The 70,973-nt window shown below is 50.4% G+C and overlaps 1 protein-coding gene across 2 annotated transcripts; it reads left to right on the forward strand.

Moving 5' to 3' along the window:
- The first annotated feature begins 2,348 nt into the window (after window positions 1-2,348).
- Window positions 2,349-60,147, forward strand: SLC28A1 (solute carrier family 28 member 1). 2 transcript variants are annotated; one of them, XM_075558037.1, is made up of 17 exons: window positions 2,349-2,444; window positions 3,396-3,484; window positions 4,744-4,835; window positions 5,346-5,529; window positions 18,499-18,640; window positions 19,990-20,103; window positions 21,175-21,252; window positions 41,403-41,483; window positions 43,345-43,425; window positions 44,023-44,148; window positions 47,872-48,002; window positions 50,500-50,668; window positions 50,823-51,020; window positions 54,565-54,646; window positions 56,175-56,273; window positions 56,395-56,506; window positions 56,737-60,147. In XM_075558037.1, the coding sequence occupies exons 1-17, from the start codon at window positions 2,349-2,351 to the stop codon at window positions 56,807-56,809; spliced, it is 1,947 nt and encodes a 648-aa protein (XP_075414152.1). In that variant the 3' UTR covers window positions 56,810-60,147. The 2 variants fall into 2 exon arrangements, with proteins under 2 accessions (XP_075414152.1, XP_075414153.1); XM_075558038.1 differs by lacking the exons at window positions 47,872-48,002; window positions 50,500-50,668; window positions 50,823-51,020.
- The last annotated feature ends 10,826 nt before the right edge of the window (window positions 60,148-70,973 follow it).

The following is a 70,973-nucleotide window of genomic DNA, read 5'->3' on the forward strand; positions in this document are numbered from 1 at the left end:
GAGGAGGGGAGCGGGAGCGGAGGAGAGAGGCGTTCAGAATTGAGCAGAGGTGGGGAAAGGCTGGTAGCAGGTACGCCCTGCCTTTGGGAGTCCTGATAGAATCCAGTTACCCTCCACTGGAGCCTGGGAAGGCCCCCACGTCAAGTGCAGCTCTGCACCAGCTCACCAGGGGTGCGGGCTGCCCACAGAGGCAGGTGCCTGCTCTGGATTAACCAGCTAATGCCATGTGGTGCTGACAACCCAAGTGGCCCAAGGGGCCCCAGTAGAGCGGATGGTTCAGGTGGTGGAGCTGTGTCCAAGAAAGACAATCATCAAACCATGGATATAGTGTGTCCCTGTTGGGAAATAGAGAACATAAATAACATGCCGAGAGACGGGAAATCTGGTGGGAAATGCCTCAACTCACCAGAGGTCACTTCTGCAGGGCTCAGGTTGTCTGTCAGTGAGCCTGCTGAGGTCTGCATGTCTACAACATTTCAATGGCTAGTGGGGCCCGTATAATGCTTTGGTAACTGGAACACCAAGAGCATTGTGTCCCTTGGAAGATGGGCGGCTTCTGAGGCATTCTGGCTGTACTCCTTCCAAGAAGCGTGTCACTCTGGCTGCCCGTGGGACTTGAGCTTCTCGGCCAACAATGTCATTCAGAGGCATCGATTCTTCAGCCTTCTTCCTTCACATGCACACGAAGTGATCAGAAATAACTCTGGCTTGGACCAGGCCTTGTGCAGCAGAATTAGCCCAGTGCGCTCGGTCCTCATCCTGCTTTCCAGCTGGAGTGCAACATGATCATCAGGGTACGCAACGGAATGAACCCGTACAGAGCCCTGCTTCAAAAACAATCAGATTTCAAAAGCAACTTCTCCCCTGGGTTACTAGGAAGTACGCACCCCTCGTAAAGGAGTTTGTCCAGTTGTGTAAGATTAGTTATTAAAGAGATGCTGTCAGTCAGATAAAATGTTGTGTCCACTTGAGGCTCGAAGATGCAAAGGGTTTGTCCCTTGGACTTTGTGCGCTGCTGCTTTGTTGTCAGCTCCAGAAGCAAAAGAACGTGGGAAAATTGAGCGATTTTTGAATCGGGTTTTTTGTGTGTGTGACTGTATCAGGGCTAAGAAGGGAAACAGTCTGACAAATTTTGATAGCCGTTCTGTCTTCCTTATCCTTCAGTTTAGGAACGCAGGCTGCTGGCACACTTCTGACGCCGTGCAAAAGGGAGTCTGGGTAAGGGGCAAAGTAAAAGAAAATGCACGAGAGGTGGAGGAGGGTGAAAATATCCCCGGGGGTCTTCCTGGAGGAGGAGAGCCGAGAACAAGCCGTGGAAGCGGTCAGTCTGGAATCAGGGGAGAGCAGGGAGGAGGACATCTGAGGTGGGCCGGAGTCCCACTGCAGGACAGACTGTCTATCGTGGGGGCCGCTCTTCCTGCCCTCTTTCCCTGAGAGAGGGGTGGGGTCTCCGCCTTCAGTTGGGGCCCCGACTCTGAAGTGCGGGACAGCTGGCTCAGCCTACTCCAACTGTGGACTCTGCCCAGGAGTTTCCTGCTGGAGAAGGAGACAGGCCAGGTGCAGTGGGCTGGACTCGACCCATTGGCAGCAGCGGGCTCCGCCGCCTCTCCCGAGAGTGACTGGTTCCCACAGACTGTGAGTAGGAATATACTCGTCCCTCTCCTTGTGGCCGGAGTGCATGCGTGTGTGTGTGCATGTGTGTGCGGGTGTGTACATGTCAGCGCACCCAGGCTGGAGTCTGCTTGGAGCAGGGCTCCTCTCAAGGGCAAAGAGGAGCTGGAGTGGGAGGTGGGAGAGATGGGATCTTAACCAGACTGCGGCTTACAAGTGAAAGGGCATTCTGCCTTAGAGGGAATGTACTGGCTTTTGCCATTTGAAAGGCCAGGGGTAGGGCCGGTTTCAGGTATAGCTAGATCCAGGGACTTGAATGTCATCCTCAGGATAGCGTCTCTTCTTCCTTCGGTGGTAGAGAGAGTCACGCAATGAAGCTAATCACCAGCTGGGAGTTTTAGAAACCTTTTTGTCAGGAGTCATGAAAACTAGAGCTGTTTTTCAGAAAAATGCTTATCCTGGCTGGACATGATTCCTTTTTTTTGCCTTACGTTTCCATATGGGGAATTGCCCCTCCAGGCTCTGAGGTGAGGGAAGGCAGGCCACACATGGTGCCTACCTGTGTGTGCTGAGGAAAGAGAGTCTGGGGGGCTCTGAGGTGGCATAAGTGTACACCAGGCAGGGCCCCGGTGCCCCCACCCAGCCTTCTCTCCCAAGATCCCCTGCCTGGGTCCTGTCCAGCCTCTCGCTTTTAGCTTTGGACCCCCAACCTGTCTTTCAGCTGGAAGTTCTGGCAGATGGAGGAAGACACTTCCCGACCAGGAGAGTCTGTCTCTCTCTCGGCCATAGCCAACGGTCTGGAGAACATGGGAGCGGAGTTCCTGGAAAACCTGGTCTGTCCCCGTCCCCACCCACTGTCTTTCTTCACGCTCCCCCTGCGTGCCTTCTCCTCGCCAAGTTTGCTCCAACACGTGGGGCGCCCCTCCGTGTTGGCCTTCTCAGGACGCACGAATCGTTTACTGAGCACCTACTATGCGCCAGTCTAGTTTGTCCCAGTCTGGAAGGTCAGGGCTGTTCTCCATGAGGCAGTGACATCTGAGCTGTGATTTACAGGATGCTGAAGAATGGTCAGATGCCTGAGAACTGGCCCCGTGGGAAGTCTCAGCCTCCTAGGCCGTCCCCACCCGGGCCTCACTCGGGAATGCCAGCCCAAGGCCCCCTCCGAGGCCGCTCTTCCCGCCCCTGGCGTGGACCCCTAGGGTACTCCTTCCACACCGTCCTCTGTGCAGATGGCCCTGTAAGGAGGCCGGTTCCGAGCCCAGGGCCCGGCGGGTGGGCATGGCTGCAGGAGTGTGCTCCATGGGGTTTCTGGTGGCCGGCTTTTAGAAAGTCCATCTCCAGGTCTCTCTGCTGTGGCGCCTCTGGGCGGCGGACTTGAACCTCCGACCTTTTGGTCAGCAGCCAAGGGTGATAGCCACTGGTGCCAAAGAAACACACCCTGGGAAAGCTGCATGGACAGGGGGCTCAGTGCTGCCCGGGCTGTGTGACACCGCAGCCCTGCCTGGAGTCTTCCATCGAGGTTTCCTCTCAGGCCCCCAACTCATTCAGACCCGGAGCTCCCTGAGGATGGGAATGGCAGCTGGCACACAGTAGGCATTCAGGAAAGCTCTGCTGAATTCCATGACACTGTCCTTCATTTATGTCCCGTGGGCACATCTGGCCCTCTCAGGACACACTGTGGCTGTACTGGGGCATCAGGAACGCTCATCCCCTGCCCCCCACCCATCCCACCCCCAGCGTGTGTGGCTGAGTGGCCCACCCTGACCTTCCTCTGTTGACCGTAGGAGGAAAGTCGGGGTCCTGGCCTTGATCAGAGCACTGCAGAGGGTGTAGGCAGTTGGAGCGAGGCAGGGCCCAAGCCCTTCTCCAGGTGGTAAGTGATCAAGTGATCGGCAGGGGTGGAGAGAGGCCTGGTGGTGGGGTGGTGGGGTGGTGGGCGGGGGGTACTATGTGTGCCTGGCCTCCTGACAGATGGGGCTGGCCTTAAACCCGCTGAAGGACAACCCAAACTTTCTGACAAACGAGCTCTGGGCTCAGGCCCTCAGACAAGCCAGGCTAGAGGCTGCCAATCTGCTTGTAAGCGGCCGGACTGGAACCCCACTGGGAACACTCTCATACAGTGGGGGGACATGGACACTTCTCTAGTCAAAGTGAGGTGGACGGCCTCTAAACCAGGCTAGCCTCCTTCTCAGCCTCCCCCATCTGCCTTCTCCCCTTCTTCGTCTCTGGGGAACCTAGGGGAACCCCAAGGCTTAGTTTGGAACCCCTTGGATTGGACCAGGCCCTTCACTGAAGCCCAGAGATGGAAGGGCCTGGCCCAAGGAGTGCAGGTGGGGCGTGTCTACAGCCAAGAGTGCTGCCTCCCGGCCCCCAGGCCTTGGGGTGCCCCCTAAGAGAAGGGGAGTATGTTCAGTGGGGAGGTTCTGTGTCTGCCTCAGCAGGGAGGGGCTGGAGGGCTGCCCACTCCTGCTCAGGGGCTCACCCTCTTGGGGGGAAGCACAGAGAGAAAAGGCAAAAGGCGCCTCAGGACAGCAGCTTCAGGTGAGTCTCAGACACCCAGGGAGCACCTGCAGGCCCTCCAGGCCAGCTGAGAGGCTCCGTGAGGAGGCAGGAGTTGGCATCTGAAATGGGCCCGGGGCAGGGGATTGACAGCTGCTGGGCCTGGGCCAGGCCGTTTCCCGTACCCTCTTGCTGAGACCCCAGGACAGAGAGGAGCAATGCCGGTTCAGATGATGTGTGTCCCCTCCGCCATGGGAGCCTCTCCCCCTGGCTCCCCACACAGGTGTCTGGAGGCTGGGGAGGAGAGGCGGCACATTCCCCCTGGACTGGCTCCCTCCCAAGCCCCTGAGGCCCGAAGCTGACTCCCCGGAGATGGTGCTCCATGTAGGAGGCACAACTGGGGCACACACAGAGGTGGGGAGGCTGGGCGGCAGGGCCACTCTTGGCCACTGCTAGTTTGCTCTGGGCTAATGCTCAGCCTTCCCATCTGAGGGAGGTCACGGCCAGTTCCCAGCTCACCTCGTGTGGCCCTTTTACTGGGGACATGCCAGAGTGGCTCCCCCAAGGGACTGGGTGGCCACTTGGCAGGTGCTTGGGAGGGACCCGCTTGAACCCTTCTGTGCATCTCCTCAGGAGGAGCCCGCCGCCGGCCATGAGGGCGGGACGCCTTTACAGGGAGCATGCACAGCTGTTCCGGTGGCTCTTCACAGGTCTGCTCTGCACCGGTGAGTCTGGCCCCTGCTGGCCCAGGTCGCAGCCCCCAGCCATCTGTCTCTCAGGGCAGAGCTGCTCACGCACCCACCCACTCAAGAAGAGCCGAGCACCCATTAAGGGCCAGCGCACGAACCGAGGCCGGGGCACCAGCGTTTAAGCCCCCCAGTTCTCCAGGGGACCCCTGACTAGTAATACAGAGAACACCATGGTGATTTCCACATAATCTAGGAGGGTTGGGGAATGGTCTAGGAGGAGGGAGCATTGCAGCCTCCCACGCTGAGCAGGAGTCAGGTGAAGGTGAAGGACAATGAGTGCCGAGGGAACGCCAGGGCAAAGGTGAAGACGGGCAGGGTGTGGGCAGGGCGCTGATCCGATAGGGAGTGCTGGAGGATGAGGTCCAGATGAGGAAACCGAGGTTTAGAAATGTTTCATGGCCTGCCTGATTCCCTGCTGTGGGCTGCAGGGGCCTGGAGAGGCTAGTCCCATTGCTGACCCCAATCTCTGCCTCCCCACCCCCACAGCATTCTTTGGCTTTCTGCTGGTTGCCTGCCTCCTGGATTTCCAAAGGGCCCTGGCACTGTTTGTCCTCACCTGTGTGGTCCTCACCTTCCTGGCCTATGACCTGCTGAAGAGGCTGCTGGGGCCAAAGGTGATGCGCTGGGTCAAGCCCCTGGGGAATTCTCGCCTGAACCTTTGGTTTAAGAGGTGAGTTGAGCTCCGAGCCCCAAGGCTTGACAGGAGGAGCCTGTTCAGGGTCACAGTCAGGGAGCTGCCATCCTCAGCCCTTGTCCCATCAGGGGTTCCTGGCCTTGGAAGACATAGCCCGTCTAGCTGGCCCTCTGGGGGCCCAGAGGAGTACTTGCTGGGTGGCTTCCAAGCTAGCAACCATCTTTGTGGCATTGGGCCAGTTCCCCGTCTGGTTTTCTGCTCCCATGACAAGAGGTGACAACAGCAGCTCTGAGCAGGACTTCCTGAGTTCAGAGATCCCAACAGGGTGGGCCCCTCTCATTGTCTCCCATCACAACACCTGGGGCACTTGTGGGACAAACAGCTGCTGGGGGACCACCCCTGCAGTGTGATTCAGCCTGCTGGAGTCCAGTCCAGGTGTTAATAATTTAAATTAGTCCCCAGGGGTTTCTGATGTAGGTACTTATGTTACTGGGTCACAGTTGGAAACCCTTGACTTTCAAATTGAGTTCCTAGAGCTCTAGAATCCTGGAGGAGCAGGAATAGGAAGTCTGGGGAGGAGGAACAGCAGCCCCCCACCCCCAACCCCAACCCCACTCTGACAGAGCCTGACAGCTCTGATGTTAAGTTTTCCCATGATATTTTAGCTCAGGAGAAAATGGTTTATAAGGCTTAAAAAAAAAAGTCTGAAGACCACAAATCCGTTTAAATATTTCTATTTTGTGGTAACCAAAGCAATGGCTCTGCCAGAGCCGTCATACAGGAGTGATTCTCAAACTGAGACGCCCAGGCCTGGCAGGATGGCGTGAGCTGGCCTATGGACAGATCACATGCTCCCTGATCTCCCTGTTCTTTTTATTTCCCCTCAAATTTGGTATGTTCTGTTGTTGTTGTGGAACATCTCACCAGCAACACAGATGCCATGTCAACAGTTTCTACAGGTGCATTGAGTGACACTGGGCACCCCTGCCCACCCTCCACCGACTCATCCCTCCACCCCCGACTCATCCCTCCACCCCACATACACTCACTGCCCTGAGGTGAGTTGTCCATCTGACCCGGGAGTTGGAAGCCGCTTGATGGCGTGGAGGAGCAGAGACCATTCTTAAAGGGGCACAGTGCTCACTGCAGACCTTGTTTGACAAGTTACACTAAACTACGAGTGGCCTGTAAGAAGTCTTCAGAGGTATTTTCAGTTTGCGGGTTAAAGACTGTCTCAGGGCAGTCGTGTCAGGGGCTCATCCACCCTCCGTGACTACAGAAAGTCTAGACCAGTACTTCTCAACCTTGCTGATGCCGCGACCCTTTCATACAGTTTCTCGTGTTGTCGTGACTCCCCCCCAACCATAACATTATTTTTGTTGCTACTTCATAACTGTAATTTTGCTACTGTTATGAATCGGGCGACCCTTGTGAAAAGGTTGTTTGACCCTCCAAAGGGGTCGCGACCCACAGGTTGAGAACCGCTTGTCTAGACTCGCTGCCATCAAGTCAATGCTGACTCATAGCAACCCTGTGGGACAGGGCAGAGCCGCCCCCAGGCTTCCGAGACTGTAACTCCTTAAGGGAATAGAAAGCCTCATCTTTCTCCTGAGGTGCAGGTTTTGAACTGCTGAACTTGCAGTTAATAGCCACGATGCTACCGACTCCAGAAAGTCTAGAGTCCAGAGAATTTAAACTCTGTGGCTGAATAAATGCATGTATGTAAAATTTTATTTTTCAGCTTTTTATTGTGACTTAGGTGAAGGTTTAGCAAGCAAATAATCCGTTTTATATTCAATGGTTCATCCACATTTTGTTTCGATGTGGATGAATACATCTAAAATATTCATGATAAATGCACTTTTACATTTGCCTCTATTTATGAAATAGAATTATAAAATGATCTATTGTTACAAATACCTTCTATTTATGACAAGTCTGATTTTCCATTTGAGGTGCTGACGTAAAACGTCTTTAAAAAAATGCATGCATCAAGGGTGAAAAAAGCACATTTGGAAAGGATGATGGTGATGTGTGCGCAGCCTGGTCCATAGAAATATAACTAATACCGTGTAATTATATACCTTTAAAAGGATGAACATGGCAAATGTGTTTTTTTTAATCCTTTTATTAGGGGCTCATACTACTCTTATCACAATCCATACATACATCAATTGTGTAAAGCACATTTGTACATTCATTGCCTCATCATTCTTAAAACATCTGTTCTCCACCCAAGCCCCTGCATGGCAGATGTTTTAAAGACACATTTTACCTCACACGCAAGACATACCTGTTAAATCCAAACCATTAAACAAAAAACTAGCAGATAAATTAGATTTCATGACAATGCAAACCTTTTTGATCCAAAGAACACCGTGAAGAAAGAGGACAACCGATTAACCCCTCAGGGCCAACAGTGAGAATAGTGATACTGGGAGGGTGAGGGGAAAGTGGGGGAAAGGGGGAACCAATCACAAGGATCTACATATAACCCCCTCCCAGGGGGACGGACAACAGAAATATGGGTGAAGGGAGACTGAATTGTAAGACATGAAAAAATAATAATTTATAAATTATCAAGGGTTCATGAGGGTCGGGGAGGGGGAAATGAACTGATATCAAGGGCTCAAGTAGAAAGCAAATGTTTTGAGAAGGACGATGGCAACAAATGCACAAATGTGCTTGACACGATGGCTGGCTGGCTGGTGATAAGAGCTGGACGAGCCCCCAATGAAATGATTAAATGAGCAAAGAGGACCCCCGTCAGCATGAGAGGAACTTAATAGAGGCCCTGTCTGCACAGCTGTCATTGCATGTGTGAGGTCGCAGCCCCGCTGCAGGACAGCGTGAAATCGCCCCGCAAGCTTTCCCAGGCGGCAAGCTGTGTGGGAGCAGATCTTTGACATGTTATGACGACAGCCATCCTCTCACGGAGCTGCAGGTGAGACGGAAGTGTCAGCCTTCCAGGTACTAGCCGAAGCCGGATGTTAACCACCGGACCACTAGGCTCTTCTGGATAACATGATTACAACTCCCTAATTCAAATGACAGAGAATCCGAGGGAAAATTAAGCAACGGATTTGAATAGACACTCCCCAAACACATACAAATGGCTAATCAGCACGCGAAAAGATGCTCAGCATCATAAGGAATCATGGAAATCCAAATCAAAACTGCAAGAAAGATCCCAACTCACATCCGTTAAACCCAGCCAAACCCACCGTCGTTGGGTGTAAGCCATCCGACTCACAGGGGCCCTGGGAGGGTTTCCAATGCTGTAAATCCTTATGGGAACAGACAGCCTCATCGTGCTTCACACGCACCAGCGTGGCTAAAATCACGCGAGAGAGTAACAAGTGGTGGCAAGGATGTAGAGAAACAAGCCCTCATCCATCGCTGGCAGGAAGATAGAAGGGCGGTCACTTTAGAAAACAGGCTGGTTCTCTGTCAAAATAGGAAATGCGGAGTTATCATACAACTCAGCCATCCATCCTTAGGTGTATATTTCAGAGGAATGAAAACACATACAAGGGTGTACCCAAAAAAAACCAGAATTGTGCTGGGTGAAGCAGAGGCTTTGCAGGTCGCACTTTCCCACTAGGTGAGCATCGGGAGCAACTCCATCTGAGTCAGAATGCCCAGTAATGTCCTCTGGCAAGGTTCTCTCTGGTCACAGGCAATTTTTTCGTAAAAGCAGTTTCACTTAAACCTCGTTTCTTGTGATGTCCGGTTTAAGAGAACAGCATGCAGCTGTGAAATTTTGTGTCCTGCCCGGGAAAATTGCTGCAGAAGCTGTTGTGATGTTGCGCACAGCTGACAAGGACAGCGCTCTGGGAAAAACTCCAGTGTGTGAGTGGTTTTCTCTGTCAAAGAGGTGGGATGTCGATTGATACCAAGCCTCGATCTGGACATCTTCCCAAAGCGACGGAAAGGTTGACTTGTAGTGCACTTGGAGTTCTTTCCACCAGGTCAGACTGTTAGTCAAGCTTTCTATTTAGAGGTTCTGAAAAGATAGCGTAATAGTGTGTGACCAAAAAAAGGCCTGATTTGTGGCAGATAGGGGACTGGTTTTGCCACCATGACAATGCACCTGCTCATGCAGCCATCTCAGTGCGCCAGTTTTGGGTAGAAATAGCATGCCTCTCTTGCCCCATGCACCTTGCTCACCTGACCTCGCCCCATGCAATTTTGAGAATGCAGAGGGACATGAAAGGACAGCAATTTGATGACGTAGAAGAGGTGAAGAAAAAAAAAAGCGAGGGAGGTGATGTCAGCCATCTAAACGGATGAATTTGAAAAATGTTTCCAAGAATGGAATCAAAGATTTGACAAATGTATTAAGTGTAATGGAGAGTACTTCAAAAGTGATAAGGTTGTTTTGCAAAAGCATTTAAATACACAGCTGTGGGAGGGGAGAATCTGGGTGTTTTTGGAGGGGGGTTCGCCCTCATATGTCCATCCAAAAATGTGGATACAAATGTTCAGAGAAACATTATTCACAATAGCCAAATGGGCAATCAGCCCAAACGTCCACCAGCTGATGAATGGATAAATAAAACACAATTGACCCATACAATGGAATGTTGCTTATTCATAAAAAGGATGAAGTACCAGCACATGCTACAATTTGGATGTTGATGAACTTGTCACCAGACTTCACGACTGGTTACAAAGCTGTATTAATCAAGACAGCATGGTTTTGGCATCAAAACAGTAGTGGAACACAGTAGTCCATAATTAGACTCAACTGATTTTTAACGAGGAAGCTGAGGGAATGCACTGGGAAAAAAGTGAGTTTTCTCAACAGATCATGCTGAAACAATGGGTCCGCACATGGAAAACCGAAACATAGGACTTTGATCTATCATACAGAAAACTGACCCCAAATTGAGTCTAGACTCTCCCAGTGTCTAGGGTTACTTGAACAAAATATACAAAATGGGTGGGGTTTTTATTGTTCACTTTTTTTTATCATTTTATTGGGGGCTCGTACAACTCTTATCAAAATCCATACATACATCCATTGTGTGAAGCACATTTGTACATTTGTGTTATCATTCTCAAAGCATTTGCTTTCCACTTGAGCCCCTAATATCAGCTCCTCATTCCCCCCTTCTCTGCTCACTCCTCCCTCATGAACCCTCCATGATTCAGAAATTATTATTATTTTGTCATATCTTACACTGTCCGACATCTCCCTTCACCCACTTTTCTGTTGTCTCTCCCCCAGAGAGGAGGTCACATGTAGATCCTTGTAATCAGTTCCCCTTTTCTACCACACCTTCTCTCTACCCTCCAGGTATTGCCACTCTAACCACTGGTCCTGAATTTCCTGTGTTTCCAGTTTCTATCTGTACCAATGTACATCCTCTGGTCTGGCTAGATTTGTTGGGTAGAATTGAGGTCATGATGGTGGGGGTGCGGGGGAGCATTTAGGAACTAGAGGAAAGTTGCATGTTTCATTGTTGCTGTCCTGCACGCTGACTGGCTCGTCTCCCCGCAACCCTTCTGCAAGGGGGTGTCCAGTTGCCTACAGATGAGCTTTGGATCTCTGCTCTCCCCCTCATTTATAATGATATGATTTTTTTGTTCTTTGATGCCTGATACCTGATCCCTTTGATACCTCGTGGTCACACAGACTGGTGTGCTTCTTCCATGTGGCCTTTGATGCTGCTAAGCTAGATGGTTGCTTGTTTACCTGAGTGGGTGGTTTTTATGAACAGAAATTTATTGGTTTGAAGTTCTAGAGGCTAGAAGTCCAAATTGATGTAACTGCGCCGTCCTCTTTCTTAGTTTCTGGTGGCTCTTGACAATCCAGGGTGTTTCTTGACTTGTAGCTGTATCTTCACATGGTGTCTGACCCTTTAGTGTCTCTGTATTTGTTCTCCTCTTTCATATAACCAAGAGCTCCGGTGTGGCTTAGTGGTTATGAGTTGGGTTGCTAACCACAAGGTCATCAGTTTGAAACCACCAGCAGCAGAAAGACAAGGCTTTCTGTTTAAACCCTATGTTCCCTGAAACCTACAGGAGCAGTTCTACTCTACCCTCTAAGGCCAGTATGAGTTGGAATTGACTCAGTGGCAGTGAGGGTTTTGTTTGTTTGTTTGTTTTTAAATATAACCACTCAGGTGGAATTAGGACCCACCCTATTCTGGTATGACTTTATGTAACCTATAACATTGCATTGACCCTATTTCCAAACAAGGTCACAGTCTCGGATACATAGGTGCCCTGGTGGTGTGGTGCTTACGAGTTGGGCAGCAATATACATGGTTGGCAGTTTGAAACTAGCAGTAGGTGAAAAAGACGGGTCTTCTACTCCCGTAAATAGTTACAGTCTCTAGGGGCCTTGGGTTGATGTGAATGGTGATGGCATAATTTGTAAAAGGATATCAATAATGGTTGTACCACACGAAGAGTGTATAATAAGTGGCACTGGATTATACATATAGAATTTGATGAATTGGAGAATGTTGTGTATACTTTTGCCACAATTAGAAAAAAGAATTTCTTGAATAACAATGAGTATACGGAAGAAGAAAACGTTCTAGTATTGACTGTGGTGATAATTGTACAAGTCTTATTGATATGGCTGAATTATTGAGTTGTATGACATGTGGTAGAAGTGCTAATAAAACTGTTTTTTAAAAAGTTACAGTCTGGGAACCCACAGGGGGTGGCTGCGGAGCAGCACTGGTTCAATGGCAGTGAGAAATACACCTACCAAAAGCTATGAACCTTCTAGAAGAAAAAGTGGTTGTTCGTTGACTTGGAGTCAATTTCAACGCATGGTGATTCCATGTTTCCGAGGAGAATTTCTCCAGAAGGTTTTCTTGGCTGTAATCTTAAGATTGGGTTATGGACTGGGTTTCAATCCACATGGTCGGCAGTTCAAAACCACCCGCAGCTCCAAGGGAGAAAGACTGGACTTTCTACTCACAGAAACAGTTAACAGTCTGGGAAACCCACTGAAGATGAATCAGCTTTGACTTGATGGCAGTGAGTTTGATTCTTGGGGGATCTTTATGGAAGCAAATTGTCAGGCCTTTTCTTTTGAGGTGTGGCTGGGGTGCGTCAAACGGACAACTTTTAGGCTAACAGTTGAGCACAGACAGTTGGTGCTACCTTGGGGCTTTAGGAGAAAGCACAGGAAAAAGTTCTTGTACCTTTGACTTAAGTAAAGATTTCTGAGCTACAAACCACAAAGTCACAATCCACAAACATTTTTTAACAAATGGGACTTCAGAATTGAGAAATTCCGAAGAGGGGAAAAATGAATTGAAAAATTCTGTTCTTCATAAGGGAGCCTTGGTGGTACTGTGGGTTGTGTTGGTTGCTAACTGCAAGGTCACTAGTTCAAACCCACCAACCACTCCTTGGAAGAAAGATGAAGTTATCTGCTCCTATAAAAATGTAGTTTTTGAAACCTTGGATCGGGCCGCCTGGGCTGGAACCAACGCTGGCAGTGAGATTGGGTTTGGGTTTGGTGTTAGCTCTTCAAAAAACCGTTACCAGAATCAAACTCCATGCCATGCAGTCATTTCTGACTCCTGGAAAACCTGTGGCACAGAGGGGAAGTTCCCTGGTGGGTTTCTGTAGCTCTTTTTTTATTTTATGTTTTATTACATTTTATTTTATTTATTTATTTTAAACATTTTATTAGGGGCTCATACAACTCTTATCATAATCCGTACATACACATACATCAATTGTATAAAGCACATCTGTGCATTCTTTGCCCTAATCACTCTCAAAGCATTTGCTCTCCACTTAAGCCCTCCGCATCAGGTCCTCTTTTTTTTTCCCCTCCCTCCCCGCTCCCCCCTCCCTCATGAGCCCTTGATAATCCACAGATTGTTATTTTGTCATATCTTGCCCTATCCGGAGTCTCCCTTACCCCCCTTCTCTGCCGTCCATCTCCCAGGGAGGAGGTCACATGTGGATCCTTGTAATCAGTTCCCCCTTTCCAACCCACTCACCCTCCACTCTCCCAGCCTCGCCCTTCACACCCCTGGTCCTGAAGGTATCATCCACCCTGGGTTCCCTGTGCCTCCAGCCCCCATATGCACCAGTGTACAACCTCTGCCCTCTCCAATCCTGCAAGGTAGAATTCGGATCATGCTAGTTGAGGGGAGGAAGCATCCAGGATCTGGGGGAAAGATGTGTTCTTCATCAGTACTACATTGCACCCTGACTGACCCATCTCCTCTCCTAAACCCCTCTATGAGGGGATCTCCAGTGGTCGACACTTGGGCCTTGGGTCTCCACTCTGCACTTCCCCCTTCATTCACTATGGTATACACACACACACACACATACACACACACACACACATATATATATACACATACACACATATATATATACACATACACATATATATATATATATATATTCTTTTTTTTGCATGATGCCTTATACCTGGTCCCTTTGGCACCTTGTGATTGCACCGGCTGGTGTGCTTCTTCCATGTAGGCTTTATTGCTTCTGAGCTAGATGGTCGCTTGTTCACCTTCAAGTCTTTAAGACCCCAGACACTATCTCTTTCGATAGCCGGGCACCATCATCTTTCTTCGCCACATTTGCTTATGCACCCGTTTGTCTTCGGTGATCGTATCATGGAGGTGTGCAGCCAATGATATGATTTTTTGTTCTTTGATGCCTGATAACTGATCCCTTCGGGACCACGCAATCACACAGGCTGGTGTGTTCTTCCATGTGGGCTTTGTTGCTTCTGAGCTAGATGGCCACTTGTTTATCTTCAAGCCTTTAAGACCCCAGTCACTATCTCTTTTGATAGCCAGGCACCATCAGCTTTCTTCACCACATTTACTTGTTCACCCACTTTGGCTTCTGCAGTTGTGTCAGGTGAGTGAGCATCGTAGAGTGCCAATTTAATAAAAGAAGGTATTCATGCATTGAGGGAGTGTTTGAGTAGAGGCCCAAGGTCCTTCCGCCACCTTAATATTACACCTATAAATATAGACATATAGATCTATTTCCCCATCCTCATATATATATTTGCATGTACATGCCTTTGTCTAGACCTCCATAAATGCCCCTTGACTCCCAGCTCCTTCCTCCATCACCCTTGACTTTCCTCCTGCCCCACTACCATGCTTCATCGCCACCTGGGCTAGAGTATACCTCTTCTCTACGCAACCTTACCCTTGATCATTCCCCACCAGGCCTGCCACTCCCCCCTTCACTACCATTTTGGGTTCCATGTTGTTCCCTTGTCCCTGTGTTTGTTAACACCACTTCTTTACCCCCCTACCCCCCCCCACAAGTTCCCCCCGGAACTGTCGGTCCCATTGTTTTTCCTCCAGATAGTTCATCCAGCCTGTCCTATTCAGACAGACCTGTGGAGACACTAACATGCACGAAAACAAGACAGAGGAAAACAAAGCAACAGTATGCAACCAGATAACAAAACAACAAAAACAAACCACTGACAAAGAACAAAACACTTCACAAAAGAAAAGCTTGTAGTTAGTTCAAGGACCATTTGCTGGCCCTTAGGAGTGTTTTCCAGTCCAGTCTGTTGGGGCACCACGCCCTGGCCCCAAAGTCCACTTTCAGCATTCCCTGGGGACCTTGCCACTCCATTCCCTTGCTGTTCTGCTGCACTCCCCCAGTGCTTTGCCTCGGTGTGGTGGGATCAGGTCAGGTGCAATTCCCACACTGTGTCTCCGGTGCTGTCCCCTGTATCACCCTTAGTCATTGATTGGCATCATTTCTCATAGTGGGGCCAGCCGTGTTGTTCTCTCTGTGGACTGGCTGCTCTACTCAGGAACATCATCTTCACGGCCTGGTGGGCCAGGCTGTGTTCCACTCTCTCCTCCTGCCCCTTCATCTGCTCCCGTGTGCTCTGATCAGATATGTCCTCTCCCGGAGCTGCAGAATCAATGCCGTCCTTTGAAACAAATTCTTCTCGGGGGAGGGGCAGGAATCCACTTAATTTTTGGTGCTGGGGCCAGTCTCCCAGACCTCTCCACTGGTTCCCTACTCCACGCCGGGATATTGCATTCACACCTTGCGACACTGGGTTGAAGTCTGGTCCCACTTTCCCTGTGGAGATATAAACAATACCCTCCCCTTGGGTGGATTAGTGCCCCATGTCCCACTTCCCTTTTCTTCCTTATATTCATCCTTTTATTTTCCTTTCCCTACCACCTCCACCATTCACTGTAGCTCTTTATGGGACCCAGGTGGATTCAAACTGCTGACCTGTGGTTAGCAGCCCAACGTGCACTCCACCATGCCACCAGGGCCCCTTGAAAGACAGAGTTGAGAGACTGAAATGACAAGCCATGACTAGCAGACAAGCTCTGCAGACCTCATCCCTGACAAGTAATTTGTGTCTAAAACATACAACAGTCTCTCAAAGCTCAGTAATAAGAAAAAAGAAAAGAATGAGGTAAAAACTGGACAATTTGTCCAAGAAGATTATGAATGGCAAATAAGGCCCTGGAGAGATGCTGGGCATACTCAACCGTTAGGAAAATGCACATTAAGAGCATAAATGGGTATATAATGTACCTACTAAGCCAATAACCGGACCCGCTCCCACGGAGTACGTTCCAATCCCTAATGCCCCGCTGTAGGCTTTCCGGACTGTGCATTTTCACTGGAGGAGCTGGCCTCTGCATTCTCCTGAGGAGCAGCTGGTGGGTTTGAACTGCTAGCCTTGCAGTGAGCACCTCCGTGTGTGCAGAAAGGGGGAACTGATCACAATGATCAATGTATAACCACCATCGCCCCACCCAAGGGAGATGAACAACAGACACATGGGTGTTGAAGGGAGGCAGTGGATGGTTAAGATATGAAAATAACAATTATTTATAATGTATCCACGGCTCACGAGGATGGGAGGATGGTGAGGGTAGGGAAAAAAGAACTGGTACTGGAAAGAAAATGCTTTGAAAATGATGATGGCAACATATGTGCAAATGTGCTTAGTACAATTGATGCATAGATTGGTATAAGAGCTTCAAGAATGCCAATAAAATTATTTATTAAAAACAAACAAACAAACAAACAAGGCAGTCACTTTGAAAAAGTTTGTTTCTTACAAAGAGTTAGACCCACTCTAGGATTCAGTCATTTCCCTCGGTCTTTACCTCCGAGAAATGAAACGTTTGAATTGTAATGGCAAGCAAGTCTCGATATATCCACACGATGAAATCCCACTCAGCTAGTGGTTCTCAACCTTCCTGATGCTGCAACCCTTTCATACGGTTCCTCCTGTTGCGGTGACCCCAACCATAAAATCATTTTCATTGCTACTTCATATCTGTCATTTTGCTACTCTTATGAATTGGGCGACTCCTATGAAAGGGTCGGTCAACCCGCAAAGGGTTCGCGGCCCACAGGTTGAGAACCGCCATACTCAGCAATAAATAGGAATGTGCCCTATTTGTAAAGCCGCCTCGTGGCACAGCAGTTACGCATTGGTCTGCCATCTGAAAGGTCGGCAGTTGAAAATCACTGGCTGCTCTGAGGGAGGAAGATGGGGCTCTCTCCTCCTGGAAGCAGAAACTCCCCGGGCAGTGCCACCTGTCCTACAAGGGCACTACGAGTCGGCAGAGACACACAGACGGCGAGTTTGGGCACTCCTGCGCTCAGCAATGTGGCCAAATCGCAACATAATTAAGTGTAAGAAGTCAGATTAAAACAAGAGTGGGCAATGTTTGGTTCCATTTATATACAATTCTAGAAAATGCAAAGTAGTCCAATGGCCAAACTGCCGCCCACCCCACCCTCCATCAAAACCCTGCCTATCTGTTCTTGCCTAGGAGGAGCTGGAGCAAGGGAGGAAGCGAGGAGAGGTTCAAGGGCATGGTCACTGCCTCCATTGTGTTGACAGTTGCTAGTCAGACCCAGTTGTCAAAACATCTCACACTTGAAACCCAGAGTTGCTCAGAGCAAACAAACGAAACCCCAAACTGTGTTTACATTTTTCAAAAGTGAGTCAACTTCAAGAAAAATAAGGGAATCCACAGATGTCCAGGTTGGAGGTCACAAAACCAAGACAAACATCGTGTCCAGGGAACCAGGGTGACAGAAGCCTGGGGCTTGGGGAGCCCACAAAGAGAGAATGCTGGACCGCGCCTTTCCTGATTCTGTACGGGGCCACGTGGGGCCACCGCTCCTGGCCTGGGTGGCTGGGGCCTGGGGAGGGCTGGAGTTAACAGACAGACTTCGCAGCCAGTGTCTGGGATAAAAATCTGCCCTCCCCACTGTCTCAGTGGGTGGCCTTGGGCAAGTCCTGTCACCTCTGTGCCTCATTTCTGAGATGAGGACAGTAGCAGGGTGTAGCTCAGGGAGCTCTGTGGACTCCACAGGAGAATGCATGTCAAGAACCCGACCTTGTACAGAGCGCACCCGGAGCGCTCGGTGAGCCTTCGCCGTCACGACTGCTACCCAGTAGCCATATCCACCGGATGCCCCTGCCAGTGCCCGCACGCTTCAGACTGCCCCCCGGGGAAGGGAACGAGCAAATGAAATCCCCATTATCTGAGTGAATGTCCATTTTAGTTCAGAGCCACACAGGGCGTGCGGGCCACAGCTAGTCTGCTGTGCCTGGTCTAGACCACGGCCATGGCCTCTGGCCGGCGGGGCAGCAGAGCCTGGGCTCAGAGTGCTGCGCCCCTCACCCCACAGTCTGCCTCAGCCTGGCAGCTCAGAGCGCCATTGCTACTTGCTGGACCCTTCCCCTGTGCTTGGCACCAGGCTGAGCTCATGCACACATCCTTGGTTTGCGCCCTGTCAGTGACCTTGAGGAAACGGGCTCCCTGGCCCCTTTTAACTCAAGGGGAGACTGACTCAGGGACACCCAGGACCATGCAGCTCGATAGACCCTCTAGCTGCTGCTCTCTCTACTGTGCGGGTCTCTCTCCCTCCCTGCCAGCCCGGAGCACCTGTCCCCAGGGCTTTGGGTGCTGGTGTGTATGGGTGTGTATATGCTCAGGGTGACAGCTCCCTGTCTCTCCTCTGCAGGCTTCTAGCCCTCCTTGCTTTGCTGGGCCTGATCCTGTGGCTGATTCTGGACACCGCCCGGCGGCCTGAGCAGCTGGTGTCCTTTGCCGGGGTCTGCGTGTTCCTGCTCCTCCTCTTTGCCTGCTCCAAGCATCACCGTGCAGTGAGTGTTGGCTTGAGAGACCCAGACTGGAAGACAGTGCAGGGCCTTCCTGCTGGGGAGGGGGGGCCCTCTGGGCTCGGGTTGGGGCAGGTGCTTCTTTGGGATGGGGAGAGCCTGTGGGTATTGGGACAGGCCTCTGCTGAGAGCACCAAGGGCTCAGCTAGGTCCAGCTCCACGTAGGCGACTGTAGCCCAAGGCAGGCCCCAGAAGCCCTTAAACTCCCAGCCTGCGGCTTGGCTGGCTGCCACCCTCAGGGTTCCACACTTGTTGCCTCGGAAATGTGTCCTCAGGCTGGAGGGCTCAGGAGCCCCTCCTTCGACTAGAAGTCAAGGCTTTCCTAATGGTGGCTCCTGTGCCGGATGCCCTGGAGTTGAGGCTGACATCTGTCAACCTTACAGCGCACAGCAGAACTGACAAACACCCCCCCTGCCCCCGGGGGGTTTCTAGGCTGCAGACTGCCCAGTCTTTTCGCCCGTGGAGGGGCTGGGGGCTTCAAGCCACGCTCTTGTTCCTTAGTGACCGAGCGCTTCACCACTGCCCGCGCTGTCAGCAGTCGCAAGGGGTTCTCAGAATCAGCCCCAGACCAGCAGATGCAGAATCTCCGCTGTTCCCACACGCCCTCCAGGGCGTTTGGATGTGGTCAACATCTCCACCCCTCTTTAGAGAGGGCTTCAGACCTTCTCTCCTCCCTCCTCCCTGCTGTGTCCTCCTCTCCCTCCTTCCCTCTCCCTCCCCTCCTCAGACTCTCTCCTCTGCTTGAGATCATTGGCATTTGACCCCCAAGCAAATACCTTCCCTCAGGCCAAGCCTTCTAGTTAGTTCCCTGCACACCTCTGCTGGCTGGCTCCGAGCCATCACTGTGAGGTGTCATTAAGTGCTGACTGGGAACAGCAGTCCTCTGTGTCCAGCCCTCTCCTGCTGGGATGGGTCCTTGAAAGGGAGGTGGGCGTGTTTGAGGGTCGGGAGGAGTGAGAGGAAGGTCTAGGCAGATGGGACCAGTGCCCCTGCTGGGCCCTGGGCAAGTTGGAGTCCCAGTCCTGAAGCAAGAGTCCCAGGCCTCCACCCAGACCTCCAGCTCCTTCCATCAAGGGTGACTAGAGGGACCAAGAGCCTTGGCATGCCAAAGCCTGGCCCAGGTTCACATCAGCCCTTGCATAGGCCTTGCCCATGGTCCAGGCCCATGACTGCTAAAATCGTGGTCTATTCTGGACCCCAAGGAGGGTCAGGCAGCAGCCCCAGAGTGCAGGCTGGGTTCAGCTCCACTCTCTATATAGATAGGGCCTGAGACCCTCACCCCACCCCGTTTCTGTGATTCCGTCCTGAGGAGCTGAGCTTTCTGTCCGCGGCAGGTGTCTTGGAGAGCAGTGTCCTGGGGCCTGGGGCTGCAGTTTGTACTTGGACTCTTTGTCATCAGAACAGAACCAGGATTTGTCGCATTCCAGTGGCTGGGTGACCAGATCCAGGTGTGTATCTGGGGCCCCTGCAGGCCAGGGAATGGAAGGGAAGCCACTCAGTGGTGGGGGAGGTCATGGAGAGGGGTGGGGACAAGGAGGAGGGGTGTACTGGGGCCCAGACTAGGCAGACAACAGGGGCCCGGGGACCAGCTCTTTCAGGTGCTGTCGTCTGTCCGAGGTGGAAGAGAATCCTAGAACAGGGAGGGCCTCAGGATTCCCGGGCACACTGCAGGATGTGGCCCTCATCGGGCCTTAGCACAGTCCCACAGGTCAAGCCTACTCTAACCTCCCTCTTGAAAAGAGAAAACATCCCTGAACCCATTGCCAGCAAGTCAGCGGACCTGTAGCCGTGCCCCACAGGACTGCCCAGGCTCCGCTATGGAAGCAGACTGTCACGTCTTTCCAGCAGGCCCTTCTAAGTGCCCACTCTTTGGTTATCCTCCGAATGGCTAACCACTGGGCCCCCAGGGCACCTTCAGCTCTCTCTTAGCATCTTGTGTTTCTATGTCTTCTCAGGGGGGTGGGGGACTGTGCGAGGGGCAACAGGAGGCGCTGCATGCCCAGGGGCTTGTCCTGCTTTATAGATGGACACCCTGAGGCTTGAGGGAACTGGCGTAGTCTCCAGTCGCAGGGGTCCTGTGGAAGCATGATTCTAGCGCCACCATGGGGACAAGGTCAGTCACTGGTGTTGAGGGGCTGAGCCGGCAATCCAGGCACCACTTTGGACGGTCTGCCTGGTCTCATAGTCTGGCCTCCTCAGCTGTCTCATCCTTGCTACCCTGACAAGGCTCCGCTCAGTGTATTTCATTAGGATTTCGGGGGAATGTCTCAGAGGGAGCAAGGACCCACAGTGGGACCTTAAGACACATTGCTAGGCCCTGGGCATCAGCCCCTGATAAAGGCCCTGGGCATCCTTGGGGCCAGGAGGGCGTGCAGCTTTGGCATCAGGAGGGTGTGCAGCTTTGGCATCAGGAGGGTGTGCAGCTTTGGCATCAGGAGGGGGGGCAGACAATTTCTTCAGCTCCTCCCTGTTCCCTTCCTCGCTGTATCCACGCGTGTTGTTTTGTTTTCTCCTTCCAGATCTTCCTGAGCTACACCGTGGCTGGCTCCAGCTTTGTGTTCGGGGAGGCCCTGGTCAAGGACGTCTTCGCCTTTCAGGTCAGTTTGACTCTTGGCCCAAGAGGCCTTTAGCAGCTGCTGCCCAGCTGCCTCCAGCAAGCGGGGAGTCTAAGCGAGCTGGGCCGGGCTAGGGCTGAGCGTGGCGTGCACAGTGCTGGACCTGGGGAGAGAGGGAGGATTCCTGGGGGAGAGGCCATTCTGGGGAAGCTGAAACAGCTTAGGCCTCAGAGCCCTGGGTGGGCCCCAGCAGTGTGTTTGCCTAGTGTTCTGGTTTTGTAAAGTGTGCCAAAGTAAGATATTTCTGTGTTCTTTCTCTTTAAAACCCATCCTCCTCCCCTGCTGCCATGATATCATTGCTAGAGGGCTGAGGACAGGAATAGGGCTGCCTAGCATGGGGCAGGGACTTGAGGCCCACAGGGATAGTTCCCAGAAACCCTTAGGTCATCTTCTTACCGGGCTCCTCCTGACAGGCCACCTCCTCCAGGAAGTCTGCCCTGGTGAGTCCAAGTAATCATACAGAGCCTCCGTTTTCCATCCAACAATTCATACACGTGGTAGCGCATGTCACTGTTGGCAATCCCCCAACTTAATGGCACTGAGCCCACTGGTTCCCTGTGTTTTCCCGTCTCTACTCCTTCCTCCTCCCTTCCTAACCCTTCTAAGACTTAGTCTTTGGACAAATGCTGGCTTTTGAATCTCAAATGGTTGGTCATTCTAAAGTGTGTGTACAGACTGCTTGGGGCTGTGAAATAGACCCATGGGGGTAAATTTCTGTTCCAGGCCAGAAGGGTGACCAAGGTCCAGCTTTGAAGGTCCCTCCAGACTCTGTTCAACCAGCCAGCCTGATCTTTTTATGATTTTTGAGCTTTGTTCCACATTTTCTCCCATCTTTTCCAGCATCTTTTCGTGTGATCCCTTTAGAGCCGTCGGTGGTGGTGGTAGTCAGGCACCATCTACTTCTTCCGGTCTCGGGTCACGGAGACTGGTGTCTGCATGGCCCATTAGTCCTTTGGCATAATTATTCCCGTGTGTCTTTGACGTTCTTCACTCAGCTTTCCTCTACATGAGCAGAGACCAAGAGTCTTGCCCGGGCTGGCATCTCAGAAGCCCTCCATATGCTACTTGTTACTCACCAAAGCAGGAGGCGACCCTTCTCCTGTGCACTACGCTATGCCCGTTGACCGTGGTCTCTCCAAACTACGGTCCCATCCTGAGCCCCCGCGGCTAGGGACGCATCCCTTACGGTCTTTGGTTATGACTAAGAAGTTCCCATAATCTTGCCCCCTGTATTCTCTGCTGTGTTCATGGATACATTGGCAGCATAGGAAAATACACAAATAGGAACATCCTTTATCAAACTGTGAAAAAATTCCATGCTCTTCCCAGTCCCTGCCCCCACCCCCATGCTCTTCTAATTCTATTTTTTCACAGACGTTGCGAAGCCCTCTCATAGGTATCTGCCCGTAGATTGCTGTTGTTGTTGCAGCTGTTACTATGTATCTCTAATAGTATTTACCTCGATGCCTTTAATTTGGGGTTCTCTCCATGTCTTCCTTTGCCTTCATTACCAACAAATAACCTTTGTGCCCAGAATATTGTAGGGCGAATGAAGGCACTCTTCTACCTCCACGTTCTTACTGTGTAATGGTGGAGACTCCCCCACCCCCGACCCTAAATCAGAGCAGATCAGCCTGGGCCTGGTGGCCCCGTGTGCCGGCAGGCTCCAGGGTTCCAGGTGGCGCTGTGGTTAGATTCCTGCTTCCTCCCGTGAAACTGCCCAAGCACGTATGTGCTGGTCTAGTCAGAGCTAGAGCGCGCGTGTCCTCTGCGCACCCCATGGCTCACGCCCGGCCGAAGCCCCAGTTCCACAGGCTGGCTGAGGGCCCGTTCCCTGGTTCGCTGGCCCAGTTCTGCCAGTGTCGGTGTGCTACAAGCCCTGCACGTTCTAGACTCCAGCCCCAGGGAGCAGCTGGGCAGGAGCCCCATGTGCAGACTCCTGGGTTTCTGCTTTTTCTCATTCCCAGAACAGCTGGGGTGTTTGGTCTCAGCCTGAGCCCTAGGCCTGGTCTTGCACTTGGTGTGGAGGTAGGCCAGGACTCCTGACCCGTGTGCCCCCTCCTAACTCGTGTCCCCAGACACTCTGGGGGACGTGCCTCCTTGCACGAGATGCTAACCGTGACATCCCGCCAAGGACCAGGCTAGGAACCTACCCGCTCAGGAATCTTCCTGTCCCTGAACAGATTTGCCCACCATGTTTCTCGAAGGCCAGTCTGTGTCAAAAGAGCAGCCTCTGTCCATCCCTCAGAGGCCCCTGACACCATGTCCTTGGGGGCAGTCAGGGGCTGCTCCTTTCACAGTTGTTCATAAGCAAGCAGGGCGGCTTCAAGGGGACAGCATTGAGGATCTGGCCCAGGGTGACGTCTTGTGTCCACTCAGCGTCGTGGGCAGCAGCGTCTTACTAGTTCATCAGTCGCCACAGGCTCAATTCTTACTCATGGTGACCCCATGTGTGTCTGAGTTGGCTTCAACGGTGGGTTTCCTTTGGAAACAGATCACCAGGCCTTTCTTCTGAGGCACCTCTGAGTCCACTCAGACGTCCCACCTTTCAGTTAGCAGACAGGCGTGTTATCCATCGTGCCACCCAGAGATTGCCCCTCCGTGCCCAGCCAAGCCCCTGAGAGAAGCAGTGACCAGACCACCATCACAGTCACGTAGTGAGTCGAAGCAGAGCTAGAGCTGAGCCTGCTGCTCAGGCCCGCAGCCTTGTGCTTATCCATAGAGACCAGTCACCTCCCTCAGGACAACAGTATGTTAAACACGTCATGGTCCCGGCAGAGCACTGTGAGAATCAAGAGCCGTGAGGAGAGACATAATAAGCAGCGTGATGTATTATTAACCAGCCTTTCCCTGTCACATTCCTGGCCTCTGGGAGGCCCTGTCCTCTGGAGAAATTCCCGGTCAGTGTACCTGCCAATGGCGGCCTTGTAGAATGTCAGGCCCATGAGGGAGGCGCCAGCCAAATACTCCAAGGCTGTGAACGTCCTTTCTCATGGACTCACAATCACAGAACTTCCTGCACATCCCTCCTGTCCCCTCTCTCTTGCACAAATGCACGTATCATACACTCACACACACGCATACAGATATACATACCACACACATACAGACACACCACACACACTCTCACACATGCACAGACCCTGGGTACACACAGAGACACATAACTCACACCCACTCCGACTCATGCACAGACCCACGTACTGCACACACGTGCCACACACGCTCTCCAAGCTTGGGACTTGCTGTCGAAAGCACGGGTTCCTAAACTGATGGGCCCACAGTCCCCTTTTCAGAAAAAAACAAAAGACTCAACCCTCCCTGGGAATTCAGAGCGCTTGCGCCACAACCCATAATCCAGGATAGACTGTGGGTACTGCTTTGCAATCCCCGGGATCATTCCACACCCTCTAGGGGTCGGGATGACCCACTTTGGGAAACGCTGGTCCAAACGAAGGGGCTGAGGTTTGACAGGGTGCCTCAGGGGCAGGGTTGGGGGGTCTTTCCGTTCTTTGGATGAGTGATTTTGATCCCGTCTAAAGCCTAGACTCAGGGGAGACTTCTCCAAGCTCCGCTTTTCGAATCCCCACTGCTGCCAGTCCAGCTGATCCCTTCTCTGGGATGTCCAGGCTCTGCCTGGGGCCTCTTCTGCCTCAGCAAACGCTGGGCCTAGAGTACAAGGTGACGTGCTGGCTGGCCACCTCCTGACTAGGCACATTGGTTAGTCACGTACCTTGACTCCAGTCTAGCTACTTTCCACCCCATGTGCAAGCACCCCCAAACCCCCTTTCCTGGGTCTGGTTGACCTGGGGGCATCTGCAGGCAAATCACGCTGACTGCTGAGGGACACACCCACTGACCAGCCAGCAACAGGGCTCGGACTGACCCGGCCAGGCGCCCCAGGCGGAAGGGAAAGGGCTCATCTTCCTACGATGTCCAGGTTTCTGCTCTCTGAAACCTCGGTGGTCGACAGCCTCAGATTTTGCACACGCACAAAAAAGACCAAGTCAGAGAAGAACTGAGGGCTCCATTGGGTCTGGTAATTAGGGGTCACTGGTTACCTTAATGGTTCCTGGTGGACCTGGGTGGCTTGGCTACTAGCCAGAAGGCAGACCTGGTGCCTGGAGAAGGCAGACCTGGTGGTCTGCTCCCAGGAAAGCCCTAGGGAGCGCTCTGCTCTGTGGCACGTGGAGTGGTCTCTACCCCGGGGCTTCACGTTGCTGTTCGGGGTTCCACCCCTCTACCCCCAGTCCGTCCTGGCTGTAGGGAGCCTCGGCACAGCAGGACGGATGGCACACTGCCCGCCCTGCCCATCTGCACAGTTGTGCTTACATTTGAGCCCATGCTGCAGCCGCTGTGTGAAGCCATCTGATTGTGGGCCTTCCTCTTGCTCGCGGCCCCTCCACGTGACCAAGCGTGCTGTCCTTCCCCAGGGACCGGTCTCTCCTGACAGCGTGTTCAAAGTACGGGAGGCAATGCCTTGCCACCCTTGCCTCCAAGCTCTCTGGCCGTACTTCTTCCAAGCAGGCGTGGGAACCTTTTGTCTGCCAGGGCCATTAGGGTAGCTATAAGGTCCTTCGTGGGCCACACTGGCAAGCACTTCATTCTCTCAACCCTCACGGAATCCCGGCAAGTCTCTCTCTGGTGAGGGGTGTGATGGCAGCGGATTTGGGTGAGTTCATGGGGCCGTACATGGCCCGAGGGCCGGATGTTCCCCGTCTCTGCTCCACAGCAACAGATTTTTGGTTTGTTTGTGGCGGGTTTGGGGGGTGAGGCATCCCGGAGTAACCTTAGTGAGCGTGGTTTTTAGGGGAGGGGCTGGGAAGTGAGTGGAGGCTTGGGTGGGATGGCTGAGAGGGGACAGGTGGGACAGGGGAAGCAGGAGAGAGCTGACGAGAACACGGCTCCTTCAAAGAGGTGGGGACAAGGGAGCAGAGTGCTGAGGTCTTTCTGGGTGCAGGGATGGACCGGAAGTCAGGTGGCATGTCCAGAGAACAGCAAGAGCCCCCTCCCCCCCCCACCCCCCACCCCCGGTGTGTCCCGACCTCGAGTGACAACTCTGCTTTTCGTGCCTGGGGGTGGAGTCGACGTAGCATTGCTGAGGCTTCCTCTAGTTCTCAGTGTTTGTGGCGGGGGCTGGAAGCAGGGAAGGCAGGACTTGGGCCTGGGAGAGGCGGGAATGGGAATTTTCTGGAAATCAGCCTCAAGTATAACGCCATGTCAGGCAGAGCCCTGGCTCAGCTCCCCACAAGGAGAGGGGGTGGCGTCCTGCATTCAGCGCCAGACTGAATCAGAGGCCGTGGTCGGCACTCTCAATGAGCGGTTCTTGAGTGTGGGGCTGAGATCACAGGCCACGGCGTCCAGAAAGGCCTGGTGCTCCAGCACCACCCCTGACCTGCTGACAAGGCCTCAGCCAGAGCTGCTGGCCCCCGGGGCCACGTTTTTGGGACGGCCTGGCCCAGAGGAGCGGGGCTTCCTCTTTCTTTGTGTTGTGAGTAAGGCTCAGCACCTGCAGGACCACCTGCTCTAAGTCCCTGTAACACACCAGTCAGGGCATGGGGACTGCTCTCTCCGGGGAGCCCCTAAAACTGACAAAGGAACCTCTAACGCTGGCCCTCCAGACAAAGCCGGGGCCCATGGGAGAGCCTTGGCAACCTGTCGGGACTCAGCCGTGCCTGGTTCTCGGTGCGTGACTTGGGCAGGAGTCCCTGGATAGTGTGAATGATTCGTGTGTTTGGCAGCCAACCAAAAGGCTGGGATGGAAGCCATTGAGCAGCTTCAGCAGAACTTCCTGCTGGTCTACGTTCGAGAAGCCGGCCCCTGGCTCTGGGGAGCCCAGGCATCCTCTGGCATGGGGCTGCCACGAAGCAGAGTTGGCTCAGTGGGCAACTTGCTGCTGTTGCTTGTCCTTGGTGGAAGGGACAGGCCTGGGACATGCCACAGCCTTCAAGCGCCCATCCGTGATGCGGTGGCCCCCTCTTCCTCCCTCCTCCCCTTCCTCCCTCGGTTGCTATGAGGACTGATGGATTGGGGTACGTTGGGTGCCTGGCACAGAGTAGAATCGCCTGACTGCTCGCTTCCCGGCAGCCCCTGCAGCGTGTGAGCTGTCTGCCCTGCTCCTTGCCTGCCCTCTCTGCAGGCCCCATGGGGGTCTCTGACCTGGGAGGACAGGTGGGCTCTGGGGGACTTTCTTTAGCATTACGTGCCCCCGCCTGGGAAACCAGGAGTCGTTTTTCTTCTCTTCCATTCATTTTCTGTCCTGAGGGGCAGCTGCTTCACGGTGACCCCATGGGGAGCGCAGTGGAACTGTGCCGCACAGGGCTTCCCGTGACTGGGTTTTCAGTTCATTGTCAAGTCTTTCTTCGCAGGCACCTCTAACCTTTCAACTAGCAGCTGGGCCCGTTAAGCCATCTGCATGCCCCTCCCCCAGGGACTCCTCTCCGGAACCAAACCAAAAAAGCAAGCTCACTGCCATCGAGTCAGTGACAACTTACAGTGACCCACTGTGAGTCTCCGACACGGGGACTGCTTGCTTGTTTCCTTATGACAATCCATCACTCAGTGGTATTAAGCATAATTGTACTTATGTTGCTATCAACATTTCCAAAACATTTTCTTTTTCCTTGAGCCTTTACTATCAGCTCCTCTTTTTGGAACTGTTTATGAGAGTAGAAAGCCAAGTGTTTCTCCCGACAAGCCACTGGTGGTTTTGAACCGCCAACCAGGCGGCTCACAGCCCAATGCATAACCACTACACTACCACAGTCACCTCTTAATCCAAAACACAGCTCTCCTGCCATAAAATACCCCCTCACAGGTTGGCAAGGCTTCTTGGTTGCTGCCTGGATCAAGTCTCAACGCTGCAGGTGGGTCCCGCTGCCCCAGTCCCTGTCTCCCTGGCTTGGGGCTGCCTCTGCAGCGGTGCCAGGCTGCCCGCAGGGCCTGGGGTGATAAACTGGGCATGCCGTCTAGACAGTACGTGATCCCGGGGAGAGCAGAATGATGTCACCGCAAGGGCGTGGGTGCTTCCAGCACAGACAGCAGGGAGTCACGAGGGGGGAAAGGTTTCTCGAGCCATTCCTGGGCTCGCTGTCAGGCGACACCCCAACTGCAGTGACGTGGGCGGGCGGCGGAGACATAGTGTGGAGCAAGTCCAGACACAAACCGCCGTGCGCCTCAGTGTCTTCCTGGAAGAGAAAAGGGAAACCCCCCAGAGAGTCTGGGTTATGGACTGAATTATGTCCCCCAGAAAAGGCGTTGTGAATCTATGCCCGGGGCTGTCATCCTGTTAGGGAATGGGTTGTCTTTGTTGTGTGAATGAGACAAGATGAGTGTATGATGTTTCTTAAATCAATCTCTTCTGAGAGATAAAAGAAAGGGGAGACCCAAAGGGGTCGCGACCCACAGGTTGAGAACCGCTGACCTAGCGCCTAAGCCTGGTTGTCCAGGTTTTCCTTAAGGAAACAAAACAACTCTTCCTCAACCCCACTCTCCTCTTTAGCCATTGGCTTTCTTCCTCTCACACAGCTACACTCTTAAAAAATGATATCTACACTACACCCTCGTGCCTCACTCCCTCTTTGGTCCACCAACGGTGGACCTCATACCCTCCTTTGACACTGCTGCTCATCCAGGCCACCCGGGACCCCTGCACTGCCAAGGTCCCCGGGCCCACCTCATATGCAGGTTGGAGCTGCATGATGCCCGGAGACTGCAGAAGTATTGATGTGCTGGGCTGGTGCCGGTGAAGGACCCCGAGGATGCCATGGCCGGCCAGAAGGACACACAGGACCGCCAGGCACGAAGGACAGCCAGACCCACATTAGGAGTGAGGCTGGCGAGACCTCGTCCCGGGGACTGTGCACATGGTATGGAGGAGTCCCGCGTGGGAGATGGACTGTCCCAGTCCTGCAGTCATGGACTCAGACCCACCTGTGAAGCTGGGGCAGCGCTGGGAAGAATTTCATCCTGTGGAGCACAGGGTTACTAAGAGTGGGGGTCCAACCATCCACCACAGCAGGAGCAAGGTTTGTCTCTGTCCTTACCTACCTCACCCCCGAACCCACTGGACATCGCTGGCCACCATCCATTTCTGAACCTTCGCCCCTCAGTGTCTGCCTCACCCCTCTCCTGGACAGCCTCCGTCCTCCCTGGCCATTTCCCTGTCTCCTCCACGGGGCTCTCTCCCTTCCTCCTCCTCCGTCAGTGATGCCGACCGCATGGCTCTGTCCTGAGCCGGTGTTCTTCTTAGCCCGGCAATCCCCTCGGTGACTCTCGACTCATGGCCTCAACTTGTGCATCTGTGCACGAGAGTCCCCAGCCCACGCCCGACGCAGGCCCCTCCCTTGAGCTTCGGCTCCTCTTAGCCAGATGCTCCCCCAACGTGGCACTTGGGTGTTCCACAGGCACCTCGCACCCAGGAGTCCTCCTCAGCCTTTGCCCTGGCCATTGAGAAGTGTCCTCCCATGGGAGAAGCCATAGGTACAAACGAGGAGTGCAGAAACAGAGAATGAATAAGATGTCCACAGTCCCAACACACAGAAGCAACTATGCTGCCTTCCCGTCTTTTTCCCAACTTCCAGACTTAGCATTTCAGCTTCAGAATGGCCCCTGGTAAATACCAAGTCGGCATGACTAGTTATTTTCAAACCGCTTGGAACAGATAACACTTGAAGAGAGCAAACTTCAACAGGACAGAAGAGTCTATGGTAAAGAGCAAGTCTGGCTTCCATCCCTGACCCCCAAGCCACCTAGTTCCTCCCTCAAGGCACCAGGCATTTGTCTGGGTTTCTAATGTTGTTCATGACACAAGGACACACACATTCTTCTTACTTTTTAAAATCATTTTATTGGGACTCATACAATTCTTATCACAATCCATACATTCATCCATTGTGTCAAGCACATTTGTACATTTGTTACTCTCATCATTCTCAAAACATTTGCTCTGCACTTAAGCCCCTGGCATCAGCTCCTCATTTCCCCCCTCCCTCCCTGCTCCCCGCTCATTCAGAACCCTTGATAATTTATAAATTATTATTATTTTGTCATATCTTACACTGTCCGACATCTCCCTTCACCTTCACCCACTTTTCTGTTGTCCATCCCCCAGGGAGGAGGTTATATGTAGATCCTTGTAATCGGTTCCCCCTTTCTACCTCACTCTCCCTCCACCTTCCTGATGTCACCACTCTCACTGGTCCTGAAGGGATCATCTGTCCTGGATTCCTGATGTTTCCAGTTCCTGTCTGTACCAGTGTACATCCGCTGGTCTAGCCAGATTTGTAAGGTAGAATTGGAATCATGATAGTGGGGGGAGCGGGGGAGGAAGCATTTAGGAACTAGAGGAAAGTTGTATGTTTCATCGTTGCTATACTACACCCTGACTGGTTCATCTCCTCCCTGTAAGGGGATGTCCAGTTGCCTACAGATGGGTCTTGGGTCCCCAATCTGCACTCCCCCTCATTTACAATGAGTGGATTTTTTGTTCTTTGATGCCTGATACCTCCCTCATTCCTTCGACACCTCGCGATCGCACAGGCTGGTGTGCTTCTTCCACGTGGGCTCACAGTCTTATTTTTACACAGATAACAGCAGAGTATAACCCTCAGATCAGAGGTTTCCTTTTCGATATTTTTTATTTAAAATATTTTTAAACATTAGATTTATTGAACTATAATTAGCACATCACACAATTCAGTAATTCATTCCATAAGCTTTGGTTGTGGATCCAAGCAAGAGGAATCCTGGACAACTTAGACCTTGTCACCATTCACACTGATGTCCCTATTGGGCCAATTGTAAGGATTTTGTTTTCTTTTGTTTTCTTTTTCTTGATACATACTTCTAGCTTTTTATTTTGCAGTAGGTCTAGACATACAGGAAGGTGAAAAATAGTACAAACAGTGTCATGTACTCTTCACCCAGTTTTCCAAATAGGAAAGACCTTATACAATTACAATACAACTTCAAAATTTAAAAAAACTAACAATGGTACAGTATTGCTAACTATACTGTATACCTTATTCAGTTTCACCAGATTTTATATTCGTTCATTATTGTATGTACATGTTGTTCTTTGCAGTATTTTCCCACCAGCTTTATTGGCAAGTAATTTACATATCATATAATAGTTCAATCATTCAGTCATAGGTTTCCTTTTTTATTCAACAACCTGTTTTGCAAATCATTTCATTATTTAAAAAAATAATCAGCCAAAAAGAACACTTGTCACTGAGTCCCATGGATTGCAGTCGAAGTGTGTCTCACACTGTTGTGAATCCGCGGCAACACACCGTTTCTTCACAAGCAAGTCGATGGCGTTCTCACCGTCCGCTCCGAGTGGCCCTCCCCTTAATACAAACTCCCCGGCCACTCGGTTTCTGTCTACTTTTGTCAAGTGTTGTCACTTTGATCTCATAGAGATCTTCAAGGAGAAAAGTGCTCAGGGGAGGCATTTTTCACTAGTTAAGCTTTTGTTTGGTATTGAGAAGACTTGAGGGGATGTTTTTGGTTTGCAGTCTAAGATTATCTCAGGGCAGTAGTTTCAAGAGTCCCTCTACCCTTGGTGGCTCCAGCAAGTCTGGAGTCCATGAAAGTGTGATATTTTGTCACTATAGGGTTGTTGCTGGTCTTCGGTTTTAACCTATAGTGACTTGAGTGCGCCTTTATAGAACAAATTGGTTTTCCATTCAACGATTCACACACATTTTGTTTTGTGACAATTCAGTACATTCGTTCCTGTTTGTCATTTCCATTCATCCTTTCTTATCCCTATCTGTCTCCTGAGGTTTATCCCTAAGCACATGCTACCCTTTCACAGAGTGGGCTTGCTTGCTCCAAGGAGCACCTCCCTCCCTGGTGGTGGTGTTTACCATGAAGGCCTGCCGGAGGAGCCCTGGTGGACTGGTGGTTTGCCTGTTGGGATCACCACAAGGTCAGCTGTTCGAAACCAACACCAGTTCCATGGAGAAAGCTGAGACTGCTCCCATACAAATTTACAGCCCCCCAGAACCCCACAGGGGTAATTCTACTCTGTCCCGTGTGTTCCATATGAGGCAGATCGACTCCATGGCGTGAGGTACTTTTTGTTTTGGTTTGGTTTATAGGCTTGTCTCTTTTTTTGGATAAAAACTGAGCCGTAAGAGTCAGCCAGTCTTTTTTATGATTTTGAATTTTGTTCTGTGTTTTTCTCCCACTCTCTCCAGGACTCTCTAGTGTGGCCGCGTTCAGAGCAATCAATAGTGGCAATTGGACACTACCTAGTGGCTCTGGTCTCAGGGTCACGGGGCTTGAGGTTTGCACGGTCCATTTGCCCAGTGTGTCACGGTATCCACCGTCTTTGATTTTCTTTCCTTAGGATGGGGAGCTCACAGGCTTAGGTGGCAGCTCACAAGACCCTCGTCATTAAGACCCTCGTCATTACTCACCAAAGTAGGATGAGGAACATTGTCTTCGTGAGTTGCATTATGCCAATTTGCCTTGACTGTGGTCCCAAGCCTGCGGGTCCAGCGATGCAGTCCCTCAAAGTGTTTGGCGATGGCTAAGGAATTGACATGCCTTTGCCCCTGTTTGCTCTGGTATACACACGGATGTGTTTACAGCCCCTACAGCTATGTGTGTAGAAATAGTATCCGCCAAGCCTATACATGGCTGTGAATCGAGTCCCTTTCACCTGATACCTGTTCACCTCGCTTATCTGCCTATGTAGCTACTTATAGCGTGGCGTTTGTTATTACTGATAATGCAGGATTGTGTTGATAATGGTGTTTGCATTTGTTGTTTATAACTCTGTGCACTTCTCCATGTTTTGATTTTCTTTAGTAGTTTTTAGTATATATTACCTTTCCCGTCACCAAAATTAACACGTCTATCATCTTGTAATTTCCCTCCCTTCTCATCATTGGTAACTGTAAAGTTTTGGGTTTTTGTTTTTTGTTTTGCTACTTGTAAACCTTTTCTTGACTTTCTATAATAATAGTAGTCTCACCCAATAGTTATACTTACCTAGCATAGCATGTTTTTCAGGCTGACTCGTACTGTAAGTGTTATGCGGATCCCTCATTGTTCTCTAAGGTCGCGTGACGCCGCATTGTGGGTGTGTGCCGTTGATCTGTTGACGGACACCGTTCCACTGCTTTGTCGCTGTGAATATGCTGCAGTGAGCATGGGCGCCCAACGCGGGGCTTCAGAAAGTTCAGGGAAAGTTTCCCCGTAGATGTAGCTCCAGTTCAACAACGTCTGCGTGTAGAATTCAGTGCCATCGATTCTACGCGTCCCGGTGTGCAACCATTTTGGAGATCCTTGACCAAACTGTTCTGTCACCATGAGCGCCAGCTCCGTGCCCCGCAGCAAAAACGCTTCCTCCTCCATTCGTGCTCAAGTTTGAATGTTTTCCAAGTAGGTTTCTTGATACAATACTCCCATTAATATAATTCACATATAATGCCATACATTTCCGTAGTTAAGTTGCTTTTAAAAAGAGTTGGATATCAGGACCAAGGGTGCGAGGGACGATGCTGGGAGAGTGGAGGGTGAGTGGGTTGGAAAGGGGGAACTGATTACAAGGATCCACATGTGACCTCCTCCCTGGGAGATGGACGGCAGAGAAGGGGGGGGAAGGGAGACTCCGGATAGGGCAAGATATGACAAAATAACAATCTATAAATTACCAAGGGCTCATGAGGGACGGGGGAGTGGGGAGGGAGGAGGGGAAAAAAAAGAGGACCTGATGCAAGGGGCTTAAGTGGAGAGCAAATGCCTTGAGAATGATTGGGGCAGGGAATGTATGGATGTGCTTTATACAATTGATGTATGTATATGTATGGATTGTGGTAAGAGTTGTATGAGTCCCTAATAAAATGTAAAAGAAGAAAAGAGAAAAAAATGATTAGGGCAAAGACTGTACAGATGTGCTTTATACAATTGATGTATGTATATATATGAACTGTGAAAAGAATTGTATGAGCCCCAATAAATTGTTAAAATTAAAAAAAAAAGAGTTGGATATACATTATTACAATCAGTTCTAATGCCCCCTCTCCCTGGTTTCATTATATTTTAACTTTATTTTTTGAGAGTTGTATGAAGTGCCTGTAGAGATCTAGTTGTGTCCCACTCCGTTCTTATTTCTTTAGGATATATACCTAATCGTGAGTATAAGGTATCGTATGCTATCTCTATTTCCAACATTTGAAAGCAGTACCAGATCCTTTTTCACAGTGCTGGCACCATCTTACCACCCTGCCAGCACCTCTTAAAGTTCCAGCCTCCACGCCCTCCCTAGCAGATGCTTCCTTATTACGCTTTGCTCTTGGCGCTGGGGTGAGGTGAGAGCTCTCTAATGGTTAATGATTGCACATATGTGCTCGTGTGTTTGCTGGTGACCTAAGTGCCTTTTTTAGTGGACTTTCTGTTTATGTCCCTTGCCCCTTTTTAAAAATTGGCTTGTTTGCCCTTTGGTGACCGAGATGTTCAGGTTTTCTATAAAATTCAGAAGACCAGTCTCGTACTGGCTACGTGGCTGCCAAAGGGTTTCCTCAATCCTAGGTTCTCTGAGCTCTCAGAGGCGTCTTGGTGCGCATGGGCAGTTCACTTTGGAGGCCACCACATTGAGTTGCTCTCCTCTTCCGCTCTGTGCATCTTCAGTCGCGGGTCTGCCTGCCAGTGCGACGGCCTTGTTACTGTTCGGTGCCGGGGTCCTGTCTGTGTACCACAGAGCAAGACTGCCTGGTGCTAGGACATCCTTGCCCTGGTTACGTCTGGACCTGTGCTCACAGCCACTGGGCCAATCCATCCGACAGGTCCCTCTTTCTCTGCTGACCCTCTCGACGGCCAAGTCTGACACCCTTCCCCAGGAGCTTGTTCCCTGATCACATGTTTGCAGGACACCAGACGGAGGCTCACCGCCCTTGCTTCTGAGACACGTTAGATACACTTCATCCGAGGCAGATTCATTCCACCCTCTGACAGAGCACGGTACTTTGAATATTCCTTGCCAACACCATCATTCAAATGCACCAGTTCTTCTGCAATCACTGGAGAGGGCCCCCTTTTCGGGGGGGAGTTAGTGATCTTCATAATGTGAGGTCTCTGAGCCATCATGAAGTAGTTTTTGTATATGGTGTGAAGGAAGACATCTTGTTTCCCTTTTCTGCAAAATGAATATCCAGTGTCAACCGGCACCAAGTTAAAGAGACTGTCTTTCCCCATTTAATGGATTCCGGCCCTTTGTTAAAGATCAGCTATCCATCGGTTGATGGATTTTCTTCTGGGTTTCCAGTTGTGTTGTGTTAGTCTAGATGTCTGTCGGGGTGCCAATCCCAAGCCATTTTAACTACCATATGGACATCGTAGGTTGTGAAATGGACACGTGTGAGACTTCCTACTTTGCTGTTGTTCTTCAGTAGTGCTTTGTCTATCTGGGTCTCTTTACTTTCCAGATAAAGGCAGTGACCGCATTGGCCTTCCCCTAAAGAATGCTCATGCAATCTGCATCTGGATGCATGATATCAATGGATCGCTCTGGGCGGTATTGACATTGGAACCTGAGCACGGCATATGCTTCCATTAATATGCGTCTGTGTTTCGTACAGTAGTGTTTTATAGTTTCTTGTCTGAGCATTTGAATCTTTCTGGTAACTGATAGATAGTATGGCTTTCCTTTGGGGAGTTCTCTTGACGCCTTTGGGTGACAGTGCTGGCGGGAGGATAGTAAAAGCGGCCTGGCCCGTCAAAAGGACAGACAAGTCTGTTTGGGAAGAAGTAAGGCCAGCGGGCTCCTAGGAGGTAAGGATGGCAAGACTTGGTCTTACGTACTTGCCATGTTGTCAGGCGAGACCAGTCCCTGGAGAAGGACACCGTGCCTGGTGAAGTAGAGGGGAGGGGGGAGAGGAAGACCCTAAGGAACCGATTGACGCTGGGGCTGCAACCATGGGCTTCACAATTGTGAGGAGGATGCAGGACTGGGCAGTGCTCTGCTCGGTTGTGCGTAGGGCTGCTATGGGTCGGAACCAACTCAATGGCGTAACAGCAATGCGTTGGTGTAAAGTAGCCCAACTGATTGGTGTAGGTTGCTTGTGTTCCTGCTGCCTGGCCGAGCCTTTCACGCGCTTCCAGTGGTTTTCCTCAGGACTCTCTGGGGGTGCTCTGTGTATAGGCGGACACCATCTGCACATAGGTATGGTTTTATTTTTTCCCACCTATGGTTCCCCTCTCTTGCCTTATTGCCGGTGGCTAGGACTTCCAATGAGGAGCCCTGGTGGCAGAGTGGGTTGTGCACCGGGCTGCTGACTGCAAGGGGAGCAGTGTGAACCCACCTGCTGCCCTGTGGGAGAGAGATGAGGCTTTCCACAGGGGTGCAGTTTCAGAACCCCCAAGGGACAGTCTTGTTCTGTTCTACAGGGTCACGATGGGTCGGAATCCGCTCAGTGGCAGTGAATTTGTGTTGGGGGAGAGACTTCCAATAAGTGTTGAATGTGAGTGGTGGCCGAAGCATCCTTGTCTGGTTTCTGTTTGCAGTCTCTCTCTCTCCAGTGAGAATCGTGTTGGCTGTTAGTTTTTGCACATAAATCTTTAATCCTACTGAGGTCTTTCTCTTCTGTTTCGCTAAGTGTTTACCAGGAATAAGTATTGGGCTTTGCCAGGTTCCTTTTCTGCATCAATCAGTATGAATATGCGATTCTTTTCTTTGTTTTACTTATGCAGTGGATTACCTTGACTGTTTTTCTAGTGTTGAACCGCTTCGGTGTTCCTGGGATGTGAAGCCTGCTTGGTCACGGTGTGCTTTTTTTAAATTCTTTTTTGCGTGTCTTTATTTACTTTTGGATCTGTTGTTTTGTTTTATTAAATCATTTAATTAGGCACTCATACAAATCTTATCACAATCCATACATACATTAATTGTGTAAAGCACATTTGTACATTCATTGCCCTCATCAGTCTCAAAACATTTGCTCTCCACTTAAGCCCCTGGCATCAGGTCCTCATTTTTCCCCTCCCTCCCCATTTCCCCCTCCCTCATGAACCCTTGATAATTTATAAATCATTATTTTGTCATATCTTATACTGTCTGACATCTCCCTTCACCCAATTTTCTGTTGTCCATCCCTCAGGGAGGAGATTATATGTAGATCCTTATAATCAGTTCCCCCTTTCCACCCCATCCTCCCTCCACCCTCCTGGTATCACCACTCACACCACTGGTCCTGAAGGGATCATCCACCCTGGATTCCTTGTGTTTCCAGTTCCTGTCTGTACCAGTGTACATCCTCTGGTTTAGCCAAATTTGTAAGGTAGAATTGGGTTCATGATGGTGGGGAGGAAGCATTTAGGAACTAGAGGAAAGCTGTATGTTTCATCGTTGCTACACTGCACCCTGACTGGCTCGTCTCCTCCCGGTGACCCTTCTGTAAGGGGATGTCCAGTTGCCCACAGATGGGATTTGGGTCTCTACTCCCCACTCCCCCTTATTCACAATGATATGGGTTTTTTTGTTCTGATGATGCCTGATACCCAATCCCTTCAACACCTCGTGCTCGCACAGGCTGGTGTTCTTCCATGTGGGCTTTGTAGCTTCTGAGCTAGCTGGCTGCTTGTTTACCTTCAAGCTGTTAAGACCCCAGATGCTATATCTTTTGATAGCCAGACACCATCAGCTTTCTTCACCACGTTTGCTTATGTGTGTTGTTGGTTTTTTTTTTTAATATGTGATTGGCTAGGATTTTGTTGAGGATTTTAGTATCTATGTTTAGAAGGGATATTGGTCTATAATGTTCTTTTTTAGTGCTGTCTTTACCTAGCTTTAGTAACAAGGTATTGCATGCTTCATAAAATAAGTTTGGGAATATATCATTCTTTTCTGTGTTATGGAATAGTTTAACTAGAGTTGGTGCCAGCTCTTCTCTGAGTGTTTGGTAGAATTCACCAGTGAAGCTGTGTGGGCTAGGCATTTTGTTGTTGTTGTTGTTGTTGGAAGTTTTTTAGTAAATTGTTCAATTTCTTCTTTTGCTATGGGTTTGTTTGAAGTTTCTACTTATGTCTGTGGTAGTTTAGGTAGGTTATGTATTTCAGGGTATTTGTCCACTGTGTTTAGGTTTTAGAATATAGTTCCTCATATTATTATGGTTTTTTTATTATTATGTTTTTTGTTTGTTGGGCTATGTTGTGAGGTTATCCATTTCATTTTTTATTCACTAATGCTATTTGCATTTTTCCTTTTTAAAATTAGCCAGTGGCTTGTCACTTTTAAAAAATAAGCAGTTTCATTTGGGAGATAATCGCAATATCATACAATTCAATAGTTCAGTCATATCAAAAAGCTGCACAATGATGACCGCAATCAAATTTAGAACATTTTCTTCTCTGCGTGAGAGCTAGGATATTCCCATCTCTGGTCTGTGTTCAGAAGGAGTTCACTAGAGCCTTAGTCCTTGTTAATCTTTTCAAATAGCCTACTCATGGTCTTGCATATTCTTTGACTTATTCTCCTGTTTCATTTCGTTCTCCTCGGATCTTTACCATTTCCTTTCCTCTGGGGATAAGCTTTTTAAAATTGCTCTTTTGCTAACTGTTGGAGTTGTTGGGTTAGGTTTTTATTTTAGTTCTTTCTTCTTTTAGGGTGTGTATGTTAATGTTATAAATTGACCTCTGAGTGTTGCTTTGGCTGTATCCCAAGGGTTTTAATATGTTGTATTTTTAAAAAAAACATTTTATTTCTTCTATTACCAGGTAGTTTTAAAGCAGGCTACTATTAAGCTTTCATGTTTAAATCATTTTCCTGCTCATCTTCCCACTACTGATAACTAATTTTTTTATTATTTATTTATTTATTTATTTTGATAACTAATTTTATAGCATTGAGATCCCAAAAGGGTCCACACCCTCCTCCCAGAATGACATGCTGTGAGGTTCTAGACCAACCCTTTCACAGGGGTTTCCCAATTCACAACAGTAGCCAAGTCAGTTATGAAGTAGCAACAAAAGTAATTGTAATATTGGTTGAAGTTACAGTTATGAAGTAGCAACAAAAATAATTGTAATATTGGTTGAAGTTACAGTTATGAAGTAGCAACAAAAATAATTATAATATTGGTTGTTACTAGACTTGAGCTTAACCAAAAGACCAAGAAGTGAGATTATTTGTTATGTGTTTGTTACATTCTCATTTTGTTTGTTTGTTTTGGTGTGTCTGGATTGGTGGGGTGAGCGTGCTACTTTGGACATTTGTCTGGCAGAGCTGGGCCGCACCCCTCCTGTCTCCAGGTCAGTGGAGTGTGGGACTAGAGGGAGTGTGGGCCGGGGCCTGTGTTTGCTGCTCTTGAAGCGCAGCTGTCAGCAGAGTGAGCAGGTGTTCGTAGCTCCTGTTGATTGTGTGCCCGTAGGTGGGACGGGAGCCTGGCGCAGGGCCTGTGTGATTTCTGATGGTGGCAGGGGTGACTACTCGAGTCTTGAGTGAACTGAAAAAGTGACCTGTTGGTCACATAGGCACAAGGCTTGTTCTGCTTGCAATGGCTACAGCGGATGGTCATTGGTGGGCTGAGCAAGTCAGGCCGGTGGGGGGTGGCAGGGGGTTGTCCCTTATCCCTGGTCACCAAGAAAGTATGGTGGGAAAAGCAAGACAGAAAAAGTGCTTCTCTGGTCACAGCTCCTTGACCCGGACCTGGCACAGTGCTGGGCAGGCACAGCGAATGACCTCATTCCGGCCCACACTCAGGCAAGGGGGTGGATGCCTGGAGTCGTTCAGCATCTGCAGACAACATCCCCTCCACGGAGGCTGTCCACCCAAAGGCTCTTGACTAATGAGCTGTTCCGCCCTCTGCGCGGGCTCCATCCTCACTGCAGCCCGCTGCGCCACTAGTGTTCTCACCGACTGCCCTCGGCTCTCCTTCTGCTCCCTTGCTCCCCAGCTCTGCCCCGGTGTCTCTGTCCCAGGAGGGGCTCCGGGAGGTTGATTTCTTCTCCCTCGTGCATTGTCCGCTGTGTCTCCACAAGGTCAAAGGCAGCGCGGGCCCAGGCCAGCTCTCTCCTCGGTCACTCCTTTCATCCCCGCCGCCTTGCCACGGGATAGTTGCCCCAGCTCCATTCAGCCTGGTCTCTGGTCCGCTCAGAGTCCCAGGATTGCCGTCTGTGCATCCGCTCCGTTTCCCAGGCTCTGTTACAGAGGCATTGGGCAGCGGGTCTCCGACTCCCCTTCACAGTGCTCTCCGTGACACATTTGGGGAAGTCGATGGTTAGGCCTTTCATCTGAGGCTCCTGTGGGTGGACTGGAGTCCAACCAACCTTTCAGTTATCCGCCAAGCACATGAACTGCTTGCCCCACGTCCGGACCCCTCCCCAACCTGCGCGTAGACGGCATCCTCCCTCCCGTTTCTGACTTCCCAGTGCGCCAGTAGAGGGCCGTACGGGAGGAAAGACATTGAAGTGGCTGCCGTCCTTGTCATCGTGTGCATAGCCCTACGAAGACGGCAGGGGTACTGTGGGCCTGGAGAGGAAGGGGCGCATGGGAGAGGAGTTGTGAAGAAAGACGTGCTGAGACCAGGAATGCATAAAAAGAAGTGTCACCTGGTCACAGGCAGCGAGGCGACAGGAGACACTGGCTGGAGATCCATGGGGAGTCCCAATCGGAGCTTGTTGGTGTGGAGTGGAGGTGGAGCACCGGGTAGATGTGGGTCCTTTTACTCAGGCCCAAAGCAACCGAAGGAGATTAGGGCCAGAATCATAAGGCAGGGATTGAACTCGCGGAGGAGAGTGCAAGGTACCTCCCTAAGCCAGCTGCCCTAGCCTTCAACCACCCATGACAGACATCTTTAGCCTCCTCTTTCAAAGGGCCAGGTGTGATGAATGTGTATTCAGGTCTTGTTCTCTGTGCCACTGAGCGGGGTCTCCTCCATGGTGAGATGATCCAGGAGCGGCCTGGTCAGTGGCCATTCTTTAGAGAGACCGGGGGGGGGGGGGGCAGACATGCCTCCCTCTAGGGAAGACCTATGACATCACGCTGCTTTACTCACCTGGCAGACCTCTGAGTGGCAAGGCCTTGGATGGAGTGAGATATCTGGGGTCTTCTGGGAGCCACACGCCCCTCCTACCACCTGCCTGCCTCTAACATGGAGTTTCCACGGGTCCTTTCCTGGCAGGTCTTGCCCATCATCGTCTTCTTCAGCTGTGTCATGTCAGTTCTCTACTACTTAGGCCTCATGCAGTGGATGATCTTGAAGGTAAGTTCCCAATGGCCGTGGCCCCAAATCCCCTGCTCCCAGGCTCCAGACTCTTTCTGGGTGCCTTGCTCCCGGTATCCATACCCTCCCAAAATGTCTTACTTCCCGAATCCTTCCCCTGTAACCCTACCTCCACCTGCCACCCCCCACAAAAACCAAACTCACTGCCATAGTCTCTTCCAATCTCCAGCAGCCCTGAAGGACAGACAGGTCTACCCCTGTGGGGTTCTGAGTTTGCAACTCTTTACAGGACTAGAAAGCCTCCCCCCCCGCACACACCCCATGGGAGGCTGATGGCTTGACCGTCCGACCTGTGGTGGGCGACAGTCCAGCATGTGACCACCACACCCTCAGGGCTCCAAGATACAGTAATGGGAAACTTGCCCAGCACGCGTGCCACAGGGAGGCATGGTCCCCAAACCTAGATAGTGTTCAATAGGGAGGTATGACGAATGAAGTAGAACCAGAGGAGTGAAAGGGCTTGGAACCATACCCTTTATTTTTGCCCCTTCACTTTTAAAAAAAATTAAAATAACACTGAAGTAGTAGACGGACTTTGGGCCTCTGCTCAAGCCCTCCCTCAATGCAAGAACACTTTGTTCAAACAACCTGGCCTTCTGAGATGCTCACCCTCCCAACACAATCAATGAAGACAAACATGTGCATAAGCAAATGTGGTGAAGAAAGCTGATGGTGCCCGGCTATCAAAAGATTTAGCATCTGGGGTCTTAAAGACTTGAAGGTAAACAAGTGGTCATCTAGTAGAAAACAACGAGCCCACGTGGAAGAAGCACACCAGCTAGTGTGATCATGAGGTGTCATCGGGACCGGGTAACAGGCATCAGAAGATCCATAACAAACAAACAAAAAACCATACTGTTGAGAACAAAGGGAGTTGGAGCAGAGACCCAAAGCCCATCTGTAAACAATGGGACATCACTTCACAGAGGGAAGGGATGAGTCAACCAGGGCGCAGTAAAGCACCGATGAAACACACAATTCCTCTGGTTCCTTGAGATTTCCTCACCCCCCACTATCATGACCCCATACTGCCTTTCACTGCGGGCTAGACCGGAGCATGTACACAGGTACAGGTAAGAGATAAGAGCTCATAGCACATGGAATCCGGAATAGGAATGGGAGTAGTGAAACCAGAAGGGTAGGGGGAAGGTGGGAAGAGGAACGAAGGAAGGGGGAACCGATCACAGTTATCGGTATATAATCACCACCACCACCCTCCAGGGAGACGAACAACAGAAATGGGGGAAGGGAGACAGTGGTCAGTATGAGATATGAAAATAATAATAATTTCTATTTTATAAAGGAGTCAAAAGGGTGGGAAGGGGAGGGGAGGGAAAAAAGAGCTGATACCAAGGGTTCCAATAGAAAGTAACTGTCTAGAAAAGAATGATGTCAACATATGTACAAATATGCCCCATACAATTGATGTAGGGATTGTTATAAGAGCTGTAAGAGCCCCCAATAAAATGATCTTTTAATTTAAAAAAAGGGGGGGAGATCAAATGATATTACATTTTAACCTAACTACATCTGCCATAATCAGCTTTCACACCATGTTACTCACGTTACAGGGTGCAGGCATCCTACGTGGTCAAGTCGTTTAGCATGAGACCGAGGACACACATCTTAGAAGCTCTGCTGTAACGAGCAGAGCCGTCCTGAAGTGGAATGGGTGGCCTTGGGAGGTGGTAACCCCATGTCAGTGGAGGTGTGTCAGCCAGGGATTCTACGCTGGGTTGAGATTTGGAGGAGAGGTGTGGGAAGTACTTCCAGTCCGGACACTGGTTGGCTCTGGGGTTTGGTGGTATCGGCGCATGAAGAGTGTCATGTTTTTTTCTAGATTGCCTGGCTGATGCAGGTCACCATGGGCACCACGGCCACCGAGACCCTCAGTGTGGCTGGGAACATCTTTGTGAGCCAGGTGGGTACTGTTGTCTCCTCCTTCCGTGCTCATGAGCTGCCCTGGGGAGAGTGGAGTGAGTGGCCTGGGTTCTGGGGCTTGGGTTCAGTCCTGAGTGAGTTGTCTGAGCCTTCTCCCAGGGTTGGCATGGATGCTCTGGGGCCAAGCGTGCTTGGTTGCACCAGGGAGACAGCATCTGCCTGGCATCTCCTGTCGTGCTTGGCATTGTCTCTGTCTTCATCAGCTTAGAGACTCCAATTTGCTCATTTTAAATGTGAGGAAATGGAGGCTCATGGAACAGGAACAACTTGGCCAAGATTCTATAATTGGAAGCCAAGATGCAGAGCCCATGTCTTCTCTCTCCTGGCCAGTCTTTGTTCTTTGACATAATTTGGTCTTCTCTCTCATCTCCCATCGCACACGGGGGACACTCAACCCCAAGAAGCCTCATTAGGGGGAAGGAGGGTGGTCCTTCCAGAGGCTGGCTGATGCCGAGGGTCAGAAGGGCACACCAGTCACATGTCGTGGCCCTCCCCGACCCTGGGAACGCCTGGTGCTCACAATGACCCTCTCCCCAGGGTGGGCCAGCTCTGGAATCTGATGTCCTTCTGTTCGCAGACGGAGGCTCCTCTCCTGATCCGGCCCTACTTGGCCGACATGACACTCTCTGAGGTCCACGTCATCATGACTGGAGGCTACGCCACCATCGCTGGCAGCCTGCTCGGCGCCTACATCTCCTTTGGGGTATGAAGACACCTCCCTCTGCTTGGCTGGGCCCACAACCTGAAACCCACCTTAGTGGGAGCCCCCTGCAGCTTCCTGGCCAGAGCCTCCCTGGCATCTCCTGAGGAAGGAGTTCAGGGGGGCGAGGCCGCTCCACCAGGCTCCTCCTTGGGCCACTGGGAGAAACACACTCACTGTTCCGTTCACTGAGCACCTACTGTGTGCCGGGCAATGTCCCAGGTATTTGAATATCCCCATTTAACAAGAAGAAGATGGACGTTCAGGAGTGACATGCCCAGAGCCAGTATTTGCTGAAAGTACTTCTCTGCTCCTAGGTTAGTGCTTCCGCAGTGTCTGAGTCAATGCGTTTCTAGGTCAACTTCTGACTTTGTGAATCAGGCCCACAAACCAACCAGAACACTACTGCCGAACAAGCACGGACGAATCTTTAAGTGTGGCCCCTACACAGCCAAAGGCCATACTGGTTGCTGTCGAGTTGATCTCAACTCATGGCGATCCCGTGTGTTACAGAGTAGAACTGCCCCATGGCGGTTTCTGGACTTTCAATCTTTACAGAAGCAGATTGCCAGGCCTTGCTTCCACATTGCCCCTGGGCAGGTTCAATCCTTCAGGTTAGCAGCCCCACTTGTACCGCCCAGGGACCTTGCCCCTTACCAGGCCTCAGGCGCCAATGCTTTGCATTGCTAAAACACTGCTCTTTATTTGTGTCAGCACATGCACATTGATACTTTTTTTTAACTACTGAAGAGGGAATGATCTTGCAAACAAAAAGCTTTCTTCCTCATCCGGCTGCCAAGGGGCGATGGCTTTGAACCGGTTCAGAACAGTGGTTTTTCCAAGTGTGGAACCCGCGCCAATACCAACTGGGTCCTGGTTAGAAATGCAGACTGCTGCTGAATCAGCCGGTCTGGGGTGCGCCCCACAAAGGTGCCTTTTAGCATGCCGTCCAGGTGTTTCTGATGCTTATGAGAGTTGGAGAACTACTGATTTATGTCGTTTCAGATCTGTCTGTGCCTACACATCTAAGTGTATATATCTGAGCATGCACAGGCTTCCTTTGTTTCTTTGTTTCACCAAAGATGAGGTAATGAAATTCAATAGCATAAAGGGGAAAGGTCAACAGAGATGACTGAAAAATTAAAAACTTTCTGTTGGCTTGTCGCTCTGATGCTAGATACCAGCTGGGTCCCAGGTTTTAGCAGAACTGAGACCAAAACAGATTAGGTAAAAAAAGGCCTGCTGACATTGGGCTAATGGATCACAAAGAACAAGGTCTGAAGGTGCTGGGGATGGCCCCGTCAGGCAGTCTTTGGCTCTGTGGTATGGGGGTCGCTGTGAGGCGGCGCTGCCTCCATGGCAACCAGCAGCAGCCCCCTTTCTGGTCCTGACCTTGGAGGCGACAGGGTGGTGGACAAGAGGACAGGACAGGCTGCTCCTCAGTCCCTCTCTCACTCAGGATGCTGGCCACACTAACCAGCTCCGCTCCATATCCCCACAGAGCTGCTCGGGCAGAAGTAGCTGGACTTACTATGCCTATAAACAGTTACAGTTTCAGAAACCCACAGGGGTCGCTGTGACCAGGAGCCCTGGTGACATAGCTCCTTGGGCTGCAAACTACAAGGTCAGCAGTTCGAAACCACCAGCTGCTCTGCAGGAGAAAGAAGACTTTCTACTCCCTTAAAGAGTTACCATCTCAGAAACCACTGGACAGTTCTATTCTGTCCTATAGGGTCCTTGTTGGAGGGCAGGGAGCTTGTTTGAGTTTGTGTCTTTGGCCCCTTCTAGGTTGTTCCCTTTGATCTCTCCCAAGGGCTTACTCACCATTAACAAAAGATCTGGAATGGCTTCAGACAAAGCTTAAAGCCCCCAGGCCACAGCCAGGACCGGAAAAGCCCTCCCTTTCACCAGCATCCAGAGCTGCTGCACGTCTGGCCTCCAGAGAAGCTCTCTTCTGCCCCCACGTGGCTATTAGCTGTCACTGCACCAGCCCACAGCCCTGCCCCCAGGAGCCCTCTTCCCCTCTCTCTCCTCTTGCCTGCATGTCTCTCCTCAGACTGTTCTTCCTGGTCTCCTTCTGTCCTCAGGCCTGCCCCTCTAGCTCCCTGTTCCAAGCGTCTAGATTCTCCAGACCTTTTTCATTTCCATCCCACAGCTCCTCTATCTAAAACCAAAAATCTCACTGTCATCCAATCAATTCCAACTCATAGTGGACAGGCTAAAACTGGCCCACGAGTTTCTGAGACTGTAACTCTTTTCGGGAGTAGAAAGTCCTGTCTTTCTTTCTTGGAGCGGCTGGTGGTTTTGAACTGCCAACCTTGATGTTAGCAGCCCAAAACATATCCACTATGCCACCAGGGCTCCTGCAACAATATATCCGGTTTCCCAAACAGTACATCTTTAAGGGAGCAGACAGCCTCACCTGTTTCATGTGAAGCAGCTAATAGGTTTGAACCACTAACGGGAGATTAGCAGCCCCAAACCTAATCGACATAAGGTCAGGCATCTGTCCTTCTGAAGATGGCCTATTTTATGATTGGGATTTATTTCCTTTCTTTATGTATGAAGTTCCTTTTGAAAATTCCTATTGACTTCATGACTGGGAGGCTGACCTGGGATTGTCACTGTGCTGAAGGGGAGCGGGGAGTGGGGAGGTCATGCGTGCTGACCAAGAACCCCAGGGAGCTCTGTCTGTGCGTGTGATAATTTGTCTGGAACACTGACACTGTAGCTAGAACGAGCTCACTCAGGATGCCACCCAGGAATAGGAATCTGCAAGGTGTGCTCCTTACTGAACTCAAGTTCACCACCAAGTGGGAGGGAGGGAATGGTCCTGGCTATTGGAAGGGAGTTCCCAAGATTCGAGGCGTGGCCTCATCCCCACTGGAGTTGGATAGCCAAGGCAGAGGCAGGTAAAGGACCAGACCTTATCCCCAGAAAGTCCAAGGCCGACTTGGTCCACCAAGGAGCTCTGTCTGTCTCCTCCCTGGCCGGTGCACCTCCTGCAGTCGCCCTGTCTGTCAGTGGAAGATGGGGTGGTGCGATGATACGAAAACCTCCCCGCAGAGCTTTCTGACTCAAGCGGACTGAGAAAAGGCCTAGAGATCTACTTCCTCCAAATCAGCCGGCAGCAGCCTAGTGGATCACAGCAGTTTGATCCACAGCCGGTCACGCAATGGCAATGGCCAGGCAGTATTTCATTCCATTTGTGGTGCGTCAATGAGTCCAGGGCCAACTCGGGTAGCTAACCACAGTAATAGCTACCACCAGAGTGGACATGATGAGCTGCCTGGAAAGTGGTAAGTATGCAAGGAGGGACGCTATAGAAAGAACATTCCTCCACTGAGCAAGAGCTTGGGTCGGATCACCGATTAGACCCATCACCGACTCCCAGGTTTAATGAGCTTTGACGGTAAGCACCCAGGCCTTCAGTTAATGGTGGACTAGCCCTTGGATTAGTGGGCAAAGAGGGACAACCTAGAAGGGTTGTCAAGGAAGAACCTTGAACTTGGAACCAAAGACACAAGGGGTTCTAATTCCTCATCGTGGTTAAGTTCCACTTAATCTGTTTGGGCCTCCGTACCTGTCCTGCATAACCTGTAGAAGGTCTGGTGGGGGCGGGAGGCAGGGACATGAGGTAACGACTGACAGTAGACATCACAGTGATGGCATGCCAGTGGACAAAGTATGCATATCCCCCTGCGTACCACATCCCCACTCTTACAGATTGACGCCGCCTCCTTGATTGCTGCCTCTGTGATGGCCGCTCCTTGTGCTTTGGCTCTCTCCAAGCTGGTCTACCCGGAGGTGGAGAAGTCCAAGTTTAGCAGTGAAGACGGGGTGCAGCTGAGCTATGGGTGAGTGTGGTAGGAAGGCCTGCAGAGGGGCTGCGGGAGGGCAGGTGCAGAGGTGAAGGGTCACACTGTCCGGATTTCTCTATCCATCACTCTTCCACCCAAGCGAAGGCCTCCTCCTCTCTGTCACTTCCCAGCATGCATCTTCTCTTTGGAAAATGGAGACACCAACCCCTACATCTGAATTCCCCAGCTCTGGCCAGTCAGAAGCAACAGACTGGTCAGGGGAGGGTAGCCAGCTCCTTGGGGCTGTGGCTGGGAGTGAGTACTGGGCGGGGGGTACACCGAGGCTCTATGTCACCTTCTTGCCAAGCCTGGAGTTCTGCCCTCCGCTGTGTGCCCATCCCCTATTGAGCCCTGCCCTTTATGTCAGCCTCCACCTGAACTCTCTGTCACTGACTTAATGATGTCTGTCACATTTAATCCTTAAAGATGCTGAAAACACACCCGTTTTGGAAATGGTCTCTGGGAACACATGGGCAGCCCCAGTCTCCCCAGTTTCGTGACTGACTTCCTGCCTGTTTGGAATACTGCTGACCTACAGAGAGAGAGATCATGTATTTCAGATTTTCTAGTTGCCATCTTCCCTGAAAGAAAAGGGACATTCGTTTCCGCCCTATGTTGTTGTTTAACCCGGTGTTTTCCAATCGATCATTTCAACGCACAATAATAAAGTGATTGTTGGCGGTTGCCACGGCGCTGGTTCTGAAGCAACCCCTGGTGACTGAGGAGAACTGCCTATTGGCTTGGCTGTGATCTTTTCCTTTTTTATAAATAGTTTTATTGGCAGTTAATCCATATATCACACAGTTCAATAGTTCAGTCATGACCACAGTCCATTTTAAAGCACTCCGTCCACCCCATCCCCAATGGCTAGATCACTTTGTAAATGTGCAGTCACCATCAGTTCTGGAGAGTGTTCTCCCCGCCCTCCTGCAGACCATTTATGCTCCAGTAGACGCCGACCCCAGTATCAGCCGAGGCACCTAATTTTACCACAAAACTGCATCTAAGATGTGCTGAAAAACTCAGCTTATCCACGAGTATATAGGGTATATTGTTTGTCCCGAGCCCCCTCCCCTCACTGTCTCCACCCCACCCTGCCCTCCTCTGTAAACCTTATCTCTATGTCTCTACTCCTGTGCTTCACACACTGGACAACCCAACAGAAGCAGCGGCTCAAAAAGAAAAGAAAGGATAGATTAACAATAATGCAGTGATAAAAATGCAAATAGTGAATAAGAAAAGACCACCGTGAATATTTAAGAGGCCAGGGAAGAAATTTTGGTCATGGAACAAGCAAGGGATATTCACTCAACCCTAGAAGAACCTAATGGGGTCTGCCAGCAGCTCAGTCTGACCAGACCCTCTGCAGACGGGTGGGGGCTCCCTCCGTCCCCCACACATTGGGTGTTTCCCACTTAGGCTCTGATATTTTTCCCTTCGTCATATTTGACTTTTGTGCTTGTCATCTTTGGAGCACACAAGCTGGTGTGCGTCTTCCATGCGGACTTAGTTGACTCCTCGCTTAGATGGCTGCTTGTTAGAAAACAAGCCTTTAAGACCCGACACTATTCCGATTGATAGCCGGGCACCATCTGCTTTATTCACCACACTGCTGTAGCACCCTTATCTTCAGTGATCCTTTCACGCAGGTGAGGATCGAGCAGGGCCATGTGATCGGAACTACCTGTTCTTGGATTGGGGCTGGAGTTCAGTGGGGGCCCGGGACTCATCAGCTTGTCTTGGCTGTGATCTTTATGGGAGCAGACCACCAGGTCATTCTCCCGCAGAGCTGCTGGATGGTTTCGAACCACCAATTTGCCGGTTGGCAGTGGAGCACTTCGCTGTTTGCACCAGGGGTTCCTTGGGAATAATACATAAAGTGTGATTAATGAGATATTTTACACTTCTTAAAAATACACAATGCATGAGGGGCCTTCACAGCAGTTGTGGGGAAATTCTATGATTTTTTAATCCCACTTTCCCATGAGCTTTCGGAAGCCCCCTCATGAATGTTACTTTCATGGTCATGGGTGGATTAACCAGGAACCATGTACATACTGGTTTGCATTAAGCAAGGGACACACGGCTTCAGGGCTTAATTGTGTTTACTTGCTAAACTGTGGTGAGCAATTTTACAAGCGCCCGGCCCCATTTTTGATGTGGTGAAATTGTGCACTGCAGAGAGGCGGGAAGGCACCATTGCGCTCCTGCAAACACGTCTTGCTTATTAGGTAATCTCACCCTACTTACAGCTCATCTCAGTTCACACCAGTGGCCTTTGGCTTCTGTCTAAGGTGAAACCATGGTAGAAACCAGAGACTAATCCTAGCACTTGGACCCACTCCTCTCCGTGTGGACCGCAGAGGAAAATCTAGGACATTTCTGGCTCTGAAATGCTCTGCCAATTTTCAGGTTCCCCATTGAGTTTATAGCAGGGGAGCCCGGCTGCTGATAGGGACAGTCCAGTAAGGGTCACTCTTGTTCCTGACATCAGCGATGCACAGAACCTCTTAGAAGCAGCCAGCAGCGGGGCCACTATCTCCATAAGGATCGTTGCCAACATTGCCACCAACCTGATTGCGTTCCTGGCGGTGCGGGCCTTCCTCAATGCTGTCCTCTTCTGGCTAGGGGACATGGTGGACATCCAGGACCTCAGCTTCCAGGTAGGGTCCCCAGGAAGCCCACCTCGGCCTGTGAGAGGCTGGTCCGGGTGATAGGCATGGACTGTGGCCTGGGGCACCCCACCTGAACACCTTGGCGTCTGAACCCCAACAGCCCCCGGTCCAGCCCCTCCTTTCACACACCCCCCCACCCCAGCTAATCTGCTCCTACATCCTGCGGCCTGTGGCCTTCATGATGGGCGTGGCCTGGGAGGATTGCTCCGTGGTGGCCGAGCTGCTGGGGATCAAGCTGTTTCTGAACGAGTTCGTGGCCTACCAGGAACTCTCACAGTACAAGCAGCGCCGCCTCGCAGGGGCCGAAGAGTGGATCGGTGACAAGAAGCAGTGGATCTCCGTGAGTGTCCCTAGGGGGATGACCCAGTTACTGCTGAGACCCCCCAGCTCCTTGGAGCTGGCTGAGACACACTGGGGCGGGGCTCTCACCAAACCCCGCCTTCCTGTTGCCCTGGGAGGATTTGCCTCTTAGGAGGTGGAAGCCCAGGAAGGAGGTATCTGAGATCTAGCGCTGGATGACAGAGATGGGCCAGCCGCTCACTGCGCCTCATCTCCTCTACTGGGAAACGGGGCGCCATCCTACCAGGCCACTCTCAGGAAGGCATCCCAGCATCCAGTGAGCCGGATAGCGGACCGCTGTGCAGATCCAGTTCCTGGCTGGCTGGCTCTTATCTGCCAAGTTTACTTTGTAAACACTAGAAAGGCGCCGTAGCATTTACTTTTCTAACGTAACTTCTGCATTGACATTCCCCAGAATTTAGAGGAGAACAAAGTTAGCTGCAATCGCACGTCCTAAAAGAACCACTAGTTTGGTTTAATGCATTTTCTTCCCATTTTATAAAGAATGTGTCTACTTGTCATCAGAGAATCCACATTGTTGTGTAGCCGGCTCCCCGGCCCCGGGCCCCGCATGTAATGCCACGGCATTAGTCCGTTTTCCATAGGTGCATGCTAGTCAACCCGTGTATGGTTATTGAGACAGTCGCTCCAACCCCAGCATTTGCCTGTTACGCACAATCGGGGTTCAGCTGGACATCTCTGCGCCTAGATTCACTCTCCGCTCCTCTTGGGTCATTTCCTTAGGAGCCTTCCCAGATGTGGGATGGGTGATCACACGGCATGGATCCTGGTATAGTCACTGTCAATAACTTTCCCAGAGGGTTGTAGCCGCTGACCTCGCCGCCAGCTAAGTCCGTGGGCGCTTGTTCCTCCACACACTTAACAGCATTGAGTACCTCTTAAAAAAAAAGAACAGAAAAAGTGTTGCTACTTTAATGGACAAACAATGGCTCATTGTTTTTAATATCTACTTTTAAATCTTCCTGTCTTTTAAATTATTCTTTTAAATCACAATGAAATGGACTCTTTAATTGAAAACAAATTTTTTTTTCAATATGAAGTAAAACAAATTTCCCCTCTCCCCTTGGCCTCCCCTCTGGTCTCCCTACTTCCTCAGAGGTTCCGGAGGTACCCCTCCTTCTTCTTTATGCTCCTTTTTTAAAAACAGATTTTATTCCTTGAGCAGTATTTGTCAAGGTGTTTTTAGGTCCCAGGCACCGTAAGGTTAAGAGCGAAATAAGACGTCACATGCCCAGCCTCATGGACCTTACAGCTAGTGAGTGATGTAGGCAAGCCCAAAGAAAGCAAGGGAATAAATAAAATAGCCACACATTGAGATAAATTCTATGAGGAAAACAAGAGAAAACCGGGAGAGGCATCCTTTGGCTGGCTGATTAGGAAAGTCTTCCCTGAGGGGCAGATTTTAGGCCAAGACTTGGGGCGAAGAGAAGGAGCCAGCCAAGAGAAGCCGGGAAGGAATATTCCAGACTGAGGAAGCGATTCATGTGAGAGTCCTGAGCTGTCTGCCGAGAAGGGAGAGAAAGTTTCGGCTGAGTAATCACAAGAGAGAGCACTTTGGGGTTACCCAATAACAAGGTAAGCACAGGCTTACTTGTGTTTACTTGCTAATCTGTAGCGAACAATTTCACATGGGTTTTACCGTGTCTTGGTGGTGGAAGAGAAAAAGAAAACGTGACATTGTTCACTACAGATTAGTAAGCAAGCACGAGAAAGCCCATGCTTACCTTGATGGGGGGGGAGGTTAAATGTACCTCTACAGGAGAGAGTGGCACAGGCCAAGAAACAATAGGCAGACCCCGAAGGTTTGACCTTTTACAGTTTGAGGAAAGCACTGTATGGAAAGTAATGGACTTCATTCTGATTCATGGCAACCTACCTGTAGGGCCTGTGGCAGAAAGCCCAAACCAATAGCAGCTGAAGCAACATCGTTTATTTCAGGTAAACAAAACCGGAAGGAGTGAACAGAACAGGGTCAGACCACCTATCTATGCAAACAGGTCAAGGCCAAACCAAACTCACTGCCACTGAGTCCATTCCAAACCGCAGGGACCTGGTGGGACACAAACCCTGAGGGCTCCCTAGACTGTCACTCTTTACGGAAGCAGAAAACTCCAGTCTTTCTCCCACGAAACAGTGGTGGTTTTGAACTATTGACCTTGCAGATAAATTCATAACCACTCTGCCACCAGGGCCCCCACGGACAGTGAGTGATCACGGGGAACAGAGATGTGGGCCTTAAGCGCTTTCTGTCCATTTGTTTAAATGCTTAAACCTTTTATATTTTCCTTATGTGTCTTTCCTAGTCATTTATTTTTCTGTGCTCTAGTTTCGTTTTGTGTGCCAAAAAAACTCACTGCCACTGAGTCTGAGTGTAACTCCGAAGGCTGGTAATTAAGTTGAGGGTTGAAGGGCAGATGCCAGAGTGAACTGAGTGAGGTGACCCAGGTTGTGAGGTGGCGCAGTCCATAAGGTGCCGCAGTTGTGAGGTGAATCTCCAAGGCCTGGGAGGGGTCAGCACAGAGGGCTTCCAACATCAAGGGCACATCAACCTGACAGGTCGCTAGATTAGGGCTAAAGGGAGTGTGTGCACCGAATGCCTACCCTAAATGAAAATTAGCTGGCACTGCCACAATAAAGGGTTTGGAAAGGAATCAGTCACACTAATTAGACACCTGTGGAAAAATCCAAACTGGGCATGCGCAGACCCAGGCCACCTAGGCCCAGGTGGAAGCCAACCTGGGCCCACCCACATTAGGCACCAGCAATATGACATCACACAGGTGCGCCTAAACTCGGCCAATAAGATTGACTAATAACCTCAGCCACGCCTCCCCAGCCAGTGGGGATAGGAGGGGATAAATACTAGGCTGAGAGCAAGCCACTCCCTCTTGTTCAGGTGCTCTTGCAGGGGAAGGGGCAGGAAGGGAAAGGCGGAGGGGGGCTTGGGCTCTCTCTTTCACGCTCTCAGCCCACCCCCTTTCTCAGGCTGCACCCTCTCTCCCTTGCTCCGCACTCTGGATTCCTGCTCCTGTTCCCGGGCTCCTTCCACGTGTTTTTCCACGTTCCCTAAAGTAGCTGGAGTGGCCATTTTCAGTCTTGAACTCTTGCACGGTCTGCGCGGCCTGCGCGCTTTTCAGAGATAGTGTGCACCTTTGATACTGTAATACCTAAAATTTCTCTTTCCCTCAAAAAAGTTGGATTTACAAAAGTGCTTCTGCCACATGAATTCTTTTCAGCGTTAGAAGCAAGAACTGAGGTAGACCACTCCAGAAACTTAAACCCACCAAGCCAAACCCACTGCCATCAGATCCATTCTGACTGTATTGGGTTTCTGAGACTGACTATTTACAGTAGCAGACAGCCTCATCTTTCTTCCTCAGCCCAGCCCGATTCCCAACCCACATCACCACCAGGGCTCCCTAAGGACCCATGGGAATGGGTAGCATTGTGAGGAGGGGTCTGGGTGCTGGTGGATGCTCCCATGCTGTCTGGGGGAAACCTGCCCATTCTCTCTGTATTTTCAGGTGAGAGCGGAAATCCTCACAACGTTTGCCCTCTGTGGATTTGCCAACTTCAGCTCCATTGGGATCATGTTGGGAGGCCTCAGTGAGTCTTTTGGGGGCATCTCCAGGGCCTGGAGAGCCAGGAACCTGACCTTCAGTGCTGGCTCTGAAACACCTTGCTGGGGACTTGTGAGCCTCAGTTGCCCCTGTCTAAGGAAGAGGCTCAGGAATAGTGTGGCCCTGGAGGCTTCTCCCATTATCTCAAACTCACTGCCATCAAGCCTCTTCTGACCCATCGGAACCCTTTAGGCCAGAACAGGTCTTCCTCTGGGGGTTTCTGAGACGGTAACTCTTTACGGGCGTACTCGGCCTCACCTTTGTCCTGTAGAGCGGCTGGTGGCTTGGAACTGCTGACCTTGTGATTAGCAGCCCAATTCATTACCCAGGACACTGCCAGGGTTCCTCCTCCCATTCTAGAATTCCATACATTCCCTGTCGCCCAGGAAGTTAGCATCTTGATCTTTCAGGCGGAGCCTGGCTCAGGGACTGGGGAATGGTGGGAGGTGTGGTGCTGACTTGTCCCTGTCCCCTGGAGGTTCCAACCTGCCAGCTTCCACAAAGGTCAGGCAGGCAGGCTTGATGGGGCTCAGCACAGCACCTCAGCTCTTTGCAAATAGTGTTTCTACTTCTGACCATCCATCTGCCTGGTGGGCTAATCACCCCACTTTATAGAGAAGGAAACTTGAGTCTTAGAGAGGTGAAATGGTCACCCATGCCAGTCGGCTAGTAAAGCTGAACCTGTGTTTAACCCTCAGCCTGCCTGCCTCTGACTCAGCTCTTTCTTTCAAGTCTGTCAACTGTGGCATGGGGGAGGCCAGGGGGCCAAGGAGGGCTCTTGAACTCAGCAAGTGAGTTGAGAGGATAGTGTCTGCTCCCCTACACTCCAGAAGAGGACACTGCCAGTAGTGGGGTATGCTAGGCAAGGTTCTCTAGAGAAACAAAACCAGGACACTTATGACTATATATATATATACACACACACACACACATCTACACAGCAGTACAGAAGGCTCAGTTCAACTCACTTTCATGGAACAGTTAATATACTGGAAGTCCTTCAACTCAAGTGGGCCACTGAGTGCAAGGTCAAGGAAGCCTACAGCTGAGTCTTCTGTAGAACAATGCAGGCAATCCAGTCACAGGCAGCAAACAGCAGGGAAGGTCACCAACAGCCAGATGACAGGATCCAACAGTCCCAAGCTCAAATGATGTATGCATCAGCAGTGTGGCGAAGCAGATCTCAAAGGAACCTCAAGCTCTAGCAACACAATCCACAGGTTGGGTGCCCCAAAGGTAGTGTGCTCACAAGTTGAGGCAGAGAACTAGCAGCCACACACTGGTCGGATCAACAGAGAGCAAGAGAGAGCGAGATGGGACTCATTGAACCATTTATGTCTTTGCCCTCCAATCAAATTGGGACCTTATTAATCCCACATGTTCCTTCCTATTGGCCAGGTTGGCACAATAAGCCTGCCTATCACATGGGGAGTGGGTAGGTATCAATGCAGCCAAGTCCTCAGAGAGAAGGCTGGAAAGGGGCCCTGGGCCTTGAGCGCTCCCCTCTCTTGCAGCTTCCATGGCCCCCCATCGGAAGAGCGACTTCTCCCAGATTGTGCTCCGGGCGCTCTTCACGGGGGCCTGTGTGTCCTTGGTAAATGCCTGCGTGGCAGGTGAGTACAGCAGGCCTGGTTCCGTGGCCACACTGGGTGCGTGGCTCTGGCCACTAGGGGAGCCCCTGGGTCTGGGCACTGGGAGGCTAGACCCTGCCCTCGGGCTGTGTTGTCTCCATAGGGATTCTCTACGTGCCCAGGGGGCCTGAGGTGGACTGTGTGTCCCTTCTGAACACGACGCTCAGCAGCAGCAGCTTTGAAGTGTACCAGTGTTGCCGTGAGGTCTTCCAGAGGTGAGGGCCTGGCCGGGGGTGGGGATGAGGGGGCACCCAGCAGAACAGGGTGTATCAGGCCACCCTGCCTGAGGGGACGGCTGGGCACCAGGACAGAGGTAGACGTGTTATGGCTGTAGTCCGAGGAGGAGCCCATGGGGGGGAAGGGGTCAGGGGGACCAGGGAGCAGCCTTCCGGGGGTCACAGAGCCCGGCCTGGAGCTCAGACTGCAGCCTTTGCTTTCTTTTCAGCACCAGCCCCCAATTCAGCGCAGAGGCCCTGAGCAACTGCTGTGGATTTTACAACCACACGACCTGCGCTTAGCAGGGCCAGAACGCCTGCCCGCACCTTCCGCTGTCCAGGCTCCTCCTCTGGGGGCCCGCATGGGGGCTCGCCTGGGACACGTGTTGGGCAGGGGGTGGAGAGGGAATGAGCGGGCAGAGGGAGAGAAGGTGGTAGTATGAGTAAATGAGAGAAAAGCTCCATTCTTGAACCCCTTTCTGCCCACATGCTCTCTATCTCCCAAAATGTGACTTCTTGGGGGTCACTCTACCCCCGCCTCTCATTTGCATATTTAAATATCACCCTGGTCTTCTCCAGTCTCTTTTCCCCCTGGGAGTCTCTCATATGCACCCCTTCGGTGGGGGACCCCACCCAGGTCTCCATCTCACCTCCCTTGTGGCTTTACCACCTACCCACCGCTCACCTCTCCTGTCACAAGATGCCCACCCTGCATTCTGGCAGCTACCGTGGTTTCCCCTGAGAGACTATTTCTCCGGTGGATCCTCCCCCTACTTGCCGAGGCTCCCCGCCCTCCCAACACTTCCCAAACTAGTATTGGTGGCACACTCCCACCAGGCAGAGCGCTCCCTCGGTCACACATGTTTGGACAGGACTGGCGAAATAAATGCAGTCACACACGTTTCTTCACTGCCGATTTGTGGAGCTTGGTGGGAATAGGAGATGAGGCATTTCTAAATGCAGTTGACCTTATTTGACCTCTCATTCCAAGGTTCCACAGCATGCAATTTGGGCAATACTGATTAGAGTCCGAAGTGCTTGATTTCACATCATTGTAATGCCAGCAGAAGTCTCTACGGTTGAGGAATTGGAGGTCCAAAGAGGTTAAGTAACTTACTTGTTAAAAGTGAGGGTAGAGTCAGGATTTGAACCCAGGACACCTGTTCCCATAAGCCATAGTGCGGATTCTCTCTACTAAGCCGCTAGAGTTCAAGGGGCTCTGGTGTCTGCCCTTCCCTCGCCTCCTCTCCTGCCCACCCAAGGGCTCTGCTCCCAGGGTTTGTTTCCCAGTATGCCCTTCCTCCTCCTCCTGCCTGTGCTGCTCCCATCTCAGTCCCCACTCCCTAGAAGCTTCCACCGCACTGATTTGAGATATGCCCTGCCACTGTGGTCACGGGACCCCTGGGCCCTCAGGTCAGCCAGCAGTCCCAGTTTGGACCCAAGGCAGAGGGAACATAGGAGGCCCTGCAATGACCTGTTTCCGCCTCAGTCAGCCAGGGTTCCTGCTTCTGCTCTCTGAAGCACTTCAGTTCCACTGGGAGCTGGCCTTCTCCTTGAGACCCCTGCACGCTAGCCTGGAGTCCCTGTCCTCGAGGCGTGAGTCCTTCCCCTTACAACAGAGCCTTGCCCTGACTCCCATGCCCCTTAGCCAGCCCTTCCCTTGCTCTCTTCAATCCCCTACTCAGCCCCTGCCCCTGCTCCAACTCCCTTGGGCTTTTAGCAGAAGGCCCTGCTGATGTGGACCACAGAACCATCTCTTGTGATAGCTCTCAGCCCCTTCCTTCCCTACTTCTCTGTTGACACCCAACTTCACCACCCAGCTCAGGACGCCACCTAAGGGTTGCCCCCCCCCTCCTTCCCTGGGCTCTGCATGCCAATCACAAGGCCAGTGTTGTTCCCTAGAAGACTACAACCCCCTGAAAGACACGGCACAATGCCTCAGCGTTCTCCCACAGTACCTAGCACAGTGTGCCTAGCACAGTGTGGGGTCCATGAAGGTACTCAGTACATGCTTGTGGAATTGTCACTTCTCTCAAAGCCACCAGAATACATTCTGGGCTGTACATGTATCGAATTCGTTCCGCTCGCAGCTGTTCCGGTCGTGGGGACGGGCATGGGGTTCAGAGCTTTCGCCCCATCAGGAGTTAGTCTCAGACGTCCACACAGGCAGTTGCAGCCTGCCCTATAGGGCTGCTCAAAGTCAGAAGTGACTTGAACGGGCGTGACTTGCTTTTTGTATTCGTTTTTAAGTCACCTGAGCAGTTGACTCTCCCTCTCTCCCCACTCCCGCATTCTGCCCTGGCTTCCTCGCTTTGCTCCCCGAGAGGTTGGGTGTGATTGCAGACACACCCTACCCAGAGCAAACCCTGAGACTGACATCAGGTGCCCATGCTTAATTGGATTCATCTTGTTAGCAGTTTCCAAGTCAGGGCCGGCACAGATGCCTCCATTTACGCCTGCACTGCCACGGCAGGCATTCCTAATCAATCACAGCACTCCTCTCCGACTCTAGGAGGGGATTTTGAATACACATGAGCTCAGCACTGGATGACTTAAGGTGACTTTCAGGCAAAAACTATCATCCTTGGGCTAAGCAATGGACCCTAAGAACCCAAACTGCCATTGATCTCATGTTGCTGGTCTGCAAAGGTCTGTGCATGTTGCCAAGGAGTAGAAATTAGTTGTAATGAGGAACAGAGTGGGCTTGTCACAGAAAATGCGGCCTCTATGAAGCATTTGTGCTCTCCAGCTTTGGGTATTTTTATTAGGAGATAATCTGTTTTCATTAAGGAATATACGTTGAGTTTTGATCAAGGAGCCTATAGAAAGATCCGGAACTAAAGGGGAAGAAATACAGAACAGAATTTCAGATTTTCATGGAATCCAGACTTTCTGGAGCCACGAAGGCTGGATGGGCTCCAGAAACAATTGCCCTGAGATCATCTTTAAGTCTTCAATCAAATATTCCCTCCAAAGTCTTCTTTAAAGCAAACCACCGTTTAGTTGAATGCGTAAAGAAGGTCGGCCTCGAGCAGGGCGCTCTGAGGACTCCCTGGATGGGGGTCGGGTTGACGACAGCAGCTCTGAAGTTCAGATGAGTGTCGGGAGAGGGACAGCCAGCGCACCTGTATCAGTGAAGGAGGAGCGGATCCGTAAAGGAGGGTGAGGAGGGTTGCATGATTTGAGTAAAGTCACATCACTGAATTGTCTCTGTCAACATGGACTCGGGTTATGTGTTGCTCTGTATGCTTTCGACAACAATCAAATCTTTCATAGTAATAATAAAAGGTATGTTGAGCACCTATCACCTGCCACGCCAGTGCACGAAACTCTAGTGAGCCACAGAACCGGACTCTTCCTACCGAAGGGCCAGCGGGGGCGGGGACCCCACAGAGACTGGAGGAGGCTCCTGGTGGGCTAATCTTGAGGGAAAGGAGAAAATGGGCTCCCGAAGGACTTTTAGTGCCCAAAGCATAAATATTTTTAAAAACGAATTTTATTGGGGACTCTTACAGCTCTTAAAACAATCCATACATCAATTGTATCAAGCATATTTGTACATATGTTGCCATCATCATTTTCTAGACATTTACTTTCTATTGAGCCCTTGGTGTCAGCTCCTCTCTCCCCAATCCCCTTGTGGCCCCTTAATAAATAAAAACTTTTATTTTCATTTCTTACACTGACTGCCGTCTCCCTTCCCCTGCAGTTTCGGCCATCCGTCCCCCTTGGTGGGGTGGGTGCGGTTATGTGTCAATCATTGGGATCGGTTCCTCTTTCTTCCCCTCCTTCCCCTCTAGCATAATAAAAAACGAAAATAGTGCCAGAATTGATCTTACAAACGCCAGTTTAGACTAAAGGCCACGTGTTTTAACCCTGTAATAGTGGGTTACCTGTTAGATATTAGCAGCTTTTTCTTCCCCCTCCATACTAAAGCCCAAATTTAATAACGACACATTTCATGCGTGATTCTCTTTTGAGGTACTTCAACTAGTGAGGTGGTTTATGAGTTTGCACATGTTTAAAACATGTGTTCTTTATCATTGGTATTTGGGTGGGAAGTTATCGTTTTTAAAAATCATTTTATTAGGGGCTCTTACAATTCTTATCACAATCCATCAGTTGTGTAAAGCACATTTGAACATTCATTGCCCTCATCATTCTCCAAACATTTGCTCTCCACCTAAGCCCCTGGTATCAACTCCTCATTTTCCCCCTCCCTCCCCGCTCCCCACTTCCTCATGAGCCCTTGATAATTTATAAATTGTTATTTTGCCCTATCTTGTTCTGGCCGACGTCTCCCTTCACCCACTTTTCTGTTGTCCGTCCCCCAGAGAGTAGGTCACATGTAGATCCTTGTAATCGGCTCCCACTTTCCAACCCACCTTCCCTCCACCCTCCCAGTGTTGCCACTCACACCACTGGTCCTGAAGGGATCATCTGCCCTGGATTCCCTGTGTTTCCAGTTCCTATCTGTATCAGTGTACATCCTCTGGTCTAGCCAGACTTGCAAGGGAGAATTTGGATCATGCTGGTCAGGGAGGGCGGGGGAGCGGGAAGAAGCATTTAGGAACTAGAGGAAAACTGTATTTTTCATTGTTGCTACATCGCACCCTGATTGGCTCATCTCCTCCCCAAGACCCTTCTGTATGGGATGTCCAGTGGCCTACAAATGGGCTTTGGGTCTCCACTCTGCACCCGCCCCCCCCCCACATTCACTATAGTAAGATTTTTTGTTCTGGTGATGCCTGATACCTGGTCCCTTTGACACCTTGTGATAGCACAGGCTGGTGTGCTTCTTCCATGTGGGCTTTGTTGCTTCTGAACTAGATGGTTGCTTGTTTACCTTCAAGCCTTTAAGACCCCAGATGCTATATCTTTTGATAGCCGGGCACCATCAGCTTTCTTCGCCACATTTGCTTATGCACCCATTTGTCTTCGGCAATCGTATGTATCATGGAGGTGTGCACCCAATGATATGCTTTTTCTGTTCTTTGATACCTGATAACTGATCCCTTCGGCACCTTGTGATCACACAGACAGGTGTGTTATTCCATATGGGCTTTGTTGCTTCTGAGCTAGATGGCCGCTTCTTTACCCTCAAGCTTTTAAGACCTGGCTATATCTTTTGATAGCCAGGCTCCATCAGCTTTTCCCACCATATTTGCTTATGCACCTACTTTGTCTTCAGTGATCATGTTGGGAAGGTGAGCATCATAGAATGCCAATTTAATAGAAGAAAGTATTCTTGCATTGAGGGAGTACTTGAGTGGAGGCCCAATGTCCTGCTGCTACCTTAAATAGATGCACATAGATCTATTTCCCCATCCTCATATATAAATATATTTGCATATGTACATGTCTTTATCTAGACCTATATAGATGCCCTTTGCCTCCCGGCTCTTTCCTTTATTTCCTTTTACTTTTCTCCTGTCCCACCATCATGTTCAGTCCCCACCAGGGTTTCAGCAATTCCTCTTGGTCACATTACCCTTGATGATGCCTTACCAGGCCTCCCACACCCTCCTCACCACCAATTTGGATCACTTGTTCCCTTGTCCCTGGGCTTATTAACACCAGTACCTTACCCCCCACCTCTCCCTCTCCCATGTCCCCCTGGAACTGTCAGTCCCATTGTTTTCTCCTCCAGATTGTTCATCCAGCCTATCTTATTTAGACAGACCTGCGGAGATAGTAACATGCACAAAAACAAGACAGAGCAAAACCAAGCAACAAGAGAAAACAAAACAACAACAATAACAAACCAATGACAAAAAAACACACAACAAAAAAGAAAAGCTTGTAGTTAGTTCAAGGACTGTTTGTTGGCCCTTAGGAGTGTTTTCCAGTCCAGTCTGTTGGGGCACCATGCCCTGGCCCCAAAGTCCACCTTCAGCATTCTCTGGGGACCTTGCCACTCGATTCCCTTGCTGTTCTGTTGCACCCCCTTAGTGTTTTGCCTCAGTGTGGTGGGATCAAATTGAGTGCAATTCCCACACTGTGTCTCTGGTGTTGTCCCCTGTAGGGCAATGGGTCAGTGAGGGGCGTCATGTTTCATAGTGGGGCCGGCCATGTGGTCCTCTCTGTGGATTGGCTGCTCTAATTGGGAATATCGTCCTCACTGCCTGGTGGGCCAGGATGTGCTCCACTCTCTCCTCCTCCCCCTTCATCTGCTCCGGTGTGCTCCGATCAGATATGTCCCTCTCCCAGAGCTGCAGATTCAATACCGTCCTTTGAAATAAATTCTTCTGGGGGGAGGGGCAGGTGTCCACTTAGTAGTTAGTATTGGGGCCAGCCCCAGTGAGTTATCTTTTAACCATTAATTTTAAATAAGGGTTCTTGCAGTATATCCTTCTGGATATAAGGTAATATTAATCACTGTACAGGTTTGTTTGTTTGTTTCAAATGAAGTCTGGTATTGAACTTCTTTCAATCCTGTGAAATTTGGAACTAAACACCGAATTTGGAGACATCAGCAAATGTCTATATTGGAGCCCTTTGTGGATGTGAAATTCCTGTCCCTCACCTGCTGCCTTCTGACAGGGCTGACCGTCAGCAAGGAGACTGGAAAAGGGCTCACTCTGCAGAAAGTGGTGCAGAAGACCCCTCCAGGGCAGTGCTGTGATGGTGGCCCTCTGAGCTGACTGCAGGCCGTCCAAGAGAAGCCAGAGTGGGGTCGCCCTGCTTCTAAGATGTGGCCCAGCTAGCAGAGGGAAGACAGGAACAGCATACTCTGTGGAGTGAGGTCACAGCCATGAGCTCAGTGGGGTGAGGTCAGGACAGCGGCCTAGTGGTCAACCAGGCCTCAGCCTTATGTCCAGGGAGCAAAGGGATCCATGTGGGTGTGGGTGGGGTCAAGGGAGCAGCCGAAAACAACAGAGTCTGTGGGAGGCATCCAACAGCCTGGCCATCCATGCAGCTGAGAGCAGGGCTCCTCCACTGTCTCTTCTGGAGACCCACTCCCCCCAGTTCACCTGAGACTTTTGTAAAAAACAATCACAGTGAATAACTGGGAAAATAAAATAAGTTTTAAAGGGATACAAAATACAAGCCCCAATTCTAGACTTAGATTTAATCTCAACTTAGATTGTTAAAGGCAACAGACAGTAAGCCTGTTGCCATCAAGTCAATACCGACTCCCGGAAACACCAGGCCTTTCTTCTCAGGGGTCTCTGGGTAGATTGGAACCCACCAATCTTCCCATCAGTAGCTAAGCCCTTAACAATTTGCATCACCCAGGGACTCTCTGCAAATATTCTAACAAACCTGTGAACAGATTGCAAACTATATGTGTTAGTCTGAGTTGACTAAAGAAACAAATTCATAGATATTCATATGTGTATAAGAAAGAGCTTTATATACAAATGCAGTTGAGTAGTGAGAAAACAGCCCAGCCCAGTCCAGGTCAAGTCCGAACGTCTGATATTAGCTCATATGTCTGATACCAATCTATAAAGTCCTCTTCAGACTCACAAAACACATGCAATGATACTGAATGTAGGAAGATCACAGGCCAGTGGGTGGGAAGTCTTGTGGATCCAGTAGTGGTGGCAGCATCAGTGCTGGCAGAGGGCTCCTTCAGCTCCCGGGCTCTAGCATAGCTCCATGCTGTCTTCTCAACAGGAATGTCTCGCAGGGAGTGAGCAAGTGTCCCATCTCCAGAGAGCTATTTCTCTCCTTCGTGTCTCCAAATGAGGTCATCAAGCTGTGACCTGAATGACAGACTAAACTCCATCCCTTCACTCTTAAGTCTCTAATTGACAACAGATTATGTAACACCATACTAATCCATGGCCCATCCATTGACTATCTCTGTCCTATAGTATTTTCTAAGAAAGCCTGGTGGTGTGACGGTTCAGTACACAGCTGCTAAGAGAAAGGTCAGTGATTTGAATCTGCTAGTAGCTCTGTGGGAGGGAGACATTGCCACTTGCTCCTGTAAAGATTGCAGCTGACTCCGTCCTAGGGGGCCATTAGAATGAGCAGATAGTATTTTCTGTTAATAAAAACTCTGTAGAATTGTGTGCTGAGAAGTCTTCTCCTGCATCTCTCAAGGAAGCTGGGAAGAGGCAGAAGGGACTCTTGGACAAACTGCCTTTGATACAAGAGAATGTATGCAAAATTCAACTGCTGGTTGCTACATCATTGGGGGGTCACAGATCTGAATGTGGGGGCTTGAAACTTTTGGCAACAGTAAAAGGTTTCTGAACACGGCAGCGACCAAAATTTCATTCGAAATCAACTGCACAATGAATCTGCGGTGTTTCTGGCAGCACCAGCCTGTGCTGCACATTTCTTGGGTACAGGAGGATGTGTGAAAAGGTTGAAGAGGCGCTGCCACCCAGAGGAAACCCACGGAGGCTCACGGAGTCAATCAGTAAGCCACATCTACTTCCCCCTCCCCCGATGGTAGAGTGGTCGCACTTTGGGCTGCAATCCGCATGGTAGGCAGTTCTAAACCAGCAGCCGCTCCATGGGAGAAAGACAGGCTTTCTACTCCCATCAAGAATGACAGTCTCCGAAACCCACAGAGGGTGGCTATGCGTCAGCATTGACTTGATGGTAGTCAGTGACTCCCCTTTGACCTCTCCTTTCCATGGCCCTTGCCTCATTTTGTAGCCTCCTCCCTTTAGTCCCAGCTCACGCCTTCAGCTGATGCAGGTGGTGCTGGACTTAGAATGGGTTCCATTCCACTGACGTCTCAAGTCAGCTCCGACATAAGATGAATCCCTCTCTCTCCTTTTAAAGTTTTCATTTTTTATCAGCGTGTATCTTTATAAATCTGATCTTTGAATAATCGCAAGTGAACATCTGAGAATGATAACATCAGAAAATTGTATGTGGCAACATTGTATGTAGTACATATTACTAACCATAAGATGTTTAAAAAAATAGTGTGGTTTGCCATACTTGAATACAGCCTAAGTCAGGGATTACCTGAACTAGCCCTGGTCCCTTCCAGTCACGCGAAGAACATCATCATCTTGAAGTCGCTTTGGGGTCTTGAGCCCTGAGTTTGGACAGAAGTTCTAGAGTGGTGTAAACAGTCAAGCACTCAGCGATTAACCAACAGGTTGGAGGTTTGCTTCAACTCAGAAGTGCCTCGGAAGAAAGTACTGGTTGTTTGCTTGTGAAAGATCACAGCCATTGAAGACCCCACGGAACAGTTATACACTGACCCCTTGGAGTTCACCATGAGTTCAAATTAAATCCACAGCAACTGCTTTGGTCGGGCATGGAGTTTGAGTAGGATGCTAAACATCAGTTTAGGGATGACGTCTGTCCTCCACTCGCCTAAAAAGTTCTACATCTACAGCACGGATGGTCTCTGTAATCATGTTTTCATTTTCTATCATGAAACTCCACCCCTATGACCAAAGCTGACTGAACCTGGGGCTGAATGCCTGACACATAGGAAGCCAAAACCACGGTGCTGCCAATGACCTTTCAGATTCTGGGGAAAATGAACTGGGGAAAAAGCAAAAAAACACAGACACAGAATTAGGAGCTGAGTCACACTGGTGGAGCTGTCTTGGAGCTGATGTCCCCACCCTTCCTGCAGCCTTGTGGTTCTGCTTACCTTGGATTCTGTGCAAGCTGAATTCTTTCCCCAAATCCCCTCTAACCTGAGCTAATTTGAGAAGGCTCTTCTTTGTAATAAAAAAGATACTGCCTAAGACAGTCCCTTGTTAAACCTCTCAATCAAGTATTGAGAAGTTTATTGAATCAAGTAGTCATCAAGTATTTTCTTGAATACCACTGGAGATACAGGAATCTCACTACTCCTCAAGGCAACCCATTCACATTGTATCATTCGACTTCTTAGAAATCCTTTCTGCAGAGGGGTTTAGGAGAGGAGATGGGTTAATTAGGGTGTGAGGTAGTATCGATGAAGAACACAGCTTTCCCCCGGATCCTGGATGCTTCCTCCCCCCAACTACTATGATCCGAATTCTACCTTGCAGGGCTGGATAGGGCAGAGGCTGTACACTGGTGCATATGAAGGTTGGAGGTACAGGGAATCCAGGGTGGATGATACCTTCAGGACCAAGGGTGTGAGGGACGATGCTGGGAGAGTGGAGGGTGAGTGGGTTGGAAAGGGGGAACTGATTACAAGGATCCACATGTGACCTCTTCCCTGGGAGAGGGACAGCAGAGAAGGGGGGAAGGGAGACTCTGGATAGGGCAAGATATGACAAAACAACGATGTATAAATTACCAAGGGCATATGAGGGAGGGGGGAATGGGGAGGGAGGGGGGGAAAAAAAAGAGGACCTGATGCAAGGGGCTTAAGTGGAGAGCAAATGCCTTGAGAATGATTGGGGCAGGGAATGTATGGATGTGCTTTATACAATTGATGTATGTATATGTATGGATTGTGGTAAGAGTTGTATGAGTCCCTAATAAAATGTAAAAGAAGAAAAGAGAAAAAAATGATTAGGGCAAAAAAAAAAAAAAAAGAAATCCTTTCTGCAGAATGCATCCAGGGCCATCATCTCAGGGGACATGGCTGTCAACTGGCATAGCGTACACCACAAAGACACTGTTCTATGTCCTTGGGGAGTAGCAACCAGGATCGTTGTCTTCTTTTTTAATCCTTTTATTGGGAGCTCTTACAGATATCATAACATTCCATAGTTCCATCATCTCAAGCACTATTGTACAATTGCTACCACATTCTATTTCAAAACATTTTTTCTCTCCACCCTACCCTCCCAGGAACCCCCTCTTTTGCCACATCTTACACATCCCACATATCCATTCACATACAGCTCTGTGGTTTGACCCCATTGCATGGAGTTATAGGATCATCCATGCTACAGCTTCCTAACCCTCTTTCCCCCACTCTCTTCCCCATGCCCCCAGGGAACCATTACTCCTGGTACTGTTTCTGAAGGGTTATCGATCTTGGCTTTCATGTACTGAGTGCTCTTATATATACAAATGAACGTATGCAAATCTAACATGATTAATGAGGTAATACAAATAAAAAACAATAGGGGAGGGAATATTAAAGTACTAGAAGATAGATAGGTGCTTCATCAGTGCTATACTGCCACACCCTGGATTTATCATCCCTTCCATGTGGCCCTTCTGAGAGGGACTGTCCAATTACCTTACAGGTGGTTTTTGGGTCTCCACTACATCCACATCCCTTCACATCTATTTGACAACCAGGGTCCTAAAGGTTGTTAGTGGTCATCTAAGATGCAATGATTGGTCTTCTCCTGTCCGGAGGAAAGAAGAGTGATGAAAATCAAAGACACATTAGAACGATCAGTCCACTGGGATAAGAGGCCCCATGGACTTCCGTCTCCGTGACGCTGAGACCGGAAGAATTAGATGGTGCCAACCACAACTGCTCATATGGCAGCTTCCTGGATAGAGTGGGTGAAAACAATGGCACAAAACTCAAAATCAGAAAAGAGAGCAGGCTTCCTGGCTGGCTGGAGACTGGTGGAGCCCCCGGTGCCGTGGCTTTGGGTGACTCTTCAGTTCTAGAGCTGAACTGACCTGCAGAGCTCAATTTTAAGCCAAACAGTAGGTCCACAAGGGGAGCAGTCACACTAGTGAGGTGCCCACACCTTAGAATAATCAACTATTTGAGATCAAAAGGGCAGCCTTTACGCAAAGACAAAGTTCAGAAGCCTCGCTGCTGTGAAGTCAATTCTGATGCATATTGACCCTATAGCGCAGGGCAGAACTGCTCCTGTGGGTTCCCAAGATTGTAACTCTTTATGGGAGTAGAAAGCCTCATCTTTCTCCCACAGAGCAGCTGGTGGTTTTGAACCGCTGACCTTTTTGTTAGCACCCCAACATGAAACAACTATGCCATCAGAGCAGAAGGGCTAGAAAAAAAAGGAGTGGAAACAGGAATTATACATAGGAAGTGGAATAAAGGGATTACAACCAATGAGGTGAAAGAAAATGTGTGTGAACTGTTGAATAGAAAATGGATTACCTTCTCTGTGAACTTTCAACAAAGTTACAATAAGTTAAAAAACACAACCAAAAGCCCAGTAGTCCCCTTTGATCCTACTATTATTCTTCTAGACCATCTAGCCATTGCAAATGGGGTGTGTGTTTACACCATTCTTTTTACCCTACTTAATAAAATCATACTTATAAGTATTTTTTAAGTCAAACCTTACAGAAATGTTCTAATTCCTTTTCGACATGACAGCTCTTCAACTGTTTGAACTCACCCTCACTGCCATCAGGTCAATTCCAACTCCTAGCGACCTGAACCTGGCAGACGAGGAAGAACCGCCTCCGGGCACCGTGAGTCAGAATTGACTTGACGCAGTGAGTGTGAGCTGATGCGTGCGGCCCAAGGTGTAAATCCGTCAGGGGCAACCAGGATGATGGGATGGGACTCAAGCCTGGGTGTGGCCTTGGAAGAGCACTCGGAAGAGGATGGTCTCTCAGAGTGTTACATGCCTGCTTCAGAAATGTTGACACCTGCCCGCTTGCATGCTGAGAGTGAAAGGATGGGGGAGGGCTTGGTCTTTGTGGAGGAGACCAGGAGGAAGACCCAACCCTGACCACAGGGGACCAGAGGCAGGATCTAAGAGGCATGAGATGAGTGGGAACCTTTCCTATTAGACTGTCTGCTAGGAATCCTACCTGCCCACCTTCCATGGGTACAAGGAGCTTCTAGCCCACCTGAAGAATGCTTTCTGTTTCTCTAAAATTCTCAAACTCTCACTGCCATCGAGTCAATGCTGACTCACAGTGACGGCCTGTGGGTTTCTGAGACTGTAATTGTTCACCGGAATAGGCAGAAAGCCCGAAGCTGCTGGTGGTTTAGAATTGCTAACCATGCGGATCGCAGCCCAACATGTAACCAACACCACCATGGCTACATTCTCTTCCTGTAGGTGGAGTAAATTACTACTTTGGACCAAATTCTGACAAGCTCAGAATGTTAAAATAACAGGTAACATCTATCCAAAGGACACAAAATACAACAAGAAATATAAGGAAATGGTGTCCAGAGAGTGGAGCAAAGAGAGTCGGTTGTCCCCAATAATCATCTTTTTCTCCCTTTAGTGATAAATACCAGTCTAGATAGAGCTAGCTAAAAAAAGGACTACCTTTCCCAGCCTTCCTTGCAGCTAGGTGTAGCCATGTGACTATGGTCTGGCCAATGAGCATACGAGAAGTCAAGTCGAAGGCGTCTGCATCAGGCCTTAGGACAGGGACTGACAAAAGTCTTAAAAAGGTAAAACAAACAAAAAAGAGGGAAGAGGACAAAATGAGAAACTGATGCCAAGGGCTCAAGTAGAAAGAAAATGTTTTGAAAATGGTGATGGCAACAAATGTATAAATGTGCTCGACACAATGGTTGGATGGATTGTGATAGGGTTGTATGAGCCCTCAATAAAATGATTTTAAAAACAAAAAGGGCAAAAACCAGTTACCATCAAGTTGATTCTGATCCATGGTGCCCCCATGTGGATCAGAGTAGAATTGTCTTCCATTGGGTTTTCAGTGGCTGGTTTTTCAGAAGCAGAAAGCCAGGTCTTTCTTCCAAAGCACTCAGGATGAGTCACAAAGCTTTCCGTTGGCAGAGAAGCACACCCACTGTTTGCACTACCCAGGGACTCCTCTTAAAGGGCATCATAAATATTGTAGGTTTTGTGGTCTCTGGTTAAACTATCAACTCTGCCTTTGTAGATTTCAAAATCAGCCATCTATCATACTTTCATAACGAGAGTGTCTTTATAATGAGAGAGTAAACATGTTTGTTTACAAGGACTGGCAACCAGTTTGCAACAGACTGGCAATCAACATTTACCAGGGGGTGGAGATGAAATCATGCTCTGGTCGGCTCCCTCCCAGGTCGGCTTCATTGCCATCAAAGCCCCGGGAGAGTGTTGACTGCTGGCCTTCGGTAACCGCGTCTGGGTTGTGGTTCTGGTTCTCAGGCAGAAGCTTGGCGTCTTCTCTCTGTATAGCCGGGGACTGGGGTGGCTAGAGAAGTAAGTTCTTTCTGGGGCCACTACCCAATTCACAGTGGTCGGTGGCCTGTGTGCTTGGGGGAGGGGCAGAGATAGTGGGAGAAGTGATTGTCCTCCAGCTGTGACTCATTGTTGAGTTGTCGAATCTTGCCTGTCTAGGGTTCCCAGTGGTTTTCTTCTGTTCCCAGATCCATCGTCCCTCAAAACTGAGCTCCATTTCCTTATATCTCTTGTCGTATTTATTGGGGAGGATCTGAATGGCGGCTTGTTTATGCTTCCAGCTTCCTGCAGAATCAACACTTTGCCTGCCTCCCTGTGCACCCCTTAGCGCAGATCTCTGAAAGCCACAGATCAGGCCCCTGAGGCTGGGCTCAGGTGTGTGCCAGGAAGCAGGTATCTGGAATGGAGGCTACCCTGCCAACAACACGCTATGGGCATGCTCTGATAGGAAAAAGGCAGTGTGACTGCTCCTCCCCCAATCAGTTCCTGTTGGCCGATGGACT

This window comes from Tenrec ecaudatus, chromosome 9 (genome assembly GCF_050624435.1).
Source record: "Tenrec ecaudatus isolate mTenEca1 chromosome 9, mTenEca1.hap1, whole genome shotgun sequence".
Classification (NCBI taxonomy): domain Eukaryota; kingdom Metazoa; phylum Chordata; class Mammalia; order Afrosoricida; family Tenrecidae; genus Tenrec; species Tenrec ecaudatus.

Excerpts from the sequence above, each read along its gene's own strand:
- SLC28A1 (XM_075558037.1), top strand. The coding sequence starts at position 2,349 with ATGGAGGAAGACACTTCCCGACCAGGAGAGTCTGTCTCTCTCTCGGCC. Across the intron at positions 50,669-50,822 it reads TCCAGGACCTCAGCTTCCAG|CTAATCTGCTCCTACATCCT; the intron begins GTAGGGTCCCCA and ends CCCCCACCCCAG. Across the intron at positions 56,507-56,736 it reads TGCCGTGAGGTCTTCCAGAG|CACCAGCCCCCAATTCAGCG; the intron begins GTGAGGGCCTGG and ends CTTTCTTTTCAG.